At 35.5% G+C, this 72,089-nt stretch overlaps 3 protein-coding genes across 5 annotated transcripts; 2 read left to right on the forward strand and 1 right to left on the reverse strand.

Moving 5' to 3' along the window:
- The first annotated feature begins 19,650 nt into the window (after positions 1–19,650).
- Positions 19,651–20,169, forward strand: LOC141632314 (secreted RxLR effector protein 161-like). Its single transcript, XM_074444872.1, has one exon. It carries the CDS (start codon positions 19,651–19,653, stop codon positions 20,167–20,169), a length of 519 nt encoding a protein of 172 aa, XP_074300973.1.
- A 2,545-nt stretch (positions 20,170–22,714) lies between these two features.
- LOC141633084 (uncharacterized) lies at positions 22,715–26,701 on the reverse strand. 3 transcript variants are annotated; one of them, XM_074445572.1, is made up of 3 exons: positions 26,520–26,701; positions 24,180–25,055; positions 22,715–23,155 (listed from the first exon to the last, which is right to left on the reverse strand). In XM_074445572.1, the coding sequence occupies exons 2-3, from the start codon at positions 25,019–25,021 to the stop codon at positions 22,981–22,983; spliced, it is 1,017 nt and encodes a 338-aa protein (XP_074301673.1). In that variant the 5' UTR covers positions 25,022–25,055; positions 26,520–26,701; the 3' UTR covers positions 22,715–22,980. The 3 variants fall into 3 exon arrangements, with proteins under 3 accessions (XP_074301673.1, XP_074301674.1, XP_074301675.1); XM_074445573.1 differs by having other exon boundaries at positions 26,464–26,526; XM_074445574.1 differs by having other exon boundaries at positions 26,452–26,521.
- Positions 26,702–52,564: 25,863 nt separating this feature from the next.
- Positions 52,565–53,377, forward strand: LOC141632315 (protein FAR1-RELATED SEQUENCE 5-like). The gene has a single exon (XM_074444873.1). The coding sequence runs from the start codon at positions 52,565–52,567 to the stop codon at positions 53,375–53,377; it is 813 nt and encodes a 270-aa protein (XP_074300974.1).
- The last annotated feature ends 18,712 nt before the right edge of the window (positions 53,378–72,089 follow it).

The raw sequence follows: 72,089 nt of genomic DNA on the forward strand, positions 1-72,089 counted from the left end.
CATGCACTTGTGGATTATGGCCCGTGTTTCTCTAAACATGTGTCTCATTCGGCCCATCGGCTTTAAACATGTTTTCTTAAGTTTGTTTGATAATTAATCTTCTAGATACTTATAGTTATGCGTGCTAAATTTGCTCTTTATGATGTTTTATCTCTTGTCTCGTCTTATATTATTCTAGTCATTTTTTATTTGTTCTTAACTTTTCGATGATGTCAAGAGGGGGAAAGAACGTCTATCGTAAGCATCTACCTAAGTTTGCTCCTTGTCAAGACCGATTGTCTCTTAAAGTCCTTAAAATTTCGGTTTTTGATAAATCGTCTTGATCTTACGTTGATCTTTATTATTAAGATGACGGTATTATATTGAGGGAGAACTCTTTACTTAGTCAGAAATTAGGAGGCTTGCCATCATCAAAAAAAGGGAATTTGTTGAACCATATAGCTTATATGTTTATGTTTTGATGATGTCAAGGTGCTTTATAATTTATATACTTGTTGCGCGTAATCGTTTGGCTAAGTGTTTTAGAATCAACTTATCTAAAACAAGTTACAAAGGAGATTGTGATGAAAGTATAAAATGTTCAAGCCTCTATTCAAGATCAAACGATATGAAGATTCATTCAAGATATATGTGAAGACGAAGTCCGTCTAAAAATTAATCAAGCTTGGATGATGACGTAGCCTATACTCGAAGATCTCCCTGAAGATTATAATAGTATAGGTGATTATCTCGTAATGATAACCAAGAATGAGTTTCTTGAATCGGTAAAGTTATAGCTTTGCAGCTATAACATTACTAGTAAAAGAGCTCAATGTTATAGCTCTCCTACTATAACATTGAGATGCTGAGTTTATTATACACGACTTGTAATATTTCAAAATTGTTTTGAAAATTGTTTAAAGTTTATTTTAAATGTTTTGATAAAAGTATTTATTTAATTAAGCCCGGTTTAGTGCGGAGTTCGGTTTTATGTTGAACTTTGCCTAGTAGTTGTTTTGGACCAACTTATGAGTTGGACCTTGCTACTAATTAGGGTTTCAACAAAACCTCTCTTAAAACCTAAATTCTAACCTATATATTGAGCTAGGTTTTGCACGAGTCACGAGGCTTATGAGCCGTGACATCTCGTGTTACCTAGGGTATATTTGGTAAAGATTTTACTCTATAATAATATCTTTACATATCTTATATATCTTACTTAATATATTTGTTTATGATAAAAGATATTCTTATTTTAGGAAATCTTATCATATTTAGAATTTATAGTAAAGATAATATTTGAATAGATTATATTCTATCTTTTGGAATATTCTTTATTATCTTTTAAGGCTTTTAGGAAAGAGATAATAGAAGATATGATTTGTTAACATATCTCTTTTATTCGGCCAATTAGGGTTCTTGTAAACCGAGTTGCCCTACTCTTTCCTTCCTATAAATATTTTACTCTTTACAACATCTAAAGTAGAGACCTTAAGCATAAAAATTGATTTTAATTTTACAAAGCAAACCGTGTGTTTTCAAGCAGAAAAACCGATTTGTTATCTTTTGAAAGCTCGTGTGTTTTAAACTCGTATACTCGTTCTTATTGTTATCATTATAAGATAATAGTGCTTAGTTGATTTCTTACTTGTTCATTAACGTGAACCTTTGCAAGAATCATTAGTGCTTTCTTATTAGCGTAAGTTAGTCACTAGAGTATTTAACGGTACTCATTGAGTTACAGCTAGAGTTATTTGTACGAGTTGGGTTAGTAAATTTGTAATCCGTAGAAAGATACTAAATTTATTAATCGAGAATAGTGGACGTAGGTTTCGACTTGTGAAACTGAACCACTTCAAAAATCGTGTGTCTCCTCGTTCTTTCGTTTGTTTGTTTATTTTGTTTTACATTCACTAGTTGATTAGTTAAAGTTTAATCAATAAACTTTAAATAATCAATTGCATATACATAATCGAAAAAGCTTTGAAAAGTTTTAAATCCTTAATTCACCCCCCCCCCCTCTTGAGTATTTTGGATCAATAGACTCTTCACAATTTCAAGGCTTGTACCGTTTGGATTTACCTTTAATTTTTCAAATTCTGGTTTCAGTATTTGCAGAAATTCTAAAGTTATTGGTTATGGTTGATACCCGTCGTTGTGAGTACCAAAAATAATATTTATAATACCTATTAAAACTAACAGAAGCTAGTGGTAACAGGGTCGAACCACAGGGAGGCGAATGTAATTAATAATTGTCTATTTCTAGTCTTAAGGTAACAGTATGTGGGGGTTGATTGATTTGAGTGATCTATAGCTAAGGCAATAAAAGTAAAATAAACTAAACAGTAGATGAAATCAAGGATTAAAAGGGTGCTAAGATGGTCGGTTTACTATAGTTTCGGCAGCAGCATACTAGGTAGGTTTAAATCAAACGCGTGAGACGGGAAAATAAGAGGTCCTCTCGGTCCACTCTCACAAGTAGCATCTTTCGATCTCGCTACAGGTCCCTAATATCACTAATACTAACTTTCGTCCTGAAAAGTGACTAAAAGGCTAAACTAACTTATCTTTCGATCTCGTTAATCTAGTCATCTTAATTAGGTAGGCTATCTCCCTTCCCTATCTTTCGATCTTTATTGAGTCGGTCAAATCTTAAACATTCAACTAGTCGCGTGCACTCGATTCGTCAAACAAAGCAATTAAATTAATTAAAACGAAGCATATCTCACGAGGCCAGTCGATCGACCAGGGTACCCAGTCGATCGACCATGGCGCGATCGGGTCCCCTATTCTAATGTCGCCTAATCTACAGTTCCCCTACATCCTAGCACAAGCTATTTAGCTACTCATGGTATTGATAAAAACAACAACAATATTAATGAATAAAACTACTGGATTCATGCTTGAAATAGTTAAATAACAAATAACAATAAACGATAATCGGCTTCGGGAAACTAACTAGCAATTCTATATTATTAACGAAATATAAGCAATGAAACTGAATAAGAGCAGGAGAATACCGAACGGAATTTGCAGAGAATAAATATCCAAGAACCCGAATGCCAAAGTAACTTTTATTGAATGGAAAAGATTATAAACTAAAGAACCCTAAAGAATTTCTGATAATAAAACTAGATTAAAGCCTGATAAAAACTGAATAATCGTTCTCAAAACCTAGCATAGGTTATATAGAATACAACGTAGTTCTTATTGCCAAAACCTAACTACTATGGGCTTGCTATTCCTCGATCTTTTAATTCACGTCAAAGTAGCGGTGTGGTCGATCGACCACTGAGGCCGGTCGATCGACTGGTAAGCCCTTAACAGTAGCTCTTGGAAGTCGAGGTATGGTCGATCGACCATAGGTAGCGGTCGATTGACTGCTTTAGCTGATACTTGACTTCTAAATCCCCGTGGATTTGTCCATCGGGCCTCGAAATGCGCACCAAGCTCATTCCTTGAGCAAATACTTCACGTCAAATGCAATGCAAGATACTCGGGGATGGATTTGGTTCAATATCTACTCATTTCCGCATAAATCTGCAATATTACATAAAAATACGAAAGTAGACAAAATGGGGCAAATAGTAGACTTAAACCACATAAATGAGCTCTGAAATGCGTGTAAAATAGGGTGTAAAACATCATATAATTGACACGCATCAAACTTCCCCAAACCAAACCCTTGCTTGTCCCCAAACAAGAACTAGACTCGATCCTAAAACCTAATGGAACGAGTTCAATCTCAGAGCGAAATGCACATGTAAAGCCTAAATCGATTTAATGCAACAACCAACAATGAACTATAAATGTGAATCATGCAAACGAGTTATGTAGTTGTCAAAACCTGCTGAACCGTCAACTATAGAGACTTATCAATATGGACTCTCACGGGTCGCTCAAATCACTCAATAAATACAGGTGAATATATGTGAAAGAGAGAAAGAATTCATTTTGTTAGTGACACTCACCTAACTACGACCTATAAGAACATGCCTGCAATATAATATGAAAGTAATCTCTACAACCGTACATATGCATTCCAACCGAACAAATGACCATGACACATGTCGAGGTAAATAAGGGATATGTGAGGTAATGGGCAGGAAAGGCAAAACATTTATGGGAATGTGGGGGTACAGGTGATCAAGCTAGTACCGTAACAAAGCCATATGATAATATCCACTTCTTGCTCAAACTTCAATCCACACGGTGCTATAGCAAGCACAAAACTCACAATCTCCGAAATAATCAACTCCCCATAAGATACAAATGAAACATGGGAGCAAAAATCGCCATTTGAATAAAGACTTGAATCATGCGAATTGATTTCTTTTCTTCTCGGGCATCGGTCGATCGACCAAGTAGAGCAGTCGATAGACTGCATTAAACAGTACAGCACTCTCTTTTTCTTTTTCGAATAATTTTTCTCTTTTTTTTTTCTTTGTTCCTTTCTTTCTTTCCTTTTTCCAACTTCCCAACTTCATCTCAAAATGAGAATATGCCACCAAAAACGTAGTAACAATCCCAAAAACTAAACCACTAGCTTGACCAGGGCAGGCTAAATGTAGGATGTAGCAATGGGACAAAAAGGCTGTTTTTGGCAGTGTGGAGCTTATGGGCAAAATGAGAAAAAGGGGACCTCTACCACATGTGTCAACAAACCACAAACCGAATGCACACAGGTATTAAGCAGATTAAGTTCATATTTATGCAAATTAATGAAACATGTCTCATAAGGAGTAACTACTCACATCCTAGATAAACTGGTCATAGATGACACCAGTTATAAGCTCTAACAACTCAGAAAATGATGTAGTTTGCCAAAAATCAAAGTCAAGTTTCAAGTCCAGCAAATAAATTAATGAGAACTCGTAGACTATGCAGTTGATTCTACTAATAACATGTCAATTAGCAAGGCTTAGGCGATAAAACAGATGCAAATGCAATGTCATCATTGAAATACTACCGTTCCGACTCAACCTATATGCTAAAATAAACGTGCAATGAGCTTTGAAATTTTTGAAATTTTTAATTTTTTTTGAATTTTCTGTAAATATGGAGAAATTAAACAACAATGCAAGACAAAATGTAAACGTGAATGCAAAAACATATGAAATGCAACGCAAAACCCTTCCCCAAACCAAATCGCACAATGTCCCCATTGTGCAAAATCATGTAATGAAGAAAAAGAAAACGGGAATTTGCGAAAAAACTAAGTAAACAAGACATGAAGTGAAGACATGGAGACTCACAAGACATTAAGCACAGCAAAAGAAAACCTCCCCAAACCAGCGTGAGCTAGGAGGTTTCAGTAGCCAACAGTGCTACTAATAGGTACCTGAAAAGACAACAATACCACGCATAAAACCGAGAAAGCAAAATTAGGACGGTAAAATTATGTGCGAAAATGATAAAACAGAAGAAAACAGAAATTAAGCGGAGGATAAAGTGGAGAAAAGACTCCCTGAACTTCGCAAATCGATCAAACATAGTAGGGGAATGATCAAAAACAGGTACATCAGCTCTGGGTGGTTGATCGACCACATCACCCAGTCGATCGACCAAGGTGAACAGCAACAGGAGCTTCTGAAGTTCGCAGCCCAGTCGATCGACCCTAGAGGTCAGTCGATCGACTGGAAAACCTGCTGTAACTTTCTGATTTCTTCTATTAGCTCGAGAATTTGAGCTAATATGGTCTATAAAAATGCAAACGCACATAATACCGCGCCAAAAATTGCGCGAAACCCAAAGCAATAGTCTAAAGTATATAAAATCCTAAGCAAACTTAAAATGTGAAGTCTCGCGCACACAAAACAATAAAAAGTTCAACGAAAGCAATAAAGTGTATAGTTTTTGAAAAAGTCGTAATCAACTAATAGTTGATCAAGAATGGCCACAGAATGGCCCTCTTGGTCGGCTTCTGGCTACAAGAGGTATCCTCAATAGTGCTCATCTTCTCAGCTGCACTCTTCTCAGCTCCAGCATCCGCAGAACTCAACGGATCAACATGTCAGACATCTTCCCATTCAATGACCTCTTCGAACTCGTCGGAATCCAGATCAGACTCCGTTGCTTTGACTGGCTCATCTTCGGGCTCCTCATCCGTGCCATAGCTAAGGCATCCTTGACCGCCTCTTTGAACTATTGGCTCCTTCACAGCTGGAGCGACATGTGGCTCTTCCTTCCCCAAACCAGCTCCTGCAATGTCTAAAACAGAATAATCTTCCTCCACTTTGCTCCCAGTCTGGGGCGGAGGTGTCACAACAGGAGTAGAGGTAGAGATAGGCATATCAGGAAGTATAAAATAAGATTTCTTTTCAGAAACCGTATTGTAAGTGACGGGCCACATGGGGTCTTTCTTCCTAGCTGTCTGGGCAAAGACAATGGAGTGCTTCCCTACCTTAAAGGTCAAAGTACCCGAACCAACATCAATAATCGCACCGGCGGTGTGCGGGAATGGTCTACCTAGAATAATAGGAATGTGGGCACCTTCGGGCATATCTAGTACCACGAAGTCAACAGGAAGAAGAACTTCCCTATTTGCACGGATTGTCCTCTAAGACTCCTATTGGTGAACCGCGAATGATCGGCCATCCAGATCTTTGTCATGTTTATGACTGCAAACCTATTCAACTTTAACTTCCTAGCAAGACTCAAAGGCATCACACTAATACTGGCTCCTAGGTCACATAAGGCTTTCTCAATAGGAAAGGTGCCAATATTACATGGGACCGAAAAACTACCTGGTCTTCTAGCTTAAGGGGTGCAGTATGGCTCAAATAAGAACATGACTCCTCAGTGAGTGTGACAGTATGCACAGTTTCAAGTGACTTCTTTTTAGATAAGAGTTGCTTCATGAATTTCATATAAGCAAGCACTTGATTTACTAACTCAAGAAAAGGAACTTGTACATTTAAGCTATGGATAACATTTTCAAACTTATTAAATGATACATGTTCCTTCGTCGGCACTAATCTCTCCGGATAGGGGGCTGAAAGTAGCAACTTAGCCCTCTCCTCTAAATCTCTCATGCCGGCATCGGTGGACTTAGGCTGAAAATCCACCACCTTCTCCTTGTTGTAGCTTGACCCTTCTTCAGACCGTCTCAAATGTGAACCATTAATCGACAAAGGGTCGTACTTCGGAACCGGAATGGACCCATCAGCATTCGGTCTGGCCTCAATATTTTCGGGGCAGTAGTACCCCGAAACAAGTGGTCCCTCAAGTTATCGGGCATCGGAGGACGAAAAGAATCACCTTCAGCAGCTTGGTCAGTCGATCGACCATGTTGGTCAGTCGATCGACTGAGTTCTACAGGAACAGTAGCTTCTGGTTGTCGCGGACCAGTCAATCGACTGGGTATATCAGTCAATCGACTGACATACCTGCTGATCGTCTTTTTCTTATTTTTGTTCGTCACAGCCTTCTCCTTGCTTGGTTCCGCCTCATCCTTTTCAGTGACGTCCTCAACCATAATGGGCCCATCAAGGGTAGACCCACTCCTCAAGGTAATTGCATTTAAAGTCTCCTTTTGATCAGTTTGAGTCGGTAAATGTCCCGGAGCTCGAGTTGTATTCTTGCTAGCCAATTCGGCAATTTGCCTCTCCAACATCTTCATCCCGGCCTCTCTAGCTTGGGATTCTTTTAACAAAAATTCTTCAACTCGGCAAACTCAGAATTTTGGGATTGCTGTTGCTGCTGAGGGACATATGAAGGCTTTTGGAACTATTGTTGCTTATGAGGGGGCACATAATTCTGCTGTTGCTGTGGAGGTTGAGTCGAATTTAAGACATTTTGGCTGCTCCACCTCAGATTCGGATGGACATTCGGCTCATAGTAAGTGTTTGTCTGCCTATAATGTTGAAAGGCAGCACAGGACTCAAAGGGATTAGGACAGTTGTCTGAAACATGTCCCTCAGCTCCACATCTTTTGTAGATGAAAGGACCGTCTGAAATAGCATTCACATGGTAGATCCCTTCTTTTGAAGCTCCTCCCAACTCGTACTTATCAAATCTCGCCGTGAGAGCCTCTAATGCAGCTACAGATGGAGATTCAGCAGCTCTCCTTTGATTTCCCCTACAATTTCCATACTCAGCTTTATGGGTGGCCAAGTCATCAATGATTTTCCACCCCTTAGTCTCTCCCATATTCCCCTGGAATCTGCCACTAGCTGCCGCATCCAGGATAGCTCTCTGATCGTCATAGAGCCCATTGTAGAACTGATTGCATAAGCTCCATTTCTCAAACCCATGATGCGAAATGGTTTGCACCAGCTTCTTGAAACGGACCCATGCCTCATGAAAGTTCTCATCCAGACCCTGTTGAAAGCTCGTGATCTGAGCTCTAATAGCATTTGTCTTCGAGGCAGAGAAATATTTCTTGTAGAATGCCAAGGCCAAAGAATTCCAGTCGGTGATCCCATTAGAAGTTCGATCCAGATTTCTATACCACTCCTTTGCAGCATCGCGGAGTGAGAATATAAACATTGTCTCCTTCACCTGGTCCTGGGTCACACCGGTCGGCGGGGATATAGAGCAGCAATAATCAATAAATATCTCCATATGCTTGGCTGCATCTTCATTTGCAGCTCCCCCGAATTGGTTTCTCTCAACCAAGTTGATATAAGAAGGCTTCGGTTCGAATTTCCTATCAGCTCCCGGTAATTCAAACCCCTTGTATAGATTTGCAGCTGTCGGCTCAGAGTGACTTGCTATAATCGCTTCTTCAGCCATCTTTAGAAAATATGGAGAAGTGACGGTCTCAGCTGATGAAGTAGAAATAGGAGATGAAGGTGGATCCTCCTCGAACAACTCGTTCTCGTAGTAACTAGACAGAGTACTCAGCTCTTCCTCTTTCGGCAATATCCTATATGATCGTCTCAACTCGCGCAAAGTCTTCTCAATCTCAGGATTGAACGGTACTAATTCACCACCCTGTGACCTACGCATAAGAGGAAACTACAAAAAGAATATGAGAATAGTTTAAGGAACGAATGTCCCTTAAACTAAGAAACAAACTAAAATAAAACAAATAAAAATTAGAACAATTGCCTCCCCGGCAACGGCGCCAAAATTTGATACCCGTCGTTATGAGTAACAAAAATAATATTTATAATACCTATTAAAACTAAACGAAGCTAGTGGTAACAGGGTCGAACCACAGGGAGGCGAATGTAATTAATAATTGTCTATTTCTAGTCTTAAGGTAACAGTATGTGGGGGTTGATTGATTTGAGTGATCTATAGCTAAGGCAAAAAAAGTAAAATAAACTAAACAGTAGATGAAATCATGGATTAAAAGGGTGCTAAGATGTTCGGTTCACTATAGTTTTGGCGGCAGCATACTAGGTAGGTTTAAATCAAACGCGTGAGACGGGAAAATAAGAGGTCCTCTCGGTCCACTCTCACAAGTAACATCTTTCGATCTCGCTACAGGTCCCTAATATCACTAATACTAACTTTCGTCCTGAAAAGTGACTAAAAGGCTAAACTAACTTATCTTTCGATCTCGTTAATCTAGTCATCTTAATTAGGTAGGCTATCTCCCTTCCCTATCTTTCGATCTTTATTGGGTCGGTCAAATCCTAAACATTCAACTAGTCGCGTGCACTCGATTCGTCAAACAAAGCAATTAAATTAATTAAAACGAAGCATATCTCACGAGGCCAATCGATCGACCAGGGTACCCAGTCGATTGACCATGGCGCGATTCAGGGTCCCCTATTCTAATGCCGCCTAATCTACAATTCCCCTACATCCTAGCACAAGCTATTTAGCTACTCATGGTATTGATAAAAACAACAACAATATTAATGAATAAAACTACTGGATTCATGCTTGAAATAGTTAAATAACAAATAACAATGGGAAACTAACTAGCAATTCTATAATATTAACGAAATATAAGCAATGAAACTGAATAAGAGCAGGAGAATACCGAACAGAATTTGCAAGGAATAAAGATCCAAGAACCCGAATGCCAAAGTAACTTTTATTGAATGGAAAAGATTTTAAACTAAAGAACCCTAAAGAATTTCTGATAATAAAACTAGATTAAAGCTTGATAAAAACTGAATAATCGTTCTCAAAACCTAGCATAGGTTATATAGAATACAACGTAGTTCTTATTGCCAAAACCTAACTACTATGGGCTTGCTATTCCTCGATCTTTTAATTCACGTCAAAGTAGCGGTGTGGTCGATCGACCACTGAGGCCGGTCGATCGACTGGTAAGCTCTGAACAGTGGCTTCTGGAAGTCGAGGTATGATCGATCGACCATAGGTAGCGGTCGATCAACTGCTTTAGCTGATACTTGACTTCTAAATCCTCGTGGATTTGTCCATCGGGCCTCGAAATGCGCACCAAGCTCATTCCTTGAGCAAATACTTCACGTCAAATGCAATGCAAGATACTCGGGAACGGATTTGATTCAATATCTACTCATTTGCGCATAAATCTCCAATATTACATAAAAATACGAAAGTAGACGAAATGGGGCAAATAGTAGCCTTAAACCACATAAATGAGCTCTGAAATGCGTGTAAAATAGGGTGTAAAACATCATATAATTGACACGCATCAAACTTCCCCAAACCAAACCCTTGCTTGTCCCCAAGCAAGAACTAGACTCGATCCTAAAACCTAATGGAACGAGTTCAATCTCAGAGCGAAATGCACATGTAAAGCCTAAATCGATTTAATGCAACAACCAACAATCAACTATAAATGTGAATCATGCAAACGAGTTATGTAGTCGTCAAAAACTGCTGAACCGTCAACTATAGAGACTTATCAATATGGACTCTCACGGGTCGCTCAAATCACTCAATAAATACAGGTGAATATATGTGAAAGATAGAAAGAATTCATTTTGTTAGTGACACTCACCTAACTACGACCTATAAGAACATGCCTGCAATATAATATGAAAGTAATCTCTACAACCGTACATATGCATTCCAACCGAATAAATGACCATGACACATGCCGAGGTAAATAAGGGATATGTGAGGTAATGGGCAGGAATGGCAAAACATTTATGGGAATGTGGGGGTACAGGTGATCAAGCTAGTACCGTAACAAAACTATATGACAATATCCACTTTTTGCTCAAACTTCAATCCACACAGTGCTATAGTAGGCACAAAACTCACAATCTCCGAAAGAATCAACTACCCATAAGATACAAATGAAACATGGGAGCAAAAATCGACATTTGAATAAAGACTTGAATCATGCGAATTGATTTCTTTTCTTCTCGGGCATCGGTCGATCGACCAAGTAGAGCAGTCAATAGACTGCATTAAACAGTACAACACTCTCTTTTTCTTTTTCGAACAACACTCTTTTTTTTCTTTGTTCCTTTCTTTCTTTCCTTTTTCCAACTTCCCAACTTTATCTCAAAATGAGCATATGCCACCAAAAACGTAGTAACAATCCCAAAAACTAAACTACTAGCTTGACCAGGGCAGGCTAAATGTAGGATGTAGCAATAGGACAAAAAGGCTGTTTTTGGCAGTGTGAAGCTTATGGGCAAAATGAGAAAAAGGGGACCTCTACCACATGTGTCAACAAACCACAAACCGAATGCACACAGGTATTAAGCAGATTAAGTTCATATTTATGCAAATTAATGAAACATGGCTCATAAGGAGTAACTACTCACATCCTAGATAAACTGGTCATTGATGACACCAGTTATAAGCTCTAACAACTCAGAAAATGATGTAGTTTGCCAAAAATCAAAGTCAAGTTTCAAGTCCAGCAAATAAATTAACGAGAACACGTAGACTATGCAATTGATTCTACTAATAACATGTCAATTAGCATGGCTTAGGCGATAAAACAGATGCAAATGCAATGTGATCTTTGAAATACTACCGTTCCGAATCAACCTATATGCTAAAATAAACGTGCAATGAGCTTTGAAATTTTTGAAATTTTTAATTTTTTTTGAATTTTCTGTAAATATGGAGAAATTAAACAACAATGCAAGACAAAATGTAAACGTGAATGCAAAAACATATGAAATGCAACGCAAAACCCTTCCCCAAACCAAATCGCACAATGTCCCCATTGTGCAAAATCATGTAATGAAGAAAAAGAAAACGGGAATTTGCGAAAAAATTAAGTAAACAAGACATGAAGTGAAGACATGGAAACTCACAAGACTTTAAGCGCGGCAAAAAAGAAACCTCCCCAAACCAAATGAGCTAGGAGGTTTCGATGCAGCAAGACAGATGCTACTAATAGGTACCTGAAAAGACAACAATACCACGCATAAAACCGAGAAAGTAAAATTGGGACGGTAAAATTATGTGCGGAAATGATAAAACAGAAGAAAACAGAAATTAAGTGGAGGATAAAGTGGAGAAAAGACTCCCTGAACTCCGCAAATCGATCAAACACTGCAGGGGAATGATCGAAAACAGGTACAGCAGCTCTGGGTGGTCGATCGACCACATCACCCAGTTGATCGACCAAGGTGATCAGCAACAGGAGCTTCTGAAGTTCGCAGCCCAGTCGATCGACCCTAGAGGTCAGTCGATCGACTGGATAACCTGCTGTAACTTTATGATTTCTTCAATTAGCTCGAGAACTTGAGCTAATATGGTCTATAAACCTACAAACGCACATAATACCGCGCCAAAAATTGCGCAAAACCCAAGGCAATAATCTAAAGTATATAAAATCCTAAGCAAACTTAAAATGCGAAGTCTCACGCACACAAAACAATAAAAAGTTCAACGAAAGCAATAAAGTGTATAGTTTTTGAAAAAATCGTAATCAACTAATAGTTGATCAAGAATGGCCACGGAATGGCCCACTTGGTCGGCTTCTAACTACAAGAGGTAGCCTCAATAGTGCTCATCTTCTCAGCTGCACTCTTCTCAGCTCCAGCATCCGCAGAACTCAACGGATCAACATGTCGGACATCTTCCCATTCAATGGCCTCTTCGGACTCGTCGGAATCCAGATCAGACTCCGTTGCTTTGACTGGCTCATCTTCGGGCTCCTCATCAGTGCCATAGCTAAGGCATCCTAGACCGCCTCTTTGAACTATTGACTCCTTCACAGCTGGAGCGACATGCGGCTCTTCCTTCCCCAAACCAGCTCCTACGATGTCTAAAACAGAAGAATCTTCCTTCACTTTGCTCCCAGTTTGGGGCGGAGGTGTCACAACAGGAGTAGAGGTAGAGATAGGCATATCAGGAAGTATAAAATAAGATTTCTTTTCAGAAACCGTATTGCAAGTGACGGGCCACATGGGGTCTTTCTTCCTAGCTGTCTGGGCAAAGACAATGGAGTGCTTCCCTACCTTAAAGGTCAAAGTACCCGAACCAACATCAATAACTGCACCAGCAGTGTGCAGAAATGGTCTACCTAGAATAATAGAAATGTGGGCATCTTCGGGCATATCTAGTACCACGAAGTCAACAGGGAAGAAGAACTTCCCTATTTGCACGGGAATGTCCTCTAAGACTCCTATTGGCTGGACCGCAGAACGATCACCATCCATACTGTCATGTTTGTGGATCGCAAACCTATTCAACTTTAACTTCCTAGCAAGACTCAAAGGCATCACACTAATACTGGCTCCTAGGTCACATAAGGCTTTCTCAATAGGAAAGATGCCAATATTACATGGGACCGAAAAACTACCCGGTCTTCTAGCTTAAGGGGTGCGAAGATGGCTCAAATAAGAACGTGACTCCTCGAAAGAGTGCGACAAAGATGCACGCTTTCAAGTGACTTCTTTTTAGATAAGAGTTGCTTCATGAATTTCATATAAGCAGGCACTTGATTTACTAACTCAAGAAAAGGAACTTGTACATTTAAGCTATGGATAACATTTTCAAACTTATTAAATGATACCTGTTCCTTCGTCGACACTAATCTCTCCGGATAGGGGGCTAAAAGTAGCAACTTAGCCCTCTCCTCTAAATCTCTCATGCCGGCATCGGTGGACTTAGGCTGAAAATCTACCACCTTCTCCTTGTTGTAGCTTGACCCTTCTTCAGACCGTCTCAAATGTGAACCATTAATCGACAATGGGTCGTACTTTGAAACCGGAATGGACCCATCAGCATTCGGGTCTGGCCTCAATATTTTCGGGGCAGTAGTACCCCGAAACAAGTGGTCCCTCAAGTTATTAGGCATCGGAGGACGAAAAGAATCACCTTCAGCAGCTTGGTCACTCGATCGACTGACTTCTACAGGAACAGTAGCCTCTGGTTGTCGCGGACCAGTCGATCGACTGGGTATATCAGTCGATCGACTGACATACCTGCTGATCGTCTTTTTCTTGTTTTTGTTCGTCACAGCCTTCCCCTTGCTTGGTTCCGCCTCATCCTTTTCAGTGACGTCCTCAACCATAATGGGCCCATCAAGGGTAGACCCACTCCTCAAGGTAATTGCATTTAAAGTCTCCTTTTGATCAGTTTGAGTCGGTAAATGTCTCGGAGCTCGAGTTGTATTCTTGCTAGCCAATTGGGGAATTTGGCTCTCCAACATCTTCATCACGGCCTCTCTAGCTTGGGATTCTTTCAACAACAAATTCTTCAACTCGGCAAACTCGAAATTTTCGGATTTCTGTTGCTGCTGAGGGATATATGGAGGCTTTTGGAACTGTTGTTTCTTATGAGGGGGCACATAATTCTGCTGCTGCTGCTGTGGAGGTTGAGTCGGATTTAAGACATTTTGGCTGCTCCACCTCAGATTCGGATGGACATTCGGCTCATAGTAAGTGTTTGTCTGCCTATAATGTTGAAAGGCGGACAGACTCAAAGGGATTAGGACGGTTATCCGAAACATGTCCCTCAGCTCTACATCTTGTGCAGACGAAAGGACCGTCTGAAACAGCATTCACATGGTAGATCTCTCCTTTTGAAGCTCCTCCCAACTCGTACTTATCAAATCTCGCCGTGAGAGCCTCTAATGCAGCTACAGAAGGAGATTCAGCAGTTCTCCTTTAATTTCCCCTACAATTTCCATACTCAGCTTTATGGGTGGCCAAGTCATCAATGATTTTCCACCCCTTAGTCTCTCCCATATTCTCCTGGAATCTGCCACTAGCTGCCGCATCCAGGATAGCTCTCTGATCGTCATATAGCCCATTGTAGAACTGATTGCATAAGCTCTATTCCTCAAACCCATGATGCGGAATGGTTCGCACCAGCTTCTTGAAACGGACCCATGCCTCATGAAAGTTCTCATCCGGACCCTGTTTAAAGCTCGTGATCTGAGCTCTAATAGTATTTGTCTTCGAGGCAGAGAAATATTTCTTGTAGAATGCCAAGGCCAAAGAATTCCAGTCGGTGATCCCATTAGCAGCTCGATCCAGGTCTCTATACCACTCCCTTGCAGCATCGCGGAGTGAGAATATAAACATTGTCTCCTTCACCTGGTCCTGGGTCACACCGGTCGGCGGGGGTATAGAGCAGCAATAATCAATAAATATCTCCATATGCTTGGCTGCATCTTCATTTGCAGCTCCCCCGAATTGGTTTCTCTCAACCAAGTTGATATAAGAAGGCTTCGGTTCGAATTTCCTATCGCTCCCTGGTCGAACCCCTTGTATAGATTTGCACTGTCGGCTCGAGTGACTTGCTATAGTCGCTTCTTCACCATCTTTAGAAAATGGAGAAGTGACGGTCTCGGTGATGAAGTAGAAATAGGAGATGAAGGTGGATCCTCCTCGAACAGCTCGTTCTCGTAGTAACTAGACAGAGTACTCAGCTCTTCCTCTGTCGGCAATATCCTAGATGATCGTCTCAACTCACGCAAAGTCTTCTCAATCTCAGGATTGAACGGTACTAATTCACCACCCTGTGACCTACGCATAAGAGGAAACTACAAAAAGAATATGAGAATAGTTTAAGGAACGAATGTCCCTTAAACTAAGAAACAGACTAAAATAAAACAACTAAAAATTAGAACAATTGCCTCCCCGACAACGGCGCCAAAATTTGATACCCGTCGTTGTGAGTACCAAAAATAATATTTATAATACCTATTAAAACTAACAGAAAGTAGTGGTAACAGGGTCGAACCACAGGAAGGCGAATGTAATTAATAATTGTCTATTTCTAGTCTTAAGGTAACAGTATGTGGGGGTTGATTGATTTGAGTGATCTATAGCTAAGGCAATAAAAGTAAAATAAACTAAACAGTAGATGAAATCAAGGATTAAAAGGGTGCTAAGATGGTCGGTTCACTATAGTTTCGGCAAAGATACTAGGTAGGTCTAAATCAAACGCGTGAGAAGGGAAAATAAGAGGTCCTCTCGGTCCACTCTCACAAGTAGCATCTTTCGATCTCGCTACAGGTCCCTAATATCACTAATACTAACTTTCGTCCTGAAAAGTGACTAAAAGGCTAAATTAACTTATCTTTCGATCTCGTTAATCTAGTCATCTTAATTAGGTAAGCTATCTCCCTTCCCTATCTTTCGATATTTATTGGGTCAGTCAAATCCTAAACATTCAACTAGTCACGTGCACTCGATTCGTCAAACAAAGCAATTAAATTAATTAAAACGAAGCATATCTCACGAGGCCAGTCGATCGACCAGGGTACCCAGTCGATCGACCATGGCGCGATTCAGGGTCCCCTATTCTAATGCCGCCTAATCTACAGTTCCCCTACATCCTAGCACAAGCTATTTAGCTACTCATGGTATTGATAAAAACAACAACAATATTAATGAATAAAACTACTGGATTCATGCTTGAAATAGTTAATAACAAATAACAATAAACGATAATCGGCTTCGGGAAACTAACTAGCAACTCTATACTATTAACGAAATATATGCAATGAAACTGAATAAGAGAAGAAGAATACCGAACGGAATTTGCAGAGAATAAAGATCCAAGAACCCGAATGCCAAAGTAACTTTTATTGAATGGAAAAGATTATAAACTAAAGAACCCTAAATAATTTATGATAATAAAACTAGATTAAAGCTTGATAAAAACTGAATAATCGTTCTCAAAACCTAGCATACGTTATATAGAATACAACGTAGTTCTTATTGCCAAAACCTAACTACTATGGGCTTGCTATTCCTCGATCTTTTAATTCACGTCAAAGTAGCGGTGTGGTCGATCGACCACTGAGGCCGGTCGATCGACTGGTAAGCTCTGAACAGTGGCTCTTGGAAGTCGAGGTATGGTCGATCGACCATAGGTAGCGGTTGATCGACTGCTTTAGCTGATACTTGACTTCTAAATCCTCGTGGATTTGTCCTTCGGGCCTCGAAATGCGCACCAAGCTCGTTCGTTGAGCAAATACTTCACGTCAAATGCAATGCAAGATACTCGGGGACGGATTTGGTTCAATATCTACTCATTTCCGCATAAATCTGCAATATTACATAAAAATACAAAAGTAGACGAAATGGGGCAAATAGTAGCCTTAAACCACATAAATGAGCTCTGAAATGCGTGTAAAATAGGGTGTAAAACATCATATAATTGACACGCATCAATGGTATTTTGTCTGATAATTTATATCGTCTTTATTTACAAAATTATACCACTCAAAACACTATGCATGTTAATACTGGTTTAAAAAGATGTATTATGAATGAGGAGTCCTCTATGTTATGGCATCGGAGATTGGGACACATCTCCATTGAAAGGGTTAAGAGATTGGTAAAGGAAGGGGTACTTGGTACTTTAGACTTTACCGATTTTGATACTTGTGTTAGTTGAATTAAGGGAAAGCAAACTAACAAATCTATGAAAGGTGCTAAGAGGAGTTCTGACCTATTAGAGATCATACAAATGGACATTTGTTGTCCGGACATGAACGCTAATGATCCGAAATACTTTATTACCTTTATTGATGATTATTCACGATATATGTACATCTACTTACTTCGTTTCAAAGACGAAGCTTTTGACGCCTTTAAATTGTGTAAGGCTGAAGTAGAGAAACAATGTGGTAAGCACATTAAAATTGTGAGATCAGATAGAGGTGGTGAGTACTATGGTAGATATACTGAGGATGGACAAGCACCTTGTCCTTTTGCTAAATTCCTTCAAGAGCATGGGATTGTTGCCCAATACACTATGCCCGGTTCTCCGGATCAGAATGGTGTAGCAGAACGAAGAAATCGGACATTAATTGAAATGGTGCATAGTATGAGAAGTAATATTAAACTTCCTTCATTTTTGTGGGTTGATGGACTAAAGACGGCTGCGTATATATTAAATCGGGTTCCTTCCAAGGCCGTCTCAAAGACACCTTTTGAGTTATTCAAAGGTTGGAAACCGAGTTTGCAACATATACGCGTTTGGGGATGTCCGTCTGAGGTGAGAATTTACAATCCACAAGAAAAGAAAGTAGACCTAAGGACTATTAGTGGGCATTTCATTGGATATGTCGAAAAATCCAAAGGATATAGGTTCTATTGTCCGTCTCATAGTACCAGGATTGTGGAATCTAGAAATGCGAAATTTCTAGAGAATGACTTAATCAGTGGGAGTACTATAGAAGTTGAACCTGAAAAGGATCAACATGAAGCTTCACTCTCTGTTTTAAGTGACAGGTTGGTTATTGTTCATGGTCCTGAAGTTCGACCGCAGGTTCAACAACCAAATACAGAAATTCCACAAAATGTCGATCAAAATAGGGTGGATCATAATGAGGAAGAAGTTCACCGTGAGGTTGAACAAATTCCATTAAGAAGATCTATTCGAGAAAGGAGATCGGCTATTCCTGACGACTATGAAGTATATCTACAAGAATCGGATTGCAATGTTGGAGCTGATAATGATCCTATGTCATTTTCACAAGCCATAAGTTCTACAGATTTAAACTTATGGATGGATGCTATGAAAGACGAGATGAACTCTGTGGCGTCTAATCGAGTTTGGGATCTCGTCGAGTTGCCTGATAGTGTAAAAATCATCGGATGTAAGTGGGTCTATAAGACTAAAAGAGATTCACTTGGCAACATCGAGAGACATAAAGCAAGACTCGTTGCTAAAGGGCTCACTCACAGGGAAGGAATCGACTACACAGAGACATTCTCTCCTGTATCAAAGAAAGATTCTCTTCGAGTGGTCATGGCATTAGTAGCTCATTTTGACTTCGAGCTACATCAGATAGATGTGAAAACGGCATTTCTCAATGGCAATTTAGAGGAAGAGGTTTACATGAAACAACCTGAAGGATTCTCCTCTAAAGATGGTGAGCATTTGGTTTGTAAGCTAAATAAATCCATATACGGTTTGAAACAAACCTCCCGTCAATGGTATAAGAAGTTCCATGAAGTTATTTCTTCATTCGGTTTTGAAGAAAATATCATGGACCAATGCATATACCTTAAGGTCAGTGGGAGTAAGATTTGTTTCCTTGTGTTATACGTGGATGACATTTTGCTAGCAACCAACGATAAGGAGTTGCTATATGAAGTGAAACAATTTCTTTCAAATAACTTTGATATGAAAGATATGGGCGAGGCATCTTATGTCATTGGCATTAAGATCCATAGAGATAGATCCCGAGGCATTTTAGACTTGTCTCAGGAGGCCTATATCAACAAAGTGCTTGAAAGGTTTAGAATGAAAGATTGTTCACCAAGTGTAGTACCTATTGTGAAAGGTGACCGATTCAGTTTAGACCAGTGTCCCGGGAATGATTTATAAAGGGAACAAATGAAAAATGTTCCATATGCTTCAGCTGTTGGTAGCATTATATATGCTCAAGTCTGTACCAGACCTGACATTGCATATGCTGTTGGAGTATTAGGCAGATATCAGAGTAAATCAGGCTCTAATCACTGGAAGGCTGCAAAGAAAGTGTTGAGGTACGTTCATGGTACCAAAGATTACATGCTTATGTATAGACGGACTGATAGACTTGAAGTGGTGGGGTACTCCGATTCACACTTTGCTGGCTGCATTGATTCACGAAAATCAACATCAGGATATGTGTTTATGCTAGTTGACGGAGCTGTATCCTGGAGGAGTACTAAGCAGACTTTGACAGCCACTTCTACTATGGAGGCCGAGTTCGTTTCTTGTTTTGAGGCTACCTCACATGGTGTATGGCTGAAAGGTTTCATATCTGGGCTAAGAGTCGTTGAGTCTATTAGTCGGCCAATTCGAATGTATTGTGATAATTCAGCTGCGGTATTTATGGCTAAGAATAATAGAAGTGGAAGTCGAAGTTAACACATCGGCATTAAGTATTTGGCCAAAAAAGAGCGTGTTCAGGAAAAGAAAGTGATCATAGAACACATAGCACCGAATTAGTGATTGTTGATCCCTTGACTAAAGGCATGCCACCTAAAGGTTTCAAGGGTCATGTAGTGAATATGGGACTTGGTTCCACAATGTGATACATTTATTTATTGTATTGAAAATTTTCATTTAGTTGGATATTTTCTCATTTTGGATTATGTACGTACATTCTTTTGTTATTTATTTTATTGAGAATATCATTATGTTTTGACCTAGAGTAAACATATGGTTTATTCATTAAGTTAAGTGTGAGTGGTGAGAGACTAAGTGTATCGTAATACATGGAAGATTAATTCTCGCTCTAGAGAATTCGTCGCTATGATTCGTACATGAAGTTTCTCTTGCTTAAATGGGCCAAGTGGGAGAATGTTAGATTTTCATAATTAATTCAGTAAATATTATTAACCATAATATTAATTTCAGTTTTATGAAAATCCTATTTTATGGCCCATTTAATTTGGCAGTCAAAACCATGAACAAAACTGCCCTATTTTGTCTCCCCACTTCCACAGTTGACCACCCACCACTCACTCCTCCATGTTTGCAACTGGTTTTTGATGGCAAAATCAGTATAAATACAACACATTATCTGATTAATAAGGGCACCAAACTTACTCTCTCTTAAGTACAATACACCATCTAAATCAGTGAGAATGAGGGTTTGGAACCGAAATCAGAGTAAAAACAAGAGTCAGACGTGCATACACAGACGAGTTATCGGAAAGACGGAAACAAGTTTATTTCTTTATTCGGGATTTAAAAGCTGTTCAGGAATTCCGAAAAGCAATGGCTGGAGGTTTAATTCTCGATCTTTATTTATCGCTTCCGCTATTTAGTTTATTGTATGTTTATTTCAGTAATTAAACATGCATATAGAAGATTAAATATCTTACATATCATTTTCAACAGGCATATCATAACTAGTGGCCTTGACAATATCAACCAAGGACACAGATCTTACATCACTTTTGGTATCGTCTGCCGGGATATCAGCCCGCGAACATTTTTTCCTACTTCTTCTCCTTTTTCTTTTTTTCTTATAGGGAGTGCCAAAGTCTATCTCAGGCTCAATGATATTTCGCTGAAGGATTCACATTCTCATATGAGTGACAATATCAACCGAAGTTTTTATTTTTTATTTTTATGATTTTTGTAATACAAAATCTAATTTAGTTTAAGTTTGAGTTCGTAAAATCACTAGGTAGACCGGCAAAATTGGTCAGACTCGAATGACCCGACTCGAAAAGACTGGTCCGAGACCCGAAAATGATCCGAACTTGCTTGACCCGAATACGACCCGAAACCCGAATCGACCCGACCCGACCCAGACCCGACCCGAACATTGTCCGACCCAATGTTGACCCGACCCGAGATGACCCAACTCGAAAAGACCCGACTCATAATTGACCTGATCTCAAATGACTTGAAGTGACCCAAATTGACCCGAAACGACTAGTACTAAGTCATATTAATATTATATATACCAAAATAAAGTTTCATTGGTTACAACAGTCCCTAATAAATAGTTAAATTTTCAAAATAGTGTTTCTTAATCAAAATAATACTAACTCAAAAGCAACCCGACCCAAAAATGACCCGACAACAGGTCACCCGAAATTGACCCGAAACCCGAAAGTAACCCGACCCGACCCAACTCAACTCGAAATGTTTGACAGACCCGACCCAAACTGACCCGACCCGTACCCAACCCGGGTGACCCGTTTTGCCAGGTCTAGTCTAGTACGTATATCGGTAAATATTACGGGTATTTGACATATGAAAAACCATATTTATAGCGTAGTGAATATATTTTGAAAATGTTCATACAAAATAAACGTTTTAAAACGTGCACATTTTATACGAGAATTACTTGACATCAAATGAATCGATAAAAACCATAAAAGAATCAAATAGACATGGATAGATGAGGTGTCGAAAATATAAAGAGGTTGAAGAATTAAAAGGGAAACGTAAACTTATACGTAGTTGGTTGTTCATGGAGATCGACCTTGCTTATGCCATTCAGACCAAGCTCTGCCTCGTGTGCTAGCTCTGGGCTTGGCCAATAATTTGTATTTTTGTTTGGGCCTCCTAAAAGTCGACCATGGGCATTGACGGAACAATGCTCCATCAATTAGGAGTACATGGACGATACTAATTGAGCTTTATAAGTGATAACTGAATCACTGAAGCTAACAAAGTAAAATCCTTGCTCTTTTTCTGCTAACATTGGCGTTGATCTCAAGTAGTTTCAGTGTGAAGGAGACGCGTGACTGGTTCAATATCGGCAGATTTTGAGCTCAATCGCAAATGTCATCATCACTCAATACTTACAGTCTGTGCCTGCTAAGCTAAGTGACATGTACATCAAAACAAAGATCGTAACATGACGAAAAATGAACCAGACGGAGCAATCAAAATTCAAAACTAAACATAGAATTCAAAGTTCTGACACAAAACGATGAGCGAAATATGATTTGAAGAAAGACAATACTTTTGCATTGATTGGACAATAGTCACCCCTTTCGACGTTTCATTTGTTACAACGGGTGTGACGCTAAGTACTGTTTTGCAGCTACTTCAAAACGTTACAAGATCAAACCAGATAATCAAACTGAAGGGCGTCCGGCTCCATGTCCAGCTCATCTTAAGCCCAACAATCGGGAGCCCAGCAGCAGTACAATGGTGTAGAGTACAAAGTACAAATGAGAAAAACGGGTTGAATGAGGGCCCCACTGAAGTCTAGATATTAGAGGAACTTAGAGCCATAACCTTACATTGTTCATTCATCGCCAATAGTTGCGCTTCTTTCTTGTCTAGTAAAGCATGTAACCTCACATTTTCTTCCATCAGCTTCTGCACTTCTGTCTCTTTCTGCATCTTCTCCCCCTCCAATTGAGTTGTTTTAGCGACTAGCCTGTTTTTTTTTGTAAATCAAAAAACAAACAGGCAAGCCATGTCCAAGAGGAATAATGTAAATAAGATGCAATATATTTGAATTGACATTCTGGCATAGCATGCAATTGTCAATGCATTTACAACAAAAGATCGACAGGCAAACAGGTCATGAGTGTAAATTAATGCTCCCAGTTTATTTTGCACAAATATAAAGAAAAATGCGGAATACTCCGAAGTAAAATGAGAATAGAAATGCAAGTTGATGAAATAAGTGAGGTCACAAACTATAATAACCACAAATAACATACAAAAACGGAATGATTTCACGAGGAAAGTTTAAACATAGACAACTAAGAATGAAAACCCAAAAATTTACTCATGGACAGAGGGATTGTACAGCAGCATGAAAACCAATGTCTTCAACTCTCCAAGAGTCAAAGGTGGTTCCTTTCCTATGGTGACTTGGCAAGACAAGAGTGTCGGTCTATTTGTATCAAGGTGGTTTTCGAATGGCTAAATGAAATACAATGTTGAGAACGGCATAAGTAGGCTGTTCGCAAAAGGGCATATAATTGAGTTGGAAAAAAAAAAAAAAAAAGAAGGCTTGTATAAACAAATCCAAGTTAAACACGGAAACGCAAAACAGCAACCATTATCAACCCAGCTTCTCAAGTAAAAAAGACACCTCACACCCAGGAGAAGTTACTGAAAGATGATATGAGCAAGATAAATACTCGTAGATGCCAACACATTTTATTTTTCCGTCTGAAATTTGCTTCATCAAGAAGGCAATTATGTTCGTATAAGACAAACGGTTCCCACAACTTACATAAATTCTACAAATAGCTCTGCAGAAAAACTTGTAGCATTATATGTATCTAACTCTACCAAATGAGCCAACATCTTATCAATCAAAGTGAGACAACATAGAAGTCAAGAAAAAGTCTTGGATATTAGTGACAAAATAGAAGCAAAGTTTATAGTTAACTTGGTCAAGAGAGAGCATGCACATCATATTTAAAAGATACAAGCTTTGAACTGACCTTTCAAACAGCTTCTCAATAGTCTGGAATTGCTTCTCGGAAGATATAAGTGTTTCTCTGACACTTATAAGGCTACTCACATACGACTTCAAAGACTCAAAATCACGCTTCACCCGAGTTAGTTCCTGCTCATTCTCCGCAGCTCGTTGCCTTTGCCTGGATGTCTCCTCAACTAAGTCTTCAACTCGCTGTCGCATCTCATTTAAAATACAGTTCGTTTCGAAAGCAAACCTTTCCATTTCCTCCAGCTTCAAAGACACACTATCAAGCTGATTTTCTTTTCTCTTTATTTCTTCTTGACTAAGACTCACTTTCTCCTTCTCAATAGCTGTTTCAGACTCGGCAATGATCACCCTTTTAACTAGGGCTTCCATCACATTTGTGACCATGTAAACCGAGTTGAGTAAATTTCCTACGAACGCTCTTCCTTTGTCATCATCAAGGGCATTTTGGTCAATTGATCCACTATTTATTTCATCTACAGAAGAAAGATCAATACTTTTGGACCAACTAGACAATGGAATTCCTTTCTTGTCAACTAGCCCTATCCCTTCCAATTGTTTTATCCCACATGATGCTTGCGCTAAGTGTGGGACCGCCATTGTTCTTGCTCTAGCTTTTAAGTAAGTCATTAGTGTAGATGCAGTTTTCACTCTTGTCCATAACATATCTAACTCCTCCGATTCCTCCGACCCCTCAATGGAGGCTTTAATCTCGAGATATCTCTCATGCAATGCCTCTACTTGGGATGTACATCGATCCATCTGAGTCTTCCACAGTGCATCTCTTTCACTTAGCCGAGACCTCAATTCTGCTAGGTCATTGTGTCCCTCTGCTGCCATGTCCTTACTAGTTCACAGAATTTCCTCCAGACTCCTAAATGAAAGGAACAGATCGTCAGTACTAAAACAGGAACGACTGGAGGGAAAAAATTAGCTGGTTATAATATTCGTAGAAAAAATTTAGAAGTTTAGCAAGAAGTGATAGCTAGTTAGCATGTAGCAGCCAAAAGAAACAGGTAAGAAAAATGCAGACTAAACACATACTTTCAATCAGATTTTTTAATGCCAAGGAAGAGGCAAGGGAAGTTTTGATGTTAGGCTTCGAAGCAAGGTTCTAAATACATCGACTCTACCAGCTAGCTAAATCAACATATAATTTAACAGTTTTATGGTAATTAAGGTCTTAAGGCATACATGCCATTCCAGACATGACAACATTAACCTACAGAAATATTTACATACAAAAGAACTTGACAGAAGACCATCTATACAATCACAACTCGAGAACTGAAAGCTCATTGAGTCCCTTCAAATACAAATACATAAATCTCCAAACAAGCTGGTAAATCAGTGGATTGCACCATTGATTATAAAAACTATAAAGCAATAACTGGAGATGAGTTAGTTAATCCAACTTCACCAATGTCATCTCTTCCAACAATTTACAACGAAATGTCTAATTTTGAGATCTTACAAAGCTAGGCTAACATTCAAACGATATCTACAATAGCAAAACTTGAAAGCTATTTTGGTGTAAGAGAGCATATCCAACTAAATAAAGCACTCGAATATAGTTTTTAACTGCTCTTATTATGAGGTCTACCCAAATGTGATTGTCCCACCTTGACAAAATGAAGACGGAATTTGCTACTTTATAAACTAAGAAGTCATTTAGGATGAAACCTCCAAAATCCTTGGCTTATGAGATGGACTCTCTCTCCTCCTTACGAGTGTGGCCCAAACCCTTTCTATGGTTCAACATTAGTCGAGACGAATGATATGGTACAAGTCATGAAACCATCCATGGAGAAATGTCTCCCCCATGACAAATAACTCAACATAAATCCAATTAATAAGCACATACTCCCTCCGTTCAAGCCAACTCCATACGTTTTGATTAAAATACACCTCACGTATATTGAAGAAGCGTATGGAATTAACTTGAACGAACGGAATCATTCAAATTCTGCACATTAACCTGCCCTACTCCACATTTCTACTCTAACAAAAACCCAACTAATGACAATAAGGGATAATTAGAGTAAAACAACACAATTACATGATTAAAATATTAATCACATAACAAAAACAAACAAACCCAGATCAATCAATACCTATATACTTAAGAAAAACACAAGATTAAACCCTGGATTATGCAATTGCGAACATAAAACTCTGATTAAAAATACCCAGAAAAAGCTAATGAAAAACAGAAAGATCTAAACTTTACATCAAAATTAAGAAAATAATCAAGGATTAATAAAGGGTACCCTAAAAAATACCAATTAATTAATTTTCAGGATTGTTTGACATCTAACTAACATGAAAAAAGACGAACCTGTTGCAGAAAATGATATCAATCTCTAAAATATTTGAGATGGATAAAAAAAATAACACAAATTCTCATTATAGACGTATAGACGGAATGAAAGTGGGTAATGCACGTGGATGGGAAATGGATACCCATTTACACTATCCATTTTCATTTATGAGAGGGACACTATTCGTCTATAATGAGACAGGCCGAAAGAATCAATCATATCATATCTATTTATCTATCTATATTAATAAAGCAAGCTTTTTTCGAGCGATTATAGAGAGTCCAACCTTAACAAACTACCTAATTCTTTTATGAAAAGATTAATAATTAAACTAATAAACTATATAACATTAAGATAAAGTTTGACTATATATGTTTATCATAACGTAGTTTCTCTCGATACGTAAGTGGAAATATATTCATGTAAGATTTTGTTTGATTCGTCTTTACGAGTATATTAAAAATATCTAACTTTTATATTTTTAGCAAATACATAGCTACCGATATTTAACGCGTAAAACACGCGTTGACAAATGTGAAAAAAGAAAGTGGTGGAGTGGAGTTGAATGGAGGAAGTATTTATTAAAGGAAGAACCACAAAGCATAGGTGTCGATCTGTGGTTAAAAATTAACTATTCAAAGTGGGTCCTTTTCTTCGCTAATTTTAAGGAGCCACTTTCTTTTACGGATTTAATTACACAATTTGATTTGTTACTTGACTATATGGATTGTTCAGTCAATTAGTTATAATTATAATAAAAAATTTAGATAGCTTGAATAATCAATGCCTAGGAAGTGTCATATCACATGATTCTAGAATCAAAATTGCTATATCACGCCCCCTGTTTTACTTGTTACGCCCCCTACTTTTTCATTTATTCCTATTTTACCCTTGGACTATTTAATTAATTAAAGTAAAAAATATTTCTCGTTTTTTAGTTTATGGTTTTCGGAGACGGGTTTTACAAAATTATAATCGGAGACCTTTTTTAAATTATTGTTTTATAATTATTGGATTTTGGTAATATCTTTTACAATAACTAATAATTGTATAATAGTAAATGATTTTTGTTGAACTTTTCATTTTTGATTTAATTACCGCTTTGTCGTAACTGAGTTTGGGGCGATTTTTAAAGTAATTAATTTAATATGTTCCCGGTCTTAAAAAGACGTATTTTCCACCAACTATTGCAATTACTTTCACTAAAAAAAAAAAAAAAAAAAAAAGTAGCCTTGTCTTGTGAATTACAAGACGCGGCCATGGTGGTGTCATGTGAATTACAAGACGCGGCCATGGCCATGTCGTGTGGTTTACACGACAGAACCATGGGTGTGTCATGTGGTTTACATGACAGGTCCATGGCCATGTCTTGTAAGCCACATGACAGTGCCATGGCCGTGTCTTGTAATCCACATGACGGGTCATTGGTTGTGTCTTGTAAACTACATGACGAGGCCAATTTTCGTATTTTTTTAAATCGTGTTATGTGTGCCGCTAAATTTTATTTTATTTTTTAAATCTTGTAATCATTATTCTTGAAACGATATAATTTTTTCATTCATTCATTCATTCATTCATTCATTCAAGACGTTTTTTGTAACGATTTAATAACGTCTTGGATGAATGAGTACGATTTAATTTTATTTAATTTTGTAAAAAACCGTCTCCAAAAATCGTAAAATAAAAAACTAGAAATATTTTAGTTAACTAAATACATAGTTTAAGGGCAAAATAGGAATAAATGAAAAAATAGGGGGCGTAACAAGTAAAACAGGGGGCGTGATATAGCAAATCTCTTTTAGAATTCATGTGAATTAGAAAATGTTGTTTGGTTATATGCAGGCATTGTAATTCATGTAGGCATTCCGACTTACCTAGGGGGATCTAGGTAAGCAACTTCCTCCATTATGGAGGAATTGGGATTCATGGAAAGTTCCAATTCATGTGAATTGGGGTAACCAAACAACCTACCCATTTTGCAATTCACATGAATTAAAGTTCCTATGTAATTTAGTGGGCAACCAAACGACCCCTAATTATAATTTAGCATCATAATACAAATATAAAATAAAATTTGTTGATATTGAGATAATTTAATAATGGTATACCATAACAATATTACCACATGTATGTGACATGAAAATAAAATAAGAACACGTAATTTTTCGACTAATTAGACCGAGTAAATAAATAGAGAAAACGTAGCTATATGAAAATTATGTTTAAGTTGTGAAGAAATATGAAACAAATTGGATTTCACAAACAATGAAGAGGTAATTGCTTGCTGAGCTGACAAAAATTTAGTCGAAGGATTAGAGAAATATGAAACACATTGAATTTCACAAACAAAAAAATAAGAAATACCTTTTTCACTACCCAATATCAATCTCACAAAAATTTAATCGGAGAATTGAAGAGGTAATTGCTTGCCTAATTAATATGGAGGTGAGTTACCACATTCACATAGGGTTAAGGCCTTAAAGGTGAGGAATTTTAGTGTAGGTGTATTTATTGAGGGAAATTTTAGAATGTTTGTTATTTGAAAAATACATGGGCCATATTCTTTTCACTAATTCTCATTTGTTACAGGCTCTTTTCGTCACAAATTACGACGGACCTAAATGTGACCATTTCTATGAAAAAAATGTGATCATTATTTGATAAGTAATATTTTATAAGTGATTACTTTTATCATAATGTGGTCGCATTTACGACCGTCATAATTTGTGACCGTCATAATCAAAGTTGGCTGGTGTAAGTAACAATGGCTCTTATCTCTTAAACAAGTGGTCAGGGGGTTCAATTCCTGACTCTTGCGAATGAAAATGCCAAACTTGGGAGGGGTCAACCCATTAAATTGCCTTCAGTACCCTGAAGGAGATTGCCCCAGGTGGTGATAGGGTATACTCCTGGTCAACACCAAAAAAAAAAAAAACAATTTGTAATCGTCACAAAAGAGACCAAGTTTTTTTAGCCAGTATTGCGTGGTAAATTTTTAGTTATCCTATTTTACACATAAATTGTTTATACTCCATATTTGTATGGCTAATTAACATCTTTATAGACAAATACATTTGTGGGGAAAGCATTGGTTAAAAGTTTTTGCGATTTTAAAATTATATCACTGGTTCGTATATCAAATTTGCATCATATTTGTATAATTATATGGCAGATTTGTATATTTAACAATTTGACAAAATTGTTCTAAAATATGCACGGGTCACAATTTTCATTTTGTCTTATTTTCATTGGTTAATACTACATGATTTGTACTTGATGATAAACGGGCTAAAAGTTCTCATTTTAGTGCACCAGTTCTCCAAACATGTACGCACGAGTTTGACTAAATTAAAAACGAGTATAACAATTTGCACGGGTGACTCGTGCAATTTGACTAATTATGTGTTATTTTTTTATCTAAGTAAATTTGTTTCATACGCCGTTTTATATCATTTACGCTAATTGTAATTGAAATTTATAATCCAAATACAAAAACATAATATGACTATGCGAAACTCAACTATTACTTAGCTTTTGTAATATAAAATTGTCTAAAAAAAGGCAAAGAGCTATTATTGCTTTATTTTTAAATTTTATTTCTAAAGATAATTAAATTTAACAGAAAGATTATTAATCAATGTAAAACGCATCTTAAAAATTTACATTTTTGTATAGTAACAAATTTAAAAGAGCATACCTGTGCATTTTGCATGGGTTTAAGACTAATATAATTAATATTGCACGGGTTATACAACAATTCAGAATGCTACAACATTTACTTTTGTTATGCTTTGATATATGACTATATAAATTGTAATTTTATTATTGCCATATTTTAGATACCCTCGCTAGATACAATTTTGATAATTGCAAACGAAATTACGATACGCATTGAGAACATGGAATATGAGTTCAGTTAAAGACCAACCAATATTAACACACCTTGCTACAACATTCTTAATAACAAACCCGTGCAATTTGCACGGGTTTAAGACTAGTTTCAATCCAAAACAATAACTTGGCATGTTGCATCACTTGCATATATAAAAACCACAAATTCTTCCTTGTGACGGAGATACCCGTCGCAAGCTTGCGACGGGCCAATTACATACCATATTAATCGCGGGTTGGGAAACAAGAAAGGGACAAGGCATTGTTGCTCATTTATGGCAAGTTGTACGTATGAGAGTATTGGGCACTGTTTATTGTCAATTATTTGCAATAAGTCCATCTTGCTTTTAATGCCATATCTCTCTCATAAATGTCATATCTCTCTTGCTTGTGCTAGGCTTCTTCTTCTTCAGCTCCCTATTGTTTCATTTGTAAGAAAGCCAAAAAAAAAAAACAAATCTCATTCGTTGCTTTCTATTGTTCAAAATTATATATGCGTCTTACAATCAATTGTCAAAATTTACATTCTTAATATCTCAAAAAGCTTGCGATAAAAAAATGGCTTACGAAAATGGAGCCTTAATTGACGTTAGATGGTGGACGAAGATGATGATGATGGCATAATTCATAGAGGGTTGACGGATAATGGTAAAGGTATGTATAATTAGGATGTTTATGTTGTGTAGAACTTATAGCTTACTATCATTCCCATTATTAGGGCACAAATCCAATTACAACTTATAGCTTATAACTAGTTGAGTCATAAATAATCACAAGGTAGATTTTGCCGTATATCATATTCCAGTATGTTTACACTTTTACTACTATTGTCAACAATACATTACAACATATTCTAAAATTACAACAGAATGTTTACAATTTTTTTTTAATGTCACCATGTCAACTACATTACTTCAGTTCATATAATTGTACATGTCGTTTGTATTTTTCACAAAGGTGTTTACTTTTAGGGCAAATGTCAACTAGAGTAAGACATATAATGTAAAATGCAGTTGTTGTGTTGTATTTTATTGATGTCTATACTTTTTCTTCTAATGTGATCCTCTTAACTAGGTTATGTCAGTTCATATAAATGCACATGTTGGTGGGTTTTTCAGAAAGGTCTATACTTTTAGGACAAATGTTACCCTGTCAACTATAGTAAGGCAGATAATGGAAATTGCACTTGTTGTTTAGTATTGTATTTATGTCTATACTTTTTGGGCAAATGCATGTCACCCTGTCAACTAGATTATCTCAGTTCATATAAATGTACATGTTGTTGTATCTCTCACAAATGTCTATACTTTTAGGACAAATATCACCCTATCAACTAGAATAAGGCAGATAATGTAAAATGCACTTGTGTGTTTTGTATTTTATTAATGTCTATACTTTCTATTCTAATGTGACCCTGATTACTGCTGTATCGGAAACACTCACATGCCGTTGGTTTCAGCATCAGGAAAACAACTTCTCGCAGAGCAAACGGGCGTGGCACACCCGAAGTCGAGAGATACTTTGTATGCTCATGTGAAGGAAAACATGGGAATGGTAGTAGGCAAGCTCAGAATGGTTTACCCCATATTGTTACGAACCATTTGAGGAATGCTGCAATCACATTTGGTGTTTTGAGACACTTATTTTGGGCACAAAGTTAGGTCTATGAAAACATCCGAATATAAGTGTAATCATAATTTTTTTTTAAACATAACAATGTTATAAGAGTAGGACAATATGCCACTAATTTTAGATGATAAGCTACCACTTTGTTGCAACATTTAATGCAAACAGAAAGTTATAAAATGATCACTAAGTTAGTTACACTAATTTTTACAAGATGTTAACATTAGGTGCAATATGCTACCAATTTAAGAATTATTAAATTTTGTAAAATCATATAAACATAGAGTTGTATAATGCTAACATATTATACATTCCAACATGTGAAGTAATGATCCAACATGTTACCATTTTAGGTTTAAATATGTTAACATTTTCAGATCACTTACATTCAACTACTTATGTAAACAAACATCTGCATAATGGAAACATATTACGCATTAGAACTTGTTCACAAACTTATTCAATATGTCAACAAATGTTTACTATTTTTCAATTGTTAAACATACAATAAACTGCAAATAAAACCCAAGAAACCAACAAGGTAACCGTAACTAATTTCTCGCTTTTCCTATGTTTCATGATTTCAATATTTAATTCTACAACAACCATTTTCAACTTTTCATTCTTTATCTTCAGATTCTTCATTTTCTCTAGCAACTCGTTCTTCTTCTCCATGTCCTCACTTTCCGCCATGACATCAACTAATTGAAAAAAGCTACAACTATTGTGCTGCAAGTGTTGTACAATAAGGAAATGATTACACAAGATATAATCAAATTCAATTGCAAAAATAAATTAACAAACAAAAAATGAAGTTAAATAACATACCGGCCAAAGAGAACACCCATAAAACCTTTTTCCTATATGCTCTCAATGCTCCACTATCCTCAAGACTGCTCTCATATTGTGTTTGCATAAAATTGTTTTTTCAAGTACTCTTGAATTTCGTGAATTAGATGAAAATGCATAACTTTTTCCCATCACTGGAGAAAAATGTAACCACCCCAATTTAACATGTGACCACTTCAAAAATCATTTGAGGTACATGTTTTCCTAGATTTTATTATGTGACCGTTTGAGGAGTATAAGTTATTATTTTCAGTCAACTAATATGTGATGGGATAAATAGAGTACACCCGGTAAATATGGTCACAAACATTCAGGAAATGGAAACATATTTCAGTCTCTTACATGTTCACTTCATTGATCAATATGTTACGATCTCCCAAGGACGGCAAGATCTCTAATATTGGTAACAAACTACTTTAATATATAAACAAGTGAACTCGATTTGGTGATCTTCTGTTCTTTAGTCAAAATTTCATAACAACTAAAATGTTGGAATTTGATAAACAAAATTGACCCAAAATTTAAGAAAACACAACCATAGGAAAGAAAAATAAACTATAAATTGTAACAATCAAACTAACATTCCTAACAACCACCAACAAAAATTCAACAAAATCAATAAAAATTGACTTTAGCAAAACAAAAAATGAAAAAATTTACTAAAATGATAAAATTTATTTGAAATTCAAGCTTAAAATGGCAACGATCATGAAATTTGTTACAAAATTTGACAAAAATAAATAAATAAAACATAACACCACAACATGTAGTAACAAAGTGTCCGAGTTTATAAACATAATGAACCCTACCAAATTAAGTTGAGATATGCCCTTTGTAACATAATACAAAATCATCTTAATTTGGTAACATTTTCACAGTTTATAGGTCACATAATACACTTCACAAAACTATATCAATAAGACTAAAATGGATTGCAAACATGCAAATCGAAAATATAAACAGTCATCAAATCACAATGAAAAATAAATCTAAACAATTATCAAGACCCCAAAAATCTAAAAAAAAAACATCATACCCAAAATTTAACTCCTTTTTTTTACCCTAAATTTATAAATCCAGAAAATATTCACAAAACCCAATTTATAAACCCTAAATTTAACTCACTTTTTTGTATGCATGTGCCAAAAATGAAAAATCATTCCAAATATTCAAATAAAATGCATGTTCGAAACCCACCTTTGATCTTGATTTCCCTTATTTGCTTTTTTTTGTATTCTTTGCAATGCAAGTGATGTCTTTGTAAATTTTTTTGTCACTATTTTTTATGTTTCGTCAACTGAAGATGACTACTATGTCATGAGTTTCTCGAATGAAGAGAGAAGAAAATGAATAGAGAAGAAAATGAAAAGAGAAAATGAATTGACTGGAAGTGTAGAGTGAGGTATTGGGAACGGGGGGGTTGTAAGGGGTTTTAGTATTTCTTGACTGCACAACATTAAATGCATGTGCCAAAAAAGTCAGCCTCTCCTATTCACGCACAGTACACAATGTCGACCCACTAAGCACGAATACAACACTATCCGACCCGTTGCAAGTTTGCGACGGGTATCTCCGTCACAAGCAAGACGGACTGTATAAAAACAACTGTAAAATGCACAGTCCTGGCATATGCTTCATATTTCCTATGTCGGCTATGTGGTTCCCTACTTTGATAGGATTAACTTTTTCTTTTTGCTTATAGTAATATTTGATATACGGAAAATTCATTGTATGCATATTTACCTAATATTGAAATTCTTATGTTCTAATCGACGATTTTTTGAAGTTTTTTTAGGTGCAAAATATATAATAATATAATATTATGTAATATTACTCATAAGGTTTCATCATTCTTATTTTTCATCACGGGAAGCACAATTATGACAATCAAAAGACTTCTTACAAGGGAATAGATTAGAACAACAAAGATTAGCATTTGCATTAAGTGGTTTTAAGCCTAAGAACAATGATCATCACTAGCCTTTGACACACTGTGTAAGTGATTTAACTTTTTGCCTGATAAATTACCTTAAACGATAAATATATCATCCGAATTAGTTAAAAGTTAGCTTTGTCTTATTTAATTTTTATATTTTTTTCACTTTGAGTAATTACCTAATGAGTTTCGAATACTCCGTAGCCCGTATTTATCATATACGGAGTATATGTGTATACATTGATATACAACTATAAGCAGACTCATGGTTTGAGATTGTATTGATACTATTATAATCATGGATTTATGTTTATGGTAAGTCTCCCAGTGAAACTTTTCAACTATATTATTTTTTTCAAATGAGCACACAATGTGGAGTGATAAGAATCGAACCCCCAACTTAGAGTAAGAGAGCTCTTATCACTAATTATTTATAATTTATTCTCTCAGTTATAATCATTTGTGTACCTTTTTTTTTTTCTGAGACTTGAAAAAAATTCTTATCAGTATAGATATTGTTCCCTTATATTTGGCTACTAAGAGAACCCCCAAAATGTAGGGTCGCTTGGCATACAAAACCGGTTACAACTGCATTTCTGGGATTGAGAAACGTATCTGGCTAACGTTGAATATTAGAACTCGATCATTAGCATATATATTTGTTTTGTCACAAAATATTGTTTTTGCCGTACTTAATGGTTTACGACTTAATTGAGAGTAGAACATGCTAACTTTGGCATGCTTTCATGAGGCTTTTAAATTGTCCTTCCCAAGTGATAGATTAAGAGAGCGGATTCTGTTAATAAATAAATGTAGTCAAGAAAAGCGTGAGAACTTGGAGTGCTTGGTTACGTACTTATTTAGACAAAGTACGTCAAATACTACTCCATGCATTACTCCCTATATTTTAGTCTATATGATTAAGTACGTAATAGATAGTAAATGATTGAATTTAAACTTGGATTTAATTAAATTAGAAACTGATCTTAATTATTAAGGTAGGGTGCTAACATGACACATATACAATTTTGTTTAATTTTGTGGGAAAGGTTATTGTTGATGAATATAGTCAGTCAAACCTGTAAAAACAATTTTATATATCGAAGTTTACGCTAACACAAACTCATGTGCTTTAGTTATCTACACATTATTTCACTGCTCTTAGCTTTCGATGACGACAGTACTTGATACAGAGTTCCATGCAAACACAAATCCTTAGTTATCTACACATTATTTCACTGCTCTGAGCTTTCGATGACGACGGTACTTGATACGAGAGTTTCATGCAAACACCAAGTCTTAAGACAGAATATAGTTTTTGACTCCCTTCAAGTCAGTGGGTATTTGAGTTACGTAGTAGTAGTTAGACCATCCCCAAGCAAGGTCGTGAAGGAGGTCGTGACCTTGCTTGGGTCATCTTAATCACAATTAAGGGAAAAATTAGCGTGACCCAGGTCATGGCAAAGGCAAGTAAAGGTCAGTTTGTGACCTTTTTTCTCAGACCTCGACCTCATCCATGACCTGCTAGGTGTCATGCTCTGATTGGTTACTCAAACAAAAAAAAAGGACACAATTCAGTCTTTGTCTAGATATCTGCAAAAGTAAATGTTACTTTCCCTCCATTGCATGCCTGCAAATTTTCCAAATAAAACAAATATATGAAGAAACTAAATGAAAATTATACAGTAAATCAAAACAATAAAAAATATGAGCATATAAAAAAGAACTATATTTTTAAATTGTCTATTAAATGAGCTTAATTTTGATATATGTTGACTCACTCTTATTTTTTCTATCTTCTCAAATACACCATTATATTCTTAACATTTTTATAAATAACATAAGAAAATCAAAACAGAAAAAATAAATAAGGATAAATACATGGCTACCTGGGATTGTGAAGGTAATGGTGAAGACGGTGATGGTAATCGTTCAAGAAATAGATCGATGATGGTGAAGATCGGCTATGATATTGAAGATCGATGATGGTGATGCACTTGGGGGATTCTTTGATTATCTGGGTTGTGGGGGGGAATGAATTTGGGAAAAGGGGGGATAAACTTGAAGAGTTTGGTTCGTTGTGTCTTTGTCGTCTGACCACGTTAAATTTACCTTTTTTTTTTTTTTTTTTTTTTTTTTTTGAGTTTGTTTAATACTCCGTATTAAAGCTACCATATTGACTCGATTATGTTCAAAATAATAATACGATTATTAAATTGAATAGATTTTCGTTAAAATACGACTGTAAGGGGTCGTTTGGTTGCCACTTAGAAAACATAGGCATTGGAAAATCCCATGATTTTGAAAAACATGGGTTGTTTGGTTGCCATAAATTTTACAAAATGTAGGAATTGGAACTTCCCAGGAACTTTCAATGCCTACATGATGTGGGAAGTTGCTTACCTACTCCCCCCTTGGTCATTGCAAGTTCCTGTGGAATTTAATTCCTACATGAGCAACCAAACACTTTTCCGAAATTCACCTGAATTGGATGAGGGAACTTAATTCCCATAAATTGCATTTTTCTAGGAAAATTAAGTTCCTTGATCAACCAAACAACCCCTAAAATTAAATTAATATTTTACTAATATCCGAATTAAAGATAAAGATAAATATTTATCATCTACTCGTAATTATTATTTATAAAATTATAAAATAAAATTAAGTTATATAAATTAAATGATAATTGGAAAAAATGAGAAAAACTTTAGTGGGGGTAAATAATGTAAGAAATGATTGAAATTGTTGGAAAGTGGGAAATGATTGGGTTGATGACCTAGGTCGTGACCTTCTTGCTTGGGAGGGTGAAAGTGGGTCAAGGTTAATAAAGTGAGATTAAGAGTAAAACCGGGTCGCGACCTAATTAGCGCGACCCTTGCTTGGGGATGGTCTTAGTACTACCAAAACGTTAGCGCTAATCAGAAAGTTTATTTTCTTAAGTATGACCATCGTCACTAAACAACTTATTTTTATTAATAACACAAATTTAATTATATAATAGCATTCTACACTTAAAAGTTACGGAGTACAATATTATTTATTTATACGGTAATTTAGTTGTTGGGTAAGGTAATCCATTATTAATAATAATAATAATAATAATAATAATTATTATTATTATTATTATTATTATTATTATTATTATTATTATTATTATTATTATTATGGTTCAGTTCAGCTCCAATCAACTTTAGTTTAGTTTAGTTCAGTTCAGCTTCGTTCAGTTCAGTTCAGCTCTAAAAATATAGAAAGAATAAGGCCTAAGTGGGTTAAAAGATGATGTCTCCGAGAAAGTATAGAGGGTTCAACAATCACAAATTAAATTCGAATATTCCCACTAAAAGTTGATAATTCAAGAATATTAGAGATTTCACCTTTTAGAAACTACTAATATAATTATTTATTAAATATATATAATACATGACATTAATTAATTAAATAGATGAATGTCTCGCAATATATAAGCGGTCTCTCAAGTCTCACCTTACTTTAACGATTTATTATTGTGTATTGCTCTAATGCCTTATTAAATTATGCATTATACTCCCTCCGTTCCAGTCATTATTTTACACACAAAATAAAGAAAGTGTAAACATATAACCGGAACGGAAGGAGTAGTATAATATTACAAAAAGGCCCGTGCATTGCACGGGAATTAAATCTAGTATATAACTAAAGGAGGCTTTTTTTTTTCTAATTATACTATTAACATTAGAATTAGGAGATAATTAATTATTAGAATTAGGAGATAATAAATTATTTACAATTTTTCTATTATAATTAGAAATATAATTTTCCTATTAGAAATAGGAAATAAATTAACAATTTATTAAGGCTTTTTTTTCAAAAGAGGAATTTTTTTTGATCGAATTAATCAATCATCAATCAATCATATCAATATATATATAGTGTCAAGTTCAAATAAGTCCCTTATATATTTTGAGTCCATAAGTCCCTCCCACAACCCTTGGATCATGCATGGTGGAAGGTTGAGATTGAAAGCAAGAAACAAACTTAACACTAATTAATTTACTTCTCTCTCTAGTTTTAGTAATACATTCACTAATTCATTATCATACACAATTAACACCACATTTTGTCTTATACTTCAAAGTTTGTGAAAATTTTGTTAACATTTTTCCTGGTTCGCTTTTTTCATTTTTTTTTTCGAGACAAGTTTTCGACATTTTAGGATTTTACGAGTGTAATTCTAACAGCAAAAAGTGTAATTTTAAGGAATATTTTCGAGAATTTTGCGTTTTACAAGTTTAACTTCAATCTTTTCCGAGTGATTTTAACAAATAATATTTTGAATTTTTGTAATTTTATCACAAGTTATTGTAATTTAGCATTTTACGAGTGTTATTTTAATGACAAAAAGTGTTATTTTAGTCCAGGTAAGTGTAATTTCAGTCCAATGAGATTGTTATTTTTAGTCAAGGAGAATGTAATTTTAGTCCAGAAAAGTGTAATTTTAGTCCAGAAAAGTATAATTTCAATCCACTGAGAATGTAATTTTAGTCCATTGAGAGTATAACATTAGTCCAATAAGAATATGAGAATATGACCAAGTCCATGGAGAGTGTAACATTAGTCCAATAGTAGTAAGTGTAATTCTAGCAGAAAAAGTGTAATTTTAGCCGAAAAAAGTGTTATTCTAGCAGAAAAAAGTATAATTTTAACAGAAAAAAGTGTAATTTTAGCGGAAAAAAGTGTAATTTTAACAGAAAAAAGTGTAATTCTAACAACAACAAAAAGTGTAATTTTAGCAGAAAAAGTGTTATTCTAGCAGAAAATAGTATAATTTTAACAGAAAAAAGTGTAATTTTAATGAAAAAAAGTGTAATTTTAATAGAAAAAAGTGTAATTCTAACAGAAAAAAATGTAATTCTAACAACAAAAAGTGTAATTTTAGCCGAAAAAAGTGTTATTCTAGCAAAAAAAAGTATAATTTTAACAGAACAAAGTGTAATTTTAATGAAGAAAAGTGTAATTTTAACAGAAAAAAGTGTAATTTTAACAGAAAAAAGTGTGATTCTAACAACAAAAAGTGTAATTTTAGCCGAAAAAAGTGTTATTCTAGCAGAAAAAAGTATAATTTTAACAGAAAAAAGTGTAATTTTAATGGAGAAAAATGTAATTTTAACAGAAAAAAAGTGTAATTCTAACAGAAAAAAGTGTAATTCTAACAACAAAAAGTGTAATTTTAGCCGAAAAAAAATGTTATTCTAGCCGAAAAAAGTTACAAGACTAAAAAATTTAGTAAAAAAAGTTAAAAAATGAGATCTCACAAAATATAAATAAGATCTAGGAAAAAATATAAAGGAAATTTGAAAACAATATGTACAAGAAGACTAATGTGGAATAAATACACAAAAAAAAGAAAAAAGAAAAAAAAAGAAAAAAGACAAGATTTGACGACACACGACACAGCAAGAAACAAAATTTGAAAAAAAAAGTGGATCTTAAACAATGAAAAACTGAGAACAAACCAAGAAAAAAGGAAAAAAAAAATGAGGGAGAAAAGGAGAAGAGGACGGCGCGCGGCAGGGCAGCCGTTAGGAGGAGCATAGACGAGGTGGTGAGGCTGGGGTTGTAACGGTGGTGCGTGTATGAGGTGGTAGGGGTGAGGAACGGTGGCGTCGGTAGGGGAGGTGGTGTCGGCAGATTTGAACTGGTGGAGGCGGCTTTGTGCTTGTGGCGTGAGGGACGTGTGGTGGTGGTGACGGGTTGTGGGAGGACTGGTCGTAGGGGGTGACGTGAGGGGGGTGTGGTGGTGGTGTCGGGTTGTGGGAGGGCTGGTCGTAAGGGTTGCGTGAGGGAGGTGCGGTGGTGGTGTCGGGAAGGTGGCGAGAATGGTGTGTTGTGGTCGGTGGTAAAGGGGGTGTCGTTGTGCCATGGTGGGGTTGTGGTGATGGTGTGGGGCTGGGTGGTGGTCGTGGGGGTAGGGGGAAGGCGGGATTTTTTTTTTTTTTTTTTTTTTTTTTTTGAATTTTAAGGTTTTTGAGAGTGAGAGGTTTTGAGAGAGAGTGTGGAAGGATATTGTGTGGATGAGAGATAAGTAGGTGGGAGAAAAAAGGTATATATATATATATATATATATATATATATATATATTAAATTAGTGAATAATTAGGATTAATTAGTGTGGTAGTGAGAGAGTGAGTTTTGTTAGCTTTAATCTCCTTTTTTTTTGTGTAAATCTAAGCCTTTCATTTTCTTCATCCAAGGGCTATAAGGAGGACTTATGGACTTAGATGTAAGAGGTGGACTTAGATGAACCCAATACTATATATATATATATATATATATATGTATATATATATATATATGTATATATATATATATATACATAAATATGGAGAGGCGGCCGACCTCACCAAATTCCTTCATTAGACCTGGAGAGACTGTTAGCGCGAGTCATTCAATTTGGGCTGAAAATTTGGCCCAACTATTTTATATATCTAAAATAAACAAACACAACTACTCATATTCTTCATCGATAAACTACAACGACTCATCAAATTGCAGCCATCATACCCAAATCTATCCATAAACTAATCAATTGCAGCGATTGTTTATAGATTCCAATTGCAGCGATTTGCCGATCAACAAGCTACTGCAATAATATCGTGATTTGATCAATTTCAGAAGATTTTATTCGATTAATTTGAAGGTAATTTCATAATTTTGATAAAAATTGAATATACTCATATAATTTTGCTAATTCAATAATAAAATGATGATATTAGGTTCGAATTTGATCAAATTGAACGATTTCGTAAATATAACATTTGAAATTGATGTTGATTGCGCGATTTCCTTTACCTAGCGATTTCGTATTACTTATTACATTGTTTTTGACGATTTTGCAGCTCTAATTGCTTTGGAGATTGTAGATATCACAATGGTTGATGATAATAGTGCTATTGAAACAAATATTTCTTTTATTGAAGCTCTAATTATTGTTTTCTATTTCAATTTTAATTTGTGAAATTTTGCGGATTATTTGTTTCGATGTTGTGAATCTTGAAGGCGATTTTGTGAATCATAGAGCTTCTTTTGTGAACTTATTTGTGTATTTTGTGAGACTTGTCATAAGTTGTTGAAATCGCCTATTTTGCTATTTCTCTTATCTTGTGAATCTTAGGCTTTGTTTTTTAAATCTTAAAAACCGAAAACTTCAAAAATTAAACATATATTTGCAAATCCGAAAATTTTCAAGCTTATGAGTTTGTCTGATGAGAAACTTCCTACAATGCATCTCGGCTTACCAACTGCAACACATTATAATCACTAACAACATAAACTCTCAAAGCTTAAAACTTGCAACACAACCTTCACCATACACAACTTACACACATTAAATCATCGTTACACACAATATAAAACCAAATAAACATCTAATCTAATATTTATCATTCTTAAGAGGCAAGTTATTTTATTGTTTTGCGAGGTTTAGGTTATGATTTGAGTCGATCTTGTGAATATGTTACCTAACTTTGTGAATGTAGAAGTTGATTGATTAAAACATCAAGATGACATTGTGAACCTTGTAATAGTCAGTTAGTCGCGCTGTAATATCTGTGTTTTTATTGATGTGAATCTGATGTCTATGTTTTTGTTTATGGGAATCTGAGACTTCAGTTTGTGAAACTTAGACATGATTATCTGAACCTTATAATAGATGCTCCGTCACGGTGAAAAGTTAATTATATGAACCATATATGTTTGTTTAGTTTGCTTAGTTGTGTATCTAAGACCTTATAGTGTGAATCTTAGGCACGATTTTGTGAAACTTATAATAGTCGTTTTGTCAAGGTGAAAAGTTAATTTTATGATGCATATATGTTTGTTTAGTGGTGAATCTAGGACCTAATTTTGTGAATTTTAGACATGATTTTGTGAACCTTATAATAGTCGCTTCATCATGGTATAAAGTTAATTATATAAGTTTGAGTTTCAACATTTTAACTACTCTCCATATCCCTAATTTTTTAACACTTCTCGAGTTCAATTTAGATTTTGAAGAAAATGATGAAAATTGGGAGAATCATATTATTATCATCATTGACGAAGACACAAGTAAGACATGGGTATGTCTATAAATATGTGTCTTAACATTTTAACACTTCCAAATCTTGGCCGAGTTGCATAGGGTCATTTGTCTGCAAAAACATATTACTTGCTTTTGTGAGTCCTGTCGTCTTCAATCGTGAAAATATGTGAGTAGAGAGTTGATGCGGATTCTTGAATATTAAAATTACAGCTTATATGTGAGCAGAGAGTTGTGAATTTAGGACATGATTTTGTGAATCTTGGACATGATTTTGTGAACCTTATAATAGTTAGTACTCTCTGTTTTAGCGGCTGTCTATATGAATTTATTCTTCAATATGATTTTATCTTAAATAACTAACACACAATCTGTTACTAATGGCAAAATTTTATCATCTGATTTTGAAGATCAATTTTTGATAGGTTTTACCTTTGATGATTCCAAGCACTACTAGCAGTGTGCTTGTGCTAGTTGACTGAGGACTGAGGTGAAAGCAACGAGCCAACGATAAACGATGGGTTGACGACTATCAAGTCAAGGCCACTTTCCCCACAATATCTGCTTAGTTAATATCTTCGTGCATGGATACCATAACTTGAAAGTTCAAGCAAGAGTTTGTTTAATTACTAGGATGCACTTGTCAGAGTAGAAAAAATGGTTTTCAAGCATGACTGACCCCTATATCCACCATTTTTTTTTCCAAAGAAGTGGAGGCAGCGAGTGTAGAAGCAATATAAGACAAAGGTTGAAAAATTGATGAATGAATATATGAATATGAGTAGGATTATTGTTAGTTTTATTGCTTTGGTTTGGTACGTGTCCTATAATCTCTATTCCCTTGAACTATATATACAGAATGGTGTTGCAACCAGGCGGGCATAAATACTGAAGAAATTTTATGACTGAATTAACGAAATTTTTATGAATAGAAGGTGATTTTGTGAAAACTTGGAGCTCACTGTGTGAAATCGTTTCTTATGAAGTTTTTATTTATTTCGTGAATCTTAGACCTTATTTTGTGAAACTAGAAGGTGATTTTGTGAAACTAGAGCTCAATGTGTGAGATCGTATACTTATGAAATTTCTTTATTTCTTATTTTATGAATCCTACACCTTAATTTGTGAAACTAGAAGGTGATTTTCTGAAACTTGGAGTTTAATGTGTGAAATCATTTACTTATGAAATTGTTTTTTTTTCTTATTTTGTGAATCCTAGACCTTATTTTGTGAAACTAGAAAGTAATTTTGTTTTCTTAATTTCTTATTTGTGAATCCTACACCTTAATTTGTGAAACTAGAAGGTGATTTTTTTTTCTTAATTAATTTCTTATTTGTGAATCCTACACCTTAATTTGTGAAACTAGAAGGTGATTTTGTGAAACTTGGAGCTTAATGTCTGAAATCAGTTACTTATGAAATTGTTTTTTTCTTATTTTGTGAATCCTAAACCTTATTTTGTGAAACTAGAAGGTACATAGTTTTGTACTATCATTACTCTTCCTGTACATTGTTACCATTGAAAGTTCATTCAATTATCCAAGTATACGAGGTCATAGTAAGGGTGGAAAAGCGGTGACAAGAACAGTACTCGATAAATTTTCCTAAATAAAGCTACCACTTCATATGTACAATAATGGCAAATTTGTTACCTCCTCTTTGCGAGGGGAAGAAAGATTCGATTATCAATCCAAAACATATCAAACCCCTGATAAATCAAGTGATGAGAAGCATAAATTCAATGCTTTTGATTCAAGCGATCTAAAAAGTAAACATATTTCTTTGAAATATTCAGAAATGCATGATGTAAATCAAAATAATATGTCAATACATTTTCAACGAGAAAAATGAACGAGATACGAAAAGTAGCATTTTTTGCTATTAGGTATTCAGATTACACAAATATGAACCACATCTTACTGCTGAGCACATTAGACCCTCTGGCTACCATGGGGTTCGTCATCATATGCATCATCTGCCTCTTGTTGGGACTGAGCTTGCTTCCTCTTCATTTATTCCTCAATGTTAATGCTATACATTGTGGTCTCTTCACACTCGTCCAACTCCATTTCTGAGAGCTGCATTGATGGCTTGGGTGGTAGAACTGCCTCCAAAGCTACGACCTGGTCAAGGCTAATTAAGTGACTCGGGTAATTCCACAGAGAAGTGGATGTATAGCTTGTCCTTCATGAATAGCCTATGGTAGATTGGCATACCCTCATCATCAACTGCCTTGAATTGATCTATACAACAAAAATCAGAGAAAAAACAAATTCAACACCTTTACAACTGTGAACGTTAATCCAATATACAGTCGGACGCAATAAACTACCGTCTATGAATAAACTTCCTGGTTTCTATGGGTCTCCTTGAATAAATTTCCTAGCTAAAATGTTTACTTTTATGTATGTTAGTGGTCAATATGGTTTGTAATCTCACATCTTTTATCGACTCACGTTTCCCTAACATCTTAGGAAGTTGATTTACTTCCATGCAAAATAGACCATGAAGCTTATCCATGGATGAAGGGAGTGAGAACTCAGTGATACATAAGGTCGTTGATGTCAAAATTTATAAAGGGGTTGACCATCAAAATTAATCGGGAATAATAAGAGTTGATATAACTTGTAAGGGCTGGCTGACAATCAAAGTCAGACGGATACTACTACAACTTATCAACTGAATCATTGATAATACAAAACTAATATAAGAAGAATACTCACCCACTGCCCTTTGAGCATATTACATTGCGAGACATAGAGAGTTTCTTTGTGGCACCGTCATAAAGGTCCTCGAGGGACACCTTGAGAGGATGGATTACATCTTCTCATCTCCTTTTCCTTCTACCTCGGTTGCTACCACCACCTGATCACCCAGAGAAATATCACAGGCATGTCATCTAAGATATATCATATTCACAACCTAACTTTATGGAATATAAGGCTTCATTTTCATATGAAAGTGAGGAGAGCCTGAAACAAGGTGCTACAAATTAATGATGTGAATGGTAAGGTAAGAGGGGATCAAATTATGCGGTTATGTCAAAGAGACATCATCAGATCAGCACTATTCTTTGAATGCTAGAACAATGGAAAATGATTAGAGCTGAACATTCCGACTGATAGAGTGACATTATCATGAAGTTGTCTTAGCTAACATATCCTCAGTTTTCTCGCATATGGTTCATTGGAGGCACAATTAGACTCATTGGCAGCTAAGGTAGACTGAATATGATGGTGAAACACTCTTTACTCTCTAGCCTCTAGCACAAAATATTACTCCACAAAAGGTAAAATATGACTCACAACCATTTTATCTACGTAAAGCTAAGTAAAAAGAAAATTCATGTTTTAGATGTGTGAAGCGTGCAATAAAAAACACACTCCGAACAAAGTAATAGTATAGCAAAGAAGTACACTAAGGCGAAAAGATAGACATAGAACACAAGAAACACTACCGGAGGTGATTAATTGAATAGAGGGAAAACTTAAAACTCAAAGATCCAAACGTGCTCCAGAAGAACGCAAAATTTGCAAGTAAGAAAATGAACAGGAAAAATGCTAGACTCGATCTGAAACACGAAGAATGTAAATTTAGTAACTAACCAAGAAATTAAAGAGTAATAACTGTTTAAACAATATGTATCAAGAGTAAGTATCGGAAAGAAGCATACAGAATAACAATATGGAGCAAACAAGCTGATAAATCGATCAAAACGTGCAAAACAAGAGTGAAACTTGGTAATTAAACTAAATAAATAAGGTTACGACCAAAATTTAACAAAGTAATAAACAAAATTCGAAATCAAGGTATGAAGTAGTAAAGAAACGGAAAGAAACATACGAAGCTTCACAAAGTGAAGTCTAGATTTCACCAAATCAAGCCTAAGTTTGACACAATCAAGTTTCACAAAATCAGGTCTAGGGTTCACATAATCTAGTCCAAGCTTCACAAAATCAAGTCCAGGTTTCACAAAATCAGGGTTATGTTTGCCAAAACCAGGTTTCACAGAATCAGGTTTAGGGTTCACATAATATACTCCAAGATTCACAAAATCAAGTCCAGGTTTCACAAAAAACAGGTCTATGTTTGAACCTTATTTTGTGAACCTTGGACTTAATCTTATGAATCTCGGGCCTGATCTTGTGAACTCTGAACCTAATTTTGTGAATCTTGGACCTAATCTTGTGAATCTTGGAGCTAATCTTGCGAATCCCGAACCTAATTTTGTGACTTGGGGATTATTTTGTGAATGTTGAACTTAATTTTGTGAATCTAGGACCTAATTTTGTGAAACTGGGTCTTTATTTTGTGTATTTAGGACATACGCTCCCATAGTGCTTCCAAAAGCAAAAAAGAAGACTGCCAACACCCTTCAACGCTACTAACGCCGCAATCAAATATTTAATCAACAAAACCAATTACTTGGTCAACAGAAGACGAGATTAAAAATCTCCACAACACAGAAAACATGACAAGATATGTCGATAGAGCTGTACTCCAATGACAGGTGAGTTATAATCCTTTTTTAAAATTTTTGCCTTTGGCCTTCTTAATAAAAACTCATCACAAAAATAGAAGTAAACTGACAAGAAACAGAAGACAAAGGTAGTCTTCAATATTTCCACATCACGAAAGTAATATAAGCATGTAAGAGATTGCTACATACAAGACAGAATAACTATGCATAATACAACAAGAAAAGCCTTTGACAAAAGCTATATTCGCTCACCCATTTATTCGAAATCTTTCCATGGCATCAATGAGATGGGGAGATGTAAAAAGCCCTGTACTGAAGCCGCAATTGCCTAATATTGACTCAGCAAAAATGAATGTTGAGCCCTGCCATTAAAAAAATCCCACATTTGATTAGGTAATATAACTTCAGTTGGGTGTAAAGGTAGTTCACATGAGTCGAATGAAAACCAGAACTTAACAGTTTACACTGACATTGATCTTTACCCCCGCCTACACAATCAAAACTATGATTTTAATTATAATGGTAGCCTAATAAAGTAACCAAAACTAACTTATATTACAAGCATAACTTTAGGATGAAGGATAATAAGTTACAACATAGTTAAATGCAGTCAGCAATAAGCTAAATGTTCTATCATTCTGCAATCACAAAGAAAACAAAACGAAACGAAACAGATACACACACACACACACACACACACACACACACACACACACACACACACTTGTATGAGAAGAGTGCATTTCAAAAGGGATACTCTATGATCGAAAACATATAAATTACATGAAAAGCGAACTGCCGTAAAGGGAAATCGTATGACCGAAAACATATAAATTACAAGAGTTCACATAATCATGTCGAGGTTTCGCAAAATCAGATCTAGGTTTCACGAAATCAAGCTTCACAAATCAAGTCGATATTTCATATAATTAGGTACAAAGTTCACAAAACTAGCTCCAAGGTTCACAATATTAGCTCCAAAATTTACAAAATCTTACACCACCTAATCTCACTTTTGACAATTATAACTCGAAAAATGACAAAAAAATAAAATGACTAAAAATAGGCCTAAGGTGACATAAAATATACCTAAAGTGACTGAAATTGACAGCATCACGAAGGCGCCTACCAACCATTATTGTGAACTCTTAAGGGAAAAGAACATTGATGAGCCACAAAATAAAATTTCCCTAGAACCGTAGAAACAAGTAAAGTAGATGAGCCACTACCTGAAGGTACACTAAGGATAACAAACTGTCCAATGCGCAAGATCTGGACATGAAGTATTGCAGGCTGCATAAGAATAAACTTAGGTTACGTAAATACTGGTCAAAGTAGTGGCCGACATTTTACTCATATTCTCAACAATAAAAGTCTTGATCCATAAACAATTAGTACGGTGTCCAGAATAAACTATGGACCTGGACATGGCAACAACATTGGTAGTCTAAGGAGGTTCAGCACTAAAGCATGTGTCTCTAATGTCATCGTCAGAGACGTTAGTATGCAAGGCGCGATGACAGGAGTCCGCATAAAGACATGGCAGGTAGAAGACGCACGACAAATATTACTTATAAAAAGTTGAGTAATATCATCAATGCATAAGAAATAAGTAACAACACCTCAAGCAGTACAGTTGTGTAATAAACTTTATATCATAGAAAAATTACTTGTATGTTATATCCTTTTTAACTTATATGCCTCCAACTATTCTGTTCTCCAGGGTGGTTCGGGATATGTGCAAGGAATAATGTTCTCAAACATTCAAATGACTGAGGTTCAACTACCGATTGTGATTGACCAATATTATTGTGACAAAAGCAAATGCAAGAATGAAACAACGATCGTTGCTGTGTCAGGCGTCACATATGAAAACATTAAAGGAACATACACAGTAAAACTAGTACATTAAGCGTGCAGTGATCGATGACCTTCCATGCACAAACATAACCTTAAATACCATACAACTAAAGTGACTGCAAGGACTTTATCGAATATCTGATCCATAATGAAACACACATCCAAAGAACGATAAGGTAATCACAAAAATTTGTACTCAAGCATCCAAAAACTCGCAAAATAGAGGTGAAGCTACTAAAATTGACTATGAAACAACAACATAGACTAATTTATGCTAATAAACTTAGGTATTATTCAATATTTCGTAATGAGTGTTTTGTCACAAACCTAGGTTACATGAAATCGATCCTAACTAACACTGAACAATAACAACGAAGCTCCAATTGCGAGCATAATGGAGCACAATAGAAACGCATAGAAATACATGAAATCGAGTGAAGGAAAATAGTAATACAAGAGCGAAACAAAGTAGTTAAACTTATAAAATAAGTTTCTAACCAAAAGTTAACAGATTAAGCAACAAAAAACGAAATCTAGGTAGTAAATAGTAAAGAAAAGGGAAAGGTACATACGAAGAAGCAGAGAAAATCGATAAAAACCTGCAAAACAAGAACGAAATAAGTAATTAAACGAAAATTTAACAGATTAATTAAGTTGATCGAAAATGAGTGTTATGGAAGCGTAATGAAATCGGGATGAATCGAAGTGAAAATTAGTTTATCAAAATTACCTAATTCCGAGAAGAAATTATGTTGATAATGGCGATCAAAGGTTGAGTGATAAAATGGCGATCGAAATGTGAGTGAATGGCGAAGATCGAGCTGTAGACGAAGACGGGATAAAGAGAGAGAGAAAGTGAAGAGTGTGGAGTCGGTGGAGTAAATGATGGAATATGACACGAATTGTGTTTTGTTAGATTGGGTTATGTACGGGACACGTGGACGTATCTGGTGCTCATTAGTTTTTAGATCCAATGGTTTAGAAATGGTTCAGCTGCCTCATCCTAAGGAGGATGCCTCACATGATTCAATTTCAATATATATATATATATATATATATATATATATATATATATATATATATATATATATATATAGAGAGAGAGAGAGAGAGAGAGAGAGAGAGAGAGAGAGAGAGAGAGAGAGAGAGAGAGAGAGAGAGAGAGAAAGGGGCGGGATCTCGTGAGTTGGGTTCTTACGATGAGTTGTGAGTTTGGAAAATCTCAGCCACTAGATCAAAAGAAATCAAGGGCTGAGATCAAATCACAAAATTAGGAAAAAAAAGGAAAATACAAAAAATACAAACGCAGCTCAAACACGAAACAGAAACTTCCATTGATACGATATTTCTTTCTCTCTCTACATCTCTCTTCAAAATCAAAAACTAAAAAACACAAAGAGAATCACAGGCAGTCAAATCTTCTGATCAAAAACCTAATACGATTACCAAAATCAAGCTGCAAACGAATTACGGGTAACGTATTTTCGAAATTAATGACGAATTCGTTGATTTTTATTATATTGAATCGTTGATTCACATGCATGTTTTCTGATTAAAACATATTAATGCAAAATTCGTAAAATTCGTTGATTTTAATTGAATTGAATAATTGATTTTACTGTTTTCAGGTATAAAAGATGGACAACGATATTAATAACAATTCTAGCGAAGAAATCAACTCCACAGTAAATATGGAAACAGGTAATAACGATTCTTATCTGTTTCTCAATTGTTGTTTATAATACTGCTATTGATTCTTATCTGTTTATCAGCAGTTATTTATAATACTGTTATTGATTCTTATCTATTTCTCAACTGTTATTCTGATTTTATTGTATTGTCTGGCTTGTATTAGAGTAGCAAAAGCGTACTATTATTCTGATATTAATGTACTATTATTGTAATAGTACAGTAATATGATTATATTATTTTATTGTTATTGTGATATTATTGTAATATTATTGTGATATTATTGTGCAGTAGCATGAAAATATATGGCTTATAAAAGAGTCACATACAAAATTCAGTATTATCTGTATTATAATAGAGTAGAATCAGAGTACTGTTTTTCTGATATTATTGTACTATTATTGTAAAAGTAGAGAAACATGATGATATTATTGTACTTTTATTCTCATATTATGGTACTATTGTTGTGATATTATTGTGCAGTAGCATGAAAATATACGGCTAATAAGAGAGTAGCATAAGAAAAACACATTTAGTATTATTGTAATGTTATTGATTGTCGTCTGTTTCCCAACTGCTATTATCATACTGTTATTGTCACATTACTGCAATGTTGATCTCTCCCCCATGCTACTGTTATTGTGATGTTATTGTCATTTTGTTGTCCTCTGAATGTACTCATTATAATAATTTCTTTATCATGAGATGTTTTCTACTGTCTCTATTGTTGGGGAAAATGCAATCGTAACTATTGGGGATTCTTCTAATAACAATATATTCACCAGCCCAACTTGTTCAGACGAAGAGAACGATGAGTTTGTTCCAACTCTTCATTACAGCAGTACATCCGGGGGTACTGAGCAATGGGTAAGAACTGTTGAGAGTGATTTTACACCTAAACGTGGCATGTTCTCTCTTACCTTGGAGGATGCAATACAGTTCTATAACATATATGCATTGGCTTGCGGATTTGATTTGAGAAGGTACACAAATGCGAAATATAAGGGGGGCGTCAACGTAAAATCACTGGTATGTAACAGACAGGGGTATAGAGATATGAAAAGAAAACTACGACTTGAAGCAAAAAATCAGGAAGCTGGTAATTCGAGTACAGTAGAGAAGAAAAAGCGAATAATTAGACAACCAAAGAAGCATGCTCTGACATGGTGTGGCTGCAAGGCACACATGAGGTTGAGAACCTGTGAAAAAACAGACGACAGACCGGCTGGATATATTGTGGACGTCTTTATAGACGTTCACAATCACTCTCTTTACCCTGTCAAAAATAGAGAGTTTCAAAAAGCTATCAAGGGACGTCCATGATTACATTACGAGGACCATTATTGATCATACTAAGCTAAACATAGGTCCAACATTGAGCTTCAGAATTCTCAAGGAATACTCAAATGGTTATCAGAATATCGGTGCCTCTTTGCTAGACTTCAAAAACTTCAAACGAAATATCAAGTGTCACATTGGGGATAATGATGCTAAAATGTTCATTGGGCATTTCAAAATGCTAGCTGAAACAAAGGGGTTCTATTTTACTTATGATCAGGATGAGAACAAATGCTTGACGAAGGTTATTTGGGCTGATAAAGAAGGTATAAACAACAACAAGTTATATGGAGACACAATCTCGTTTGACCCTACTTATGGGACAAACAAATATTTCATGGTGTTTACTCCGTTCACAGGAGTAGACCACAACAAGAAGACGGTAACTTTTGCAGCTGGATTACTTGAATTCGAGAGTCAGGATTCATTTGAGTGGATTTTTACAAAATTTCTGGAAGCAATGAGGCAGCAGCAACCTCAGTGTATAATAAAAGACCAATGCCCTGGAATTAAAAAGGCATGCCCAAACATTTTCAAGAATTCTGTGCACAAGTACTGCATGTGGCATATCATGCAGAAAGTGCCTGAGAAGGTGGGAAGGGCAATCTGCAATGACACGGATTTTATGACAGACATAAATGCTGTTGTTTGGGATGTCGACTTAGAACCAGAAGAATTTGAACAAAACTGGCAAACTGTTATTGAAGCACATGGTATGCAAAACAACCGCTGGTTGAAGTACGTATTCTCAATCAGACAAAAGTGGATACCGGCTTACTTTCACGATCTGCCTCTAGGTTGTTTGCTGAGGACAACCCAGAGATCTGAAAGTTTAAACAGCTATTTCAAACGGTTTGAAAGCCACTTTGGAACCCTTGTCGAGTTCTGGATGAGGTACAATTCTGCAATAGAACAACAAAGGCATTCACAAAGGAGGATGGACACTGCAAACGAGCATAGTATGCTCGAGAAAGTAGGACCAATGAAGGTAGAGATGCATGCCTCACTTGTATACACACATCCTATCTTTACAGACTTTCAGAAGGAAGTCAAACATGCGATATGCAGCATGGGAGTCGGGGGTTTGACAACAGTAGGGGTAGTGGAGTACCATGATGTTCGTGATGGACTGAAGCACAGAAATTTCTGAGTGGAATTTAACATCAAAACTAACGAGAGCAAATGTGCATGTAAGCTGTTTGAGAGGCATGGAATTGTCTGTCGACATATACTGTGGGTGTGGAATAGTAGGCAGGTATACAAGATACCTGAGCCTTATGTCCTTGCTCAATGGACAACGAAATCCTACAGACCAATTGTCCAAGATGAAACTGGAGACGTCATAGAAGATATTGACGAAGCTGACATCAAGAAAGCTGAGATGTCAAAGGTTTGGTCTGAGATTTATGCAACTGTCGGGCTGATGGACACTTATGCTACGGTTAAACAGATGAAGCAACTGCAGAAAACCCTGAGACAGTTCAGGGAGAACATCAAAGGACCAATTGAACCGAAAACTAAAAGCCAGGAAATCGAGGATCTTCTTGGCATCATAGCTTCAAATGATATTGACCTTCGACCGCCAAACAAGGCCAAGAATAAGGGAAGTGGCAAAATATTCAGGTCGTCGAAATAAAAAGCCAAGAGCAAGCCAGAAAAGAGGAAGCGAAGATGTGGTAACTGCAAGAAGTGGGTGAACCACAATAGTAGAACTTGTAATCTTCCTTTTGCTGAAAGTCCCCCTTCTGATGACGATGATGAAGAAGAATCAGAAACTGAAGAGGTATGAATCTGAACTGTTATTCTCTTATTATTCTAATGTTATCCTATTATTCTGCTGTTATTCTGCTATTATTCCGGTGTTACTCTGTTATTCTGCTGCTGTTATGATATTCTACTGTTATTTTGCTATTAATGTGTTGTTATTTTGCTCTACTTGTTACGTTACCTTAATGACAAATACTAAGTAAAAATTGCAGGAATCTGAATTAGATGCATGAACTGAGAAAGACACAAGAGACGCAAAAGACAAGGGCTATGATGAAGACCTCGCCTAAACGCAAAGAGTTTTACTATTTGTCATTGTTTGAATTACATTTTATCCTAAAATGTTACTAGATAATAAAGTGAGACCTACATTATATGAGAATTATTACTAGTCACTTTAATTTTTTTTGTTAATATTATCTGACTGTCTTCCACAAACCAACTATAAATAAAACTGCATTTAATACTACAATAATAGTTGAATAACAGATTAGTATTATTTATTAAAGGCAGTTCCACTTTTCAGTTTTCACAACAGTTACCTAATCTAATCTTATTAGAAAAAAACTGTTTGTCTCCCATAACCACCTATAAATACTTCTATTGGGGAAAAAAAAAACACAGACTGAAAAAGTTCATTCCAAAAAACCTCTTTATCTCCTTTGCAAAAGATAATTTCTTATCTTTCTATTTTTTATTTTTCTTTGGTTACACTATATTGGATACTTTAGAAAGGTAATTTTCTTTCTTCTGCTTTGCTTTGCTTTTAATTTGGTTGAAATATTTTGAACATCTTTTTATAATGCAAAAAGTTTCATACTTTCAATGCTGCAGAATGAGTGACGTAACTGACGATAACCGAAGGTCTCCAACAAGGGAGGAAATTAATGAAGCGAAACAGAAAATAGAGTCGCTTTCGATAGAGTTGATTGATACACGAACAAATGTAGAGGCAGCAGAAAACCGTGAAAAGGCCTTAATAATAGAGCTCGAAAACGTTAGGGCACAATTGAAGGTTGCTGAACTTCACAATAACCGTATGCGTAGACAGTTGAAGGAAAAGAAAAATAGGAACTACACATAAGCCGAGATGGACAATCAATTCATCGCTGGTGTGAATGCTTTGCAGAAGTCTTACGCTGAAGTCTATCCTTCAATCTCTGCTAATTGGACACCAGTTCTGAAAGCCATGGAACTTATGGACGGATACAAAAGCCCTTTTAAGGATGAGTCGGTGGAAGTTGAGAGCACTGTCCAAGGACCTGCGTGCAGGCGTCAGAGAACAAAATAAAGATATAAAAATCTATCCATGATGGTCCAGGGTTCCTGCTTTAAAATATATGTTTAGAATATTTGTTGCTTCAAAAATAATGTTTTTAATATCTTAGAACGCTGATGTTTATTATGTAACTACTATGTTTAAGTATTATTTACTGAATAACATTGGAATAACAGTAGTCCTTACCAGAATAATAGTGCAATAACAGCAGAATAACTGCTCATTATGCAGAATAATACTGCAATAACAGCAGAGTAATGGTAGAATAACAGTGGACTAATAGCAGTCTAAAACGACTGCATTTACACTTGAATAAAAATGAATAGTTTTAACAAAATCATGCTGGACTAACAGTAGAATAATGCCGGACTAACAGTGGAATACTAACAGAATAAACTAGTCCTTATGCGGAATAAAACTGCAATAACAGCAGAATAAACTACTTATTATGTGGAATAATAGTGCAATAACAGCAGAATAACGGTGCAACAACAATAGAATCACAGTTGAGAAAAAAGCGCCATTGACAGTTGAATAGAAATAGATAGTGTTTATAGAAAGCAAAGGTAATAGTAAAGCTTAATTAAACTAGAATAACAGTGGAATAACTGTAGACTAATAATGCAATAACAGTAGCATAACTGCTAATTATGCGGAATAATACTGCAATAATAGCAGAATAATGGTAGAATAACAGTGGACTAAAAGCAGTCTAAACCACTGCATTTACACTTGATTAAATGTACACTTGAATAAAAATGAATAGTTTTAACAAAATAATGCTGGACTAACAGTGGAATAACAGCAGAATAAACTAGTCCTTTTGTGGAATAATACTGCAATAACAGCAGAATAAACTACTTATTATGCGGAATAATAGTGCAATAACAGCAGAATAACGGTGGAATAACAACAGAATTACAGTTGAAAAAAACAACCATTTATAGTTGAATAGAAATGGATAGTGTTTGTAGAAACCAAAGGTAATAGGAAAGCTTAATTAAACTAGAATAACACTCGAATAAGTGTAGACTAATTGTGCAATAACAGCAGAATAACTGCTCATTATGCTGAATAATACTGCAATAACAGTAGACTAATAGGGGAATTACAATAAAAATGGATAGTGTTTGAAAAAAGTAAAAGTAATATGAAAACTCAATTAAATTAGAATAACACTGGAATAACAGTAGACTATTAGGGGAATAACAGCATAATAAACTACTTATTATATAGAATAATAGTGCAATAACAGCACACTAATGGTTTAATAAACAATTTACACTAACTAGTAAAGCACAACACCAGCTTCACAAAAGTACAGCTGGAAATTAACTTAAGAAAAACGATAATACTACTTCAGTACGAGATGCCAAAATACATATCAAATACTTAATCTGACTCTATTGGATACACAATAGTCAGCGGCACAACATTCACTACGGCGCCTGATTCTTCACTTGTAGTAGAAGATTTGGGTTTCAAGTCTTTCAACTTGTTCTTAGGCCTCTGGTTCTCAAAAGACTCCACCTTATCAAGGACTAACTACCTATAGACATTGATATCAGCCAAAATCAGAGAAGCCGATATTTCTACGCAAAAGCTTCGACGAGCTACCTTGTTGTGAAGATTGGACACAAATACGCTGCCACCATATTCAGCCATTGTATACAACAAGAAACAGCCAGACTTGGTATCCAGTGGTTCCTTTTTTTTCCATCTAAATGGAACATCCACGACTTCAAAGTTGCGGCAATCTTTAGACTTCATAACATTATTAGACTCCATAAACACATGCATATGATTTGCCACAATCTCTGCCAGTCTTCTGTAGTCGGCTAAATTTTTGCCCTCATGAGTCGTGTTGTCCAGAAAATCAATAGTTTCATTGATAAAGTTGATGCAGAAACAAGAGTAGTGATCATTGTATAAAATGGGCACAAACACAAGGTCAGAGTTTAGTCGACATCTTCCTTTGCAGGACTGTAAAAATATATTCCGAAATTGCAACAGCTTTTTACCCCGAATTGTCAACAGGGCTTGAGGAATCAAAGTTTTCTAACAGTGAATAAAGAGCATCCTTCTAAAAAGAAACCATAAACAACAAAAAATAGTGCACAAGTGTTAAATTTATATAACTACTTATGAGTAAATAAGTAGGTAATAACGCAAATAGCAAAGGAAAAGCCAAATACCACATGACAAAGTCTGAAGAACATTGAGCTTGGTTCTGAACGTTCCTCAAACTCCAACGAATTCAAAAGAGTTGACCAAACGTCGACTACTCTTGTTGACATCATAGCAGTTGCATCTACAATGGAAACAATATCCCCCCTATCCAAAAACATGCTGACGTCCTCGTTGTACACCACTAACATCTCACTGCATTCACAAAAATAATATATGATAAGAACAGTGGAATTACAGTGGTATAGCAGTAGAATAATAGTTCAATAACAGCAGAATAATAACGAAATTAACAGTGAAATTACAGTGGACTAACAGCGGAATAGTAGTGGTATAACAGTAGAATAACAGTTCAATAAAAGCAGAATAATAACAAAATTAACAGTGTAATTACAGTGGACTAACAACGGAATAATAATGGTACAACAGTAGAATAACAGTTCAATAACAACAGAATAACAAAGGGAATTAACAGTGGAATTACTGATACTAGTTTGGCACTAGTACTTTGACAAAATAATAGCATAATAACAGGAGATTAACAGAACAATAACAATGGAAAACAAAAAGAGTAACTGAACAGGAACACCACAATCAAAGAAATGAAAATCGACACATATTCTTCTTTCAAGCGAGCGTCTTCACGAAGAACAAAGTCCACCACTTGCTTCCGCACCTTTAGCATCTTAGAGAACTGTTTTTTGTTTTTCCGAAACAAATCCGACACCGCAACAAAACTACTGTCCTCTGGCCCGCAATCCATAGAGCAACCCAGCCCATCGTCTGACCTACCCCTTTTACGGCTACCCAAAGCCGACTTTGGACTCATGGTGCTATCGACAGCCATGCTTCCCACTTGAGGGCTGGCAGTAGGGGTTTTTGTAGAGAATTGAGTGCTATCGGTGACAGTAGATAAAACGACGGGCTCGACAACAGGCTGCGTCGTCTTAACTTTTTTACCAACAGTTTTCACCCTGCCAGAACCAGGACGTTTCTTAGCGCTTTGAGAAACCCTCGCTTCTGTATCCTCAATACGCCGTTTCTCTTCAAGCACACTCAGGGTTTTCTTTCTTGTATTGTTCACCTCTTCCAAAGTTTTCAACACATCACCCCTAGACTCGTTCATATCAGACAGTACAACCAGGGCAGTGATCTTAGCGCGGTAAATGGGCTCTTGAATCACGATTACCCAAGTCACAATCAAAAACAGTTCCACGGTAAAAGAGCATGTGCAACATCGTATATACACCGCAGTCCAAATTTTCAATCTCAGCGGTTTGCCAGGTAAAATGGACGTTGACAATTTTATAATCTTTAACCTCCCCGTCTCGGGCAACTCTATTTTTGATCAGAAAATCAGACATTAAGCTCAACTTCAAATAAGCAAGGAAAAGAAAACATAATTAGTAACAATACTTAAACAAACTAGGCAAACACCAAGAGAAAATTAGGCACAATAAATGACTTACAACAGTTTGACAATAAAGCAAACGTACACACGGTTGTTGATGATCAGCAAACAACGCCTCTTGAAATACATTATCAAGATATTCAACCCTCTTGGCATTGAAGTTGATGCACAAACAACTAAAGTGCTCATGCAAAAGCGTTGGGATGAAAATCTGGGAAAATATTTGGCCAAAAAAATTGTTACTAATTATGTGGTAAAAAAAAGCAGAAAAATAGCAGAATAACAGTAGAATAACAGTAGAATAATAGTAGAATAACAGTACAATAATAGTAGAATGCACACAAGTACAAAAACATACCATATCAGAATTAAGATCACAATCTCTCTTGTTGTTCTTTACAAACTAAGTAAATGACAAGATGACTTCCTCACACAAATCACTTCTGGAAGCCTTCTCAAGTTTCAACGGCATACAAATTCGCCCCAATGGACTCTAAAACAAAGTGGAGAAAAGAGTTGAAACGTGATGCAAAATGAAAAATAAAGTAAAAGAGACAATAAGATAGAATAACTAGCCGTTGCACCAATCCCACAGAAAAGTCGACTTGGACTTCCTCTTATACAAGTATCATTAAGAAAGAGGGACCACCAGTCCATAACTCCAAGCATTATCATTGTGTTTGGAACCATGGATTCCATATCCTCTCGATTCAGGTAACTCTGAAGATCCCAAGTGACAAGATTCTCATTTCAAAAAGGAAAAAAGAGAAAAATAAGAGTCACATAAATATATTTTTGAAGAACAGAAAGTAGAATAATATTTAAAATAGAAAGCGGAATATTTTTTAAAATAAAAAGGAGGTCTTACGTTTGCGAAATATTATGATCATTCAAGAAACAGTAGTCAGCAACCTCTTTCCTCTTGGATAACATTGGGTTGAAAACATGTCTCATTGTTATCATTTATTTTGACAGGACAATTAGTTGAGGATCCATAGTACCACAATCATAGCTGCATCCGAAATTCTCAGGCACAACAGAAAACATTAGCTCCTCATGTGCAGCAGAGTGCAGCAAATAACTTGTACCAATATTAGGAGCATTCAAACCATCAACGCCATCGTCCTCTAGGACACCCTCACCAACAACAGTACCATCCTCCAACACAACCTCAGCATCCTGTTTATTAGAATTATCTATCTCAGACGCTGCCCCAAGCAACAAGTCTGCATGACAAGACATCACCACTTCGGGTACTTCCTCTTCTGCAGTCACAAATGCTTCACTGCCAATTTGAGTGGACTGTTGAGTGTCATTAGGCATTGGAATGCCAGCAGCTGTATCCGTCAACTCTGTCTTAGGCAAACAAGCATCAGTCTTTGGAATTTGAGTTTCTTGAACAACTACCGGTGTACACTCAACAGTATTAGGCACGTCCTCTAGCGGATTATCAACAAGATAGGCTTCAACTTGAATGTTAACGTCCTCCACATTATTGTTAACATCCTCCACATCATTGTTAACGTCCCCCACATCAACTACTTTCTCACCAACATTATGTGGCTCTCCATAACGAAACTGAATGTCAGCACAGATATCCGTCGTAATAACATCTAAACCGAGGGGTGACAATTGTGGAGTTCCCACCTTTGCACTTTGTTGAATGACGGGACTATGTTCAACACCCTCCTTTTCAACTATAGTCGGCTGCACATCCGAAAGCCCGACACACTCCTCATAAAATTGAGAAAACAGATTAAATGATGGAGGTTCAATAATGACATCTTCATGTCTAGCTTTTTTGGAAGCTGGTTCTTCAGGAACAGTTGACCGCGATTTATTTGCCGCTTGCATAGCCAATACATGCTTAACCCGTTCGTCCAACTCACGGATAACTTGACCCGTGAAGAAAGATGGGGTGGCAAACAAGTTCTATGACCCTTCACAATGCACTTTTTCTGATTGTTCAGTCGTGCTTTCTTCAGCAGCTCGTCGGGTTACTTGGCTGGGCAACTTAGTAGTAGGTGCTTGACGCATAGCCTGCTGGTTCTTCTTCATCATCTTCGACTTTATTACTTCCGCCCTTTCCAAGTATCGGCGGCATAAAATCTGAGTCCCTCTCATTAAGCAATATAAGTTCATGAACATCCTGTCAAGATAAAATCCCAAAATTTTACTTAAAACTGAATTCCAAAACATAATAACAGTGCAATAATAGTAGAATAACAGAGGAATAATAGTACACTAACAGCAGCATAAATAACAGTGGATTAATAGTAGAATAACACTAGCATAACAGAGGAGTAATAAAATAACAAAGGAATAACAGTACACTAACAGCAAAATAAATAACAGTGGAGTAATAGTAGAATAACAGTAGTATAACAGTGGAGTAACAATTTGAATGAAATATAGAATGACAGTAGGAAAACTGAGGAATAGCAGTGGAATAATCGTAGAATAATAGCAGTCGGAGAACTAATACTTTAAGACAATAACAGAATAACAAAAAGGGTAAACATTTTAGAATGATTCGACAAAAAAATAATCAAACAGGTACTTACGTCGACCGCTGCGGAATGTACTTGCTCATCTGTAAGAATATCAGCAGGTAGATCCAGCACAAGACATCGACGTTGACTACGTTGACCACAGCCAAAGATGTTTGGACGTGACAATGGGAAAGGAACGTCTAAACGCTCCCCAGTGCCCAGAGCACCAGCAGCTACCTCACGCTGCAACCTCTCACTGAAAGACTTTAAATCCCAATGTTTAATGAGCGGTAGCTCATTATTCACCTGATCACCGTTAAAGAAATAACGGTGAAAATAGGTGATAGCCAAAAGCACTAAACAACACCGAATATTTTTCCTCCCGTTAAGGGATTCACGCACAGAAGTCACCAAGTCTGCAAACACAAACTGACACTAATTAACTTCCTTGATCCTAGAAACATCTTCCACAACGCTTAGAAGTCTAAGATCAACCACAAAACCTGACACAAGAGCAACGAAACACGACATAGCAAAAAGAACAAAAGTCTTCTTAAACTCATCATCAGCAACCAAAGACGCTAAGAAGGTGTCCTGAACTTTATTAAGTGGTATCCCACTTTTGTTATTGGCGATACTATACTTCTCACGCCAAGCACGCTTCAAAGCTTCTCCATCAGCTCAGCAGAATCCGGAAACCCAGTAATAACCAAATCCAATTTTGATCCAGAATTTGGTAAACCAAACACATCGTGCACATCATCTTCAGTCAACTCGTACTTCTCGATTTCAGATATTTCAAAAAATTTCCCACTTCTAAAAGCATATATAATCTCCCGGAACATGGTATGGGGGAGGGCAGAAAGCTTCAACTCAAGTAAACTCTCGAATCCAATTTCCCTAACTGCCTCCTTCTGTTCCTCAGTGAGGGCTTCAATAACTTTGAGAAGAAAAGCAGGCCGACAGCAGCTAATAAATGGATCATCACTGTACACAAAGGGGAAAAAATATGCAATGCATTACAGATAAATACTGAAAACATTTAAGATAACAAAAGGACCAGCAGAATAATAGCAAAATAACAGGAGAGCAACAAAATAACACGAAAGTAACATATTAAAAGTAAAATAACAGCAAAATAAAAGTAGAATAATAGTAGTACATACACTTGGTTATTTTCTGCGGCATCTCCCGCCTGAGGTTGGTTGCTACTTATCACAACTCCCTTCTCACGCTTAACTTTCCCAGCCAACTTACTACTAGTCTTTGGTGGACTAGAGGACAACTTCACAACTTGGGTCTCAGCCTTTCGTTTGGTTTTTTCGTGGGTGGTTCACTTGTACATATTGCTTGACTACGAGTACTCCTTCTCTGAGAAGCAGTGCTCTTTGATGGAGATGTGTCAGGGGATTTGAATGGAGACGGGCCCGGAGAATTTGATGATGACGGGTGAGTTGACTTTAATGTAGGTGCGGATTTGATTCTTAACTTCATTTTCAGCTGTACTATCGGGAAAATAAAAATCAGGATCACTTTCAATGATAAATAGGTATTCAGCTGGACTTTTTAATAATGACGGCAGAATGAGAGTAGGGTAACAACAGAATAACAGAACACTAACAATTAGTCAAACTAATATTTGTCCAAAAATAACAGGACATTAATAGTAGGGTTGTAAACCAACCAGTGACAGGACACACTTAAAATGACTAGAATAATACTAGAGGTAGACCAATTATACAAAAAGTGCAGGAACATATGCCAAGGATAATAATAGAACCGTTATAATACAGCAGTAACAACACAATAAGAAGAACACGCAAGCATAAAGAAAAACACAAAGAGAATCAAAAGAAAGCCTCTTTGAATAAGGATTCAAAGACAGTTTCAAATTGCATACAACCTACATAAGCCTTCGTAAAACAAAATAACGTACAAAATTACAACCAGAGACAGTTTCAAACTACATAATAGCCAAAATACATTCTTTCCTAGAAAGAACCAAAATGTGATTCAGAAAATACATGACATAACGTAAAAAGTCAGTCAGGGTCAACAACATCGACTTATAATACAAATCGTAAGCAAGATCATAAGCAGCAGGATATTCCCTAAGTGTATCAAAGTAATCGTGAATTAGCCTGATCCGATCAGATGCAGGTGCGTAAAGGATCTAGTCACGATCGTGTATATACTGGCAAGCATGCAACACCCTCTTTCCTGTCTCACTTGCAATCATGTAGCACTTGCATCATTTGAAAACTATTTTCGAACCCCTTAACACAATCTTAAAACCTTCACTGTGACTTGTTGTTAGAAGTTTCATATATTGGTCGTTAACACCGGGGGCACTTTTATGAAATAGGAACATTTGTGACCATTTCTTACAAACAAGACACATATTGCTCTTGTCCAAAGTAGTCTCTACATGTTGGAATACTCTTTCCATTAGGTCCTGGCTGTTTAAAACTTCAGACATTAATTGATTACGTCGACGAATTTCTACATTAACTTCAAAGCACTTATCAGTGTTATCGTCCAATAACCAACCCATTTTTTTTCTTTTCAGTAGCGAACTCTCTAGCAAATAACAATCTATCTTCATTCTCTTTATTTATTACCCATCCCTGACAAACTAATTCCATTTGTAATGCTGAAACCTACAAACAAACAAACCCTAACAAGTGACAAGACTCAACAGAATAATAGAAACAGTAAATAAAAACAGGAAAAACACTACAATGACAGGAAGAGTAACGGTGCAATGCCGCCATAGGAGCAAAGATAACAATGAATAACAAAAAATACTTGAAAAGTAAAGAAAACACAAATAAACAAAAAACCCTAGAAAGGACAGAAAACAATTAAAACATGAGAAATAACTTGACAACAAACTAAACGCAAGAATAACAGTAGAATAACACAAAAGTAAAGTGTGTAGAGATCAACAATAGTAAAATACTCAACACAACTCTTCAACTAGAACATGCAAATCACTTCAAAACAATAGAAAACTGCAGAAACGACTAGAAACATGCAAATCACTTTAGGAAAAATCAGAAATTCAAAATGCAGGATAATATTACAATGAAGGAATTGCAGAAATGTAATAACGACATTAAAGTACTCGAGTAACTAAACCTAGCAATAATTAATCTGAAAAACGGAAGTGAAAGCATAGAAAAGCATGAAATAAAACTGAATAACAGAATAGAAGAGGAAAATGGCATGGAATTACCTTCAATCGTAAGATAGATGTTGAACGCCGAAGAGAAAAGAGGCGAAAATATAAGGGAGATGAACGGTTGCAGAATAATAGAAGGAAGAATAACACCAGAATAATAGAAGAGAGATGAACGGTTGCAGCAAAAATGATTATAAACGGTTGCAGTAATATTAACTAGAGAGGGAAACAGTTAGGAGATCAGTAAATGACGGAAGAAGAGAGAGAGAGAAAAAAAGAGGAAATAAACTAAATAACAATGCTTTTATATGACAACTAAGATTAGATCTAGACAATTCATATCTAATATAATCTAATGGCTGAGATTTTCCAAACTCACAACTTACCATAAGAACCAAAACTCACCAAATCCCAACTCTCTCTCTCTCTCTCTCTCTCTCTCTCTCTCTCTCTCTATATATATATATATATATATATATATATATATATATATATATATATATATATATATATATATATATATATATATAGAGGCAAGATCCGGTGAGTCCACCTATATTTTTGAGTCCCATGAGTCCACTTTATGTATCACACACTGTACACAAGAATATCACTTGTTAATTTTTGATAAAACACACATATGTGCTGTTAATCACACTTTTTTTGATAAAACACACATATGGCGACTCGATGACGGCAACAGGTGAGCTAGTAAGACATAATAATACGTCAAGGCAAGTATACTCTTTCCATGCGACGCTAAATGAAAAATGACAGGGTTTAGTTTGTACTTATTGTTAAATAAATTTCTCAAATACATTGGTATAACAAATGATAATAAGACACCCCAAATGAAAAAGGACAACAAATAACCGGGAGTATTTTAGTTTGTACTTACTTGCCGAAGGTGTGCGTCTCACTTAACTTTGTTGTATGTTTTTTGTTATAAAGCAACGGATTAAAAGCCTCTTATTTCTTGTCATGATTATTAGATTATGTTGGATTTGGCAGATGAAATTCATTGAGTTTTGCTTGCTTACGAGTGCTGAAACAGAGCTTGAGAAGGCAACCATGAGAGAAACCTGGAAACACTTGGAACTTCAAGCTTGATTGGCCAGGAACCAGGTTCGTCCACGAACTCATCAAACAGCTAACAAACAGTATGCTGATTGTGATTCGTTGCCTTGTGAACTCCCAACCACACTTTTTTTTTTAAATTTTTTTCGTGTAAGCTTTGATATTGTTTAGTATAACGTGTGTTATTGTTTAGCATAACTTGTGATATTGTATTACAAAACAATATCACGAAATTTTTTTTTTTTTCAAAATTTTTTTTTTCAATTTTTTTTTTTTCGTGAAAGTTGTGATATTGTTTAGTATAACGTGTGATATTGTGTAGCATAACGTGTGATATTGTATTACAAAACAATATCAAGATTTTTTTTTCAATTTTTTTTTTCCAGCTGTGATATTGTTTAGTATAACGTGTGATACTGTAAACTGTGATATTAGTTAATATAACGTGTGATATTATATCATGGACTCACGAACTCAAAAAGATAGGGTGGACTCATGTGATCCTAAATATATATATATATATATATATATATATATATATATATATATATATATATATATATATATAAGAAGGATCAAGTGAGTCCACCAAAAAGCATTGAGTCCCTAAGTCCTATTTGGAGCCATTAAAAAGATGGGATGGAGGGTTGAGATTGAAGAGGAAAAACAAGGGATTAGTGCAAAAAGTAGGGGATAAATGCTAATTAAACACTTCCTCTCACTACCATCACTAATCAACCCTTAATTTCACTATATAACCTTTCTTTTTCCACTCACTTCTCTCTCCTATCCCACAAATATCATTCAACCAAATAAAATCAAAACCTCCCAAAAATCCTCTCACTAAAACCCAAATAAAATCAAAACACAAAAAAAAGCACTTCCGTCTCACACCATCACCACGTCAACCACCCTAAACACCACCACCCCGACCTCCCTCACCACCACCCACCTCGACCTCCCTCACCTGCACCAACCGCCACCCAACCCGACCTCCCTCCTGTCCGCCAACGACCCACCACGACCTCCTTCACCTACCCCACCGCCACTACCCCACCTCCTCTCACGACACCTCTGCACCACCCCGACCTCCTTCACCAGCCCCGACCTCTGCTTTCCGCCACCACCACCGCGCGCACCTCTTCTGTCCGCCACAACTTCTCCTTTATCCTCCCTCCTCCGCTGCTTTCTTCACCTGCCGACATTTCATTTTTCTTTTTATTTTTTATATTTTTTATTTAGATCTAGTGTGTTGGTGATGTAGGTGGATTTTTTGGTTTTTTTGGCTTTCTTCACCTGCCGACATTTCCATGTATTTATATTTTGTTTTTTTGTTTTATTCATATTGGGGTTTGTTGTTTTTATTTTTTCACAAATCCCGTCTTTTTTTTTCAAATATCGTCTTGTTTTATATTTTTTCAAATATCGTCTTATAAAAAATCGTTTTGTTATATATTTTTTTTAGATTTATGGGTTCAGATCTGGTTTTGTTGGCTTCTTTTTTCATTTTTGTTTTTGTTTTTTTTCGAGATCTCACAAAAAAAACACTTGTAAATCAATTGGAAGCTTGTTCCTTTAATCTTTTATTAAAGTTATATTCATTTTTCAAATTTACATTCGTAGATCTCATAAATATATAGTAGATTTTTGAAAAAAAATCGTATTATCATGATTTTTATTCTTAGATCTAATAAATATATTTATTATACTCATATTTCTTTACATTTACACTCGTATTCCTTTACATTTACACTCATATTTCTTTACACTTACACTCATTTTTCAGATTTACACTCGTATTTCTTTACATTTACACTCGTATTTCTTTACAATTACACACATATTTCTTTACATTTACACTCATTTTTCAGATTTACACTCGTATTTCTTTACATTTACACTTGTATTTCTTTACATTTACACTTATATTACTTTACATTTACACGCATTTCTTAGATTTACACTCGTATTTCTTTACATTTACACTCGTATTTCATTACATTTACACTCATATTTCTTTACATTTACACGCATTTTTCAGATTTACACCCTTATTTCTTTACATTTACACTCGTATTTCTTTACATTTACACTCATATTTTTTACATTTACACTCGTATATCTTTAGATTTACACTCGTTAAAATTATATAGATTTGCACTCATATTTTTTGTGGATATGAGTTGGTGGTGGAGGACGACGGTGGTGGTGTTTTTTGGTAGTCGGACTAAAGTTTTACTCGTAAAGGACAAAAGTTTCACTTATAAAGGACCAAAGTTACACTCAAAGGACCAATTTACTCTTAAAATACTACATTTACACTCGTAAAACATCACATTTACACTTGTAAAATGTTAAAATTATGTAAATTCAAAATTTCAGTCACAAAAAATCAAATTTACACTCTTAAAATGTCACATTTACACTCGTAAAACATCACATTTACACTTGTAAAATGTTAAAATTATGTAAATTCAAAATTTCCGTCACAAAAATCAAATTTACACTCTAAAAATGTTACATTTACACTCATAAAACATCACATTTACACTTGTAAAATGTTAAAATTATATAAATTCAAAATTTCCGTCACAAAAAATCAAATTTACACTCTTAAAATGTTACATTTACACTCGTAAAACATCACATTTACACTTGTAGAATGTTAAAATTATATAAATTCAAAATTTCCATCACATAAAAAACAAATTTACACTCTTAAAATGTTACATTTACACTCGTAAAACATCACATTTACACTTGTAAAATGATAAAATTATATAAATTCAAAATTTCCGTCACAAAAAATTAAATTTACACTCTTAAAATGTTACATTTACACTCGTAAAACATCACATTTACACTTGTAAAATGTTAAAATTATATAAATTCAAAATTTCCGTCACAAAAAATTAAATTTACACTCTTAAAATGTTACATTTACACTCGTAAAACATCACATTCACACCTGTAAAATGTTAAAATTATATAAATTCAAAATTTCCGTCACATTTACACTTGTAAAACTCATACAACATTACATTTACACTTCTGAAATCTAAAACTCAAAACTGATTAATTAGGGGCTAGAGAGAGAAAGAAAAATTAATTAGTGTGTAGAAATTTGATTAGTTGTAATTTTTTTTGGTAATTTTCAATCTCAACCACCCATCTCAATCCAACCATCCACATTTTTTTCCTTTTCTTTTTAATGGCCTTTAATCAAATCCATCTCAACCATCCATTGAGTCCATCCAATGACCCTTAGAGGGACTTATGGACTCAATGGTCCATGTTGGACTCATTAGAACTCCTATATATATATATATATATATATATATATATATATATATATATATATATATATATATATATATATATATATATATATATATATATATATATATATATATATATATATATATATATATATATATATATATATATATATATATATATAGTTAGGTTCTTGTGAGTTTTGTTTCTTATGGTGAGTTGTGAGTTTGTGCTTGGAAATCTTAACCACTAGATTATATTAGAGATGAATGGCCAAGATCTAATCTTACCTATCATATAAAATCATTGTAATTTATTTATTTTCTCTTTTTTCTAGTGCTATTCTTTTTTTTACTTTAATTTTTTTATCTCCTTTTTTTACCTCGTGTTATTATGTTTTTTTTACAACTTTGATTTTTTTTTTCTCTTATGTTTTCTCTAATTTTTTTATTATGTTACCTTTTTTTTTCTTTTTCTTTTTGTACCAGATTTTTTTTTCCTTAAAATTTTTTTTACTCTTATTTTTTTACCTCGTGTTATTATTGCTGTTATTGTGCTTTTTTTTTTACTTTGATTTTTTTACGACTTTGATTTTATTTTTCTCTTTTTTTTACCACATGTTATTGTGCTGTTATTGTGCTGTTATTGTTATTCCGCTGTTATTGTGATGTTATTCTGCCATTACTTTGATTTTTTTTACGACTGATTTTTTTTCTTTTTTTTTTTACCACGTGTTATTGTGCTGTTATTCTACTGTTATTCTGCAGTTATTGTGATGTTATTCCGGTGTCACTTTGATTTTTTTATTACTTTGATTTTTTTTACTACTTTGATTTTTTTACTCTTTTTTTACCGCTTGTTATTGTGATGTTATTCTGGTGTTATTGTGATGTTATTCCGGTGCCACTTTGATTTTTTTTACGAATTTGGATTTTTTTTCTTTTTTTTACCACGTGTTATTGTGCTGTTATTCTACTGTTATTCTGCTGTTTGTGATGTTATTCCGGTGTCACTTTGATTTTTTTTTACGACTTTGATTTTTTTTTCTTTTTTTTTTTACCACGTGTTATTGTGCTGTTATTCTACTGTTATTCTGCTGTTACTGTGATGTTATTCCGGTGTCACTTTGATTTTTTTACTCTTTTTTTTACCGCATGTTATTGTGTTGTTATTCTGGTGCTATTGTAATGTTATTACTGCCTAATCAATGACAAAAGACACCAAGTCAGTCCCATATTTCCTATTCCAGTTGCTAAAACACAAGGGAACTTGAATTTCCAAGTTACCGAACCACAAACAATGGAAAACAGTTCATCAATTTAATCTATTGCAAATGTTGAAAATGTAATAGAGATTCGCGCCTCTAAACATAATTCATCCTGCAAATGCCATTAAGCATGTAATCAAACACATACATTAACAAATCAAACCGAGAATTCATTAATGTAATCTCGTACTAAACTGTAATAGATCAATAATTTAGAACACAATCAAAAGACAGTAGCAACAGAAATTAACAATAGATCAAATTCAGCGATATAATCTCAAATGAATCGGAAAATAGATCGAAATCATTAATGTAATCCCCATACTAAATCGAAAAAATGATTGAACAATTAAGAACAAAACAGAGAAAATAAACCTGAAATTCTCATCTTCATCAACTCGAAAATTAAAGACTAAAACAAGATCTAAATCTAAGATTCCGACTAAAATCAAAAATTAAAATCGCTAAAACTTGTATAGTATGAGCACCAGTGGAGGTGAAGAAGACTGGAAGGAAGCCACCAACAAAGAGGGGGATGCCGACAAGAGGGAGGAAGTGAGGCGGTAGTTGAATTGGAACTGGAAGTAATTGAATTGAGTTGAATTCTAGGGTTTGTAGTTGATGATGAATTGATTAATGGTAAGAAGGTCGGCGGAAAAAGCGGCGGTGGTGGGAAGCAATCGCCGCCGTCGACGGCGGAGAAATCCGACGAAAAAGCGAATGCTAATACGACGTCGTTGAAGGATGATATTTCGATGATGATTGATGGAGAAGGAGAGACGAACAATGTGTGGGATTTCAGGGAATATAATAGAAGAGAGAGAAAGAAAAAGTAAAGTATGAGGTAATATAAAAGTCGCGCGTCATTGATTTATCTGCTTGGTTAATCTGAGCCGTAAGATCTTATTATTCAATGGTTTAGATTTTTCAAACTCACAACTCACCGTAAGAACCAAACTCACGAGATCCCGCCTCTATATATATATATGTGTGTGTGTGTGTGTGTGGGGGGGGGGGGGGGGGGTAGGGTTAGGTAGGTATGTTAATTTCACCCGCACTCGATTAAAATCCGATCCACCCAATCCTAAAAGACGGATCAAAATACGACCTAAATGGTTGACGGATGGATGATGGATGAAACAGATTACGGATGGGTTGGATGAAGAAATTTCACCCGTCATCCATCCACCACCCGATTTAATTATTTTTTATTTTGAAAAAAATATATGTATTACATTTTTAAGATATAAAATATTCAATTTCATTAATTTTTCTACTCTCAAAATATATATTTTGTGAAAATACACACTAAAAAGTCACATTAAAATAATTATATAACTTAATTTTTATAAAGAATAAAGAGTCTATTATATATCCGCATGTTCATCCCATACTGTTAGAGCTACGCTTGAGACATGAGGTCGATTCGGAAAAAAAAATACTTGTGTGTTAATATATCGAGGTGTCAATTATACAGAAGCACACTCTATAGACAATTACATATAGGCCCATGCATTGCACGGGCTTTAAATCTAGTATCTATCTATCTATCTATCTATCTATCTATCTATCTATCTATCTATCTATCTATCTATCTATCTATCTATCTATCTATCTATCTATCTATCTATCTATCTATCTATCTATCTATCTATCTATCTATCTATCTATCTATCTATCTATCTATCTATCTATCTATCTATCTATCTATCTATCTATCTATCTATCTATCTATCTATCTATCTATCTATCTATCTATCTATCTATCTATCTATCTATCTATCTATCTATCTATCTATCTATCTATCTATCTATCTATCTATCTATCTATCTATCTATCTATCTATCTATCTATCTATCTATCTATCTATCTATCTATCTATCTATCTATCTATCTATCTATCTATCTATCTATCTATCTA

The sequence above is a fragment of the Silene latifolia genome, chromosome Y (genome assembly GCF_048544455.1).
Source record: "Silene latifolia isolate original U9 population chromosome Y, ASM4854445v1, whole genome shotgun sequence".
NCBI lineage: Eukaryota > Viridiplantae > Streptophyta > Magnoliopsida > Caryophyllales > Caryophyllaceae > Silene > Silene latifolia.

Bases quoted from the DNA above. Each gene is read 5' to 3' on its own strand.
- LOC141633084 (XM_074445572.1), bottom strand. From the start codon at position 25,021: ATGGCAGCAGAGGGACACAATGACCTAGCAGAATTGAGGTCTCGGCTA. The intron at 23,156-24,179 runs GTCAGTTCAAAG...AAAAAAAAACAG, and splicing joins ATTGAGAAGCTGTTTGAAAG to GCTAGTCGCTAAAACAACTC.
- LOC141632314 (XM_074444872.1), top strand. From the start codon at position 19,651: ATGAAAAATGTTCCATATGCTTCAGCTGTTGGTAGCATTATATATGCT.
- LOC141632315 (XM_074444873.1), top strand. From the start codon at position 52,565: ATGGTGTTTACTCCGTTCACAGGAGTAGACCACAACAAGAAGACGGTA.